Below are 72,089 nucleotides of genomic sequence, written 5' to 3' on the forward strand. Positions count from 1 at the left end.
TTCTTTTGTGATTTGCTTGAGTGAAATTACTTGCTGGATCAGAAGTTTGATTGTCCTTTGACCTTCTCTTTTTCATTGATATAATCCTTTGCTTCTCGGTCATAATCCTCCTTTTGGTGCTTGTTTCTACTGCCTTCACATCTTTGATCTCAGCATTTGGATCTTGTTGGATAGTTGGAGCATCATCTTCACCAAGAACTTCTTGAATTGGTGGTTCAATGAACTCACTCTCTATGCAACTCTCTGTTTTATTGGAGTGTGGACTCCCTTGGTTGGCTTCCTCCCTTTCTTCTATATGATGTTGCATTGAGTCTTTTGGGAGTGAGTTTGCATGATCCTTTGTCATCCCTAGTAGCCTCTGTGGGTATGGATCCTTAGGCTTATATACTCTCACAACCTCCTCCTTCTTCATAGGAATCTCACTTGGTATGGGTGCCTCTTTTTCTTGTTCTTCTGATTCCTCCCATGTAACCTCCATTTGGTCCTCATCTTTCTTGCTAAGCTCTCCTTCAAAGTAATTTGCATTTGCTTCCATGTTTTTGGAGGCAATGTCTTGTTCTTTCCTCCATGCTTTGGACCATTGAATGAACTCCCCTGTTGCTATTTTCTCCTCTTCTTTTATTTTTATCATTTTTTCAAGGAGAAGTTCTATCCTAGCAAGTTGATCTAAAGGGGGTTGTGTAGATTGTGATGGTTGGTTGGGGTGGGCTTGTGAATGGAATTGGTTATTTTGTGGTTGTGTATTCTGAGAGTGGTATGACTCTTGTGGTAATGGAATGAGTTTTGTGGACTGTGAAAAGAATTTTGTGTGTAGTGGAATGAATTTTGTGAATGGTGAAATGAATTGTATGGATCTAGGAAGGAATTTTGTGCTGAAGCATACTCAAGTGATGAAGAACCTGGACATGTAAAACTTGGAGGTGAGGTTGGATAATTAAGAGGTGATGGATTTTGATGAATGGGGTATGAATGAGTGAAATTCCTTTGATTTTGATCTTCCCAGCCATAACTTGAGTAGTGATCAATTTCACCAAAATATGGACCATTTTGTTCAGCTTCTTGATGCTCCCACCCACCATGAGCATAATAACATGAATTATCTTGTGGTGGTGGGAAGCTTCCCAAGAAATTCGATTAACCAGAATATGATGGATGCTCCCTTCTTTCTTGCAAGATGCCTTGTCTCAAACAATAATCACCAAAAGATATTGGAATCTCTATTGTCATTAATGAGAAAATCTTAGTGAGGCAATATTACAAACAGCTAGTGGTTAGTGTGCTAAAAAGTAAATGAAGTAAAGAGAAATTAAAGAGAAATAACTAAAAATTGCAAAGAACAAAAATGAACAACTGCAATTAAAATTTAATTAAGCAAACGAAAAGAAAAGTGCTCAATCTAGTTAACCTCTAATTTAATAATTGTCAATACAAAACCAATCCCCGAAAACGGTGCCATAAACTTGATACGCTTGGAAATTGTCTCTCAACAATTTTCTACCGGCAAGTGTACCGGATTGTCGTCAAGTAAAAACTCACTATAGAGTAAGGTCAAATCCCACAGGGATTGGTTGGTTGATCAATGTTAATTGGTGAATTATGCTAGTTGAGCGAAATCAGATTTGGTTGAGAATTGCAGAAAGTAAATTTGGCGGGAAACTTAAATTGCAAGAAATTAAATGACAAAAATTAAATTACGGGAAAATTAAATGACAGAAGCTTAAATTGCTAGAAATTAAATGGGAATGGGGAATTATCATGAAATCAAAGGAGCAGAATATAAACAGAATGGGTAAGATCAGAGTAGGGGATTCATTGGGTTTTGGGAGATATTGAACTCTCCGGATCAAATTATTTTCATCTCTTCCTCAATCAATGCATTCATTGACATTGCTTGGCAATCTTAGATGATTGGATCCCAATGTCTTGGCTCACAAATCTCTCTAAGCACGAACAATTACCCAATGTCTTGATTTAATTGCTCATGGAAAGAGTTAAAGTTCGGTCACTGATTATACTACACAAATTCATAGATCAAAGTATTGGTAGGATTACATGTCACTATATCCATCCAACCCCCAATCTAATCCAATGTGAGAAAGCAATTCTAGCATGAATTCTTCATCCCTCTCTCAAGGATCCAAAGAATTCCAATTATGGATAGCTTCTTTGTCAAGACAACTATCCAATTGAATTAAGATCAAAAGCTTTCTAACAAAAATCAAGAGAAAAGAAAGAAGAAGAAGATGAAAACTAACTTTGATCCATTGAATTACGATAGAGCTCCCTAACCCAATGAAAGGGGTTTAGTTGGCCATAGCTCAATTCAAATTACAAAGAAAGAAAAATGCAGAAAACAGAAACTAAAAGAAAAGTGCAAAAAAATAAAATTAGGGAATTGAACTCCCAGAGCCCCCCCAAGGCCTCCAAGAAGCTCTCAAATCTTCAACAATTCTTCTATTTATAACCAACTTCAGTTGGCTCTGGTACTTGGATTTGGGCCTCGGCCTTGATTCAAGCAGGGATTGATTGGATTGGCGCCAAATGCAATTGAGGAGAAGGGTGTGTCAATTGTGCCTTTCTGATATTAAAGTTAGAGTCAACGTTTTTGGACAAACATTGAGTCAAACGTCCCTTTAAAAATTTGGGTTCTGGTGCTGTCATTGGCGTTTGACTCAACGTTAACGTAACAACGTTCTTCTACCCACGCGTACGCGTGCACTACGCGTATGCGTGAAGGCTGTGTTTTTGCTCATTCACGCGTGCGCGTACACCACGCTTATGCGTGCATTGCCTTTTTTCCCTTCCACGCGTCGATTCAAGTTTCTCAATTCCAAATTCTGGGCTTCTCATCGCAGACGTTGGAGGCAATGTTTGAGGCAACGTTGGACCTCCAACGTTCGTTTGGTGACGCATACGTGTGACCAACGCGTACGCTTGGATGGTCAATTTTGCCATTCCACCCTAAACGTTGGTTCACCAACGTTCCCTCCAACGTTTCCCCCATGTTTTCTTCTTCAAGAACGTTGCCTTCAATGTTGATGGGCCAACGTTGGCTCCAACTTGGCCTCTCTTTCTCTTCTTCCTTGCTCTTTTTCGGCTTCTTTCTTCCTATCATCAACCAAACAAATTCATCAAAGCCTTGGCATAATCACAAGATTTTGCATCTTTCATAATAGCAATCAATTCTTGCATAAATCTCATGAAAATGCAAAAAATTAACAATGTTTGATTTAATTAAGACAAGCATGAATTTCTCATCCAAATACTTACTTATTGCCTAAGAAATTCATGAAACTACTCTAAAACAAACTAAAAATGGCTTGTGAAACTAGTCAAGATGCCCTGGCATCACTTGCCTTATTAAGAAAATTTTTATATTTTGGATGTAATTATTAAGAAAGGAATTATGCCTTAAAAATCAATTTAAATATGAAAATTTTTATGTTTTGGAATTTGCTTTAAGTAAACAGATTTGGAGGGGTTTTAATGGATTTAAAAGAAACCTGGTTTTTAATTAATCTATTTTACTTTACGACATTTTGGGAAAAGTTTGAAGTATTAACTAGAACTTTGACTTAGTAAAACTAATACAATTCCTGAGCCTTTGGAAATAGATTTAAGAATGAAATTGAAATTGGTTTTCGGTTTAAATGATTTGGTTTTGGTCTAAGTAAGTTGGTTTTAAAATTGGTTCGGAATATTTGGAGACATGACTTGGTTTTGGTTTAAATTCAATTTTATTTATTTAAATCAAGAAGTTAAGGTTTCAGAGGCTTTCAATGAATTTAAGAAATGAGTTAGGTTATTCTTCCCTGAAGTCTTGAGACTCTGCTGAGGAATTTTATGACCAAAATCCTGATTTAGAAATGAATGATTTTGAGTCTTTCGAAAGATGATTTTGAATTTGGCATGGTTTTGAGATTGTTTGGAAGTGTTGGAAATACGTGGAAACTGGTTCCGTTTTGAAAAGTGATTCTTGGCAAGATGTGAATTGAATACATTTGTTATTTAAAAGTAAATGGGCCAATAATGATTTTGAAGTAAGATATTGAGCCTGATTGATGTGTTGAAAATGTTTCTGAAAAACCACTGGACTACTGTTTTATATTGAGATTATGAGACGCTATGCGCCCGGCAGGGGCTGTGGTTGGATCCCACCTGTCGAGGTAGCGACGGCGGCGAAAGGGCGGTGGTTCGTCTCGCTTGCACTTAGATGTGAGGTCGGTGGCAATAGATTCCGCTCGCATCCCTTCGAATCATCAGAGCATACAGGCACAAAACCCTGGATAGTGATCCGAGCACTATATCTCGGGGGTTCCCACACCATGATTCCAAAGGACAACATCTCCATGGAGATGTGTCGGGTTGGCAGTTGAATCGACAATGTGATATCACAGCCAGTAGGGCAGACATTCATCATTTTCATTTATGTGACATTGTTTGGGTGGGCATATTGTAATTGGTTTGCCTATGTGAATACTTATGTTAATTGCTAACTACTATATTTGTTGTAATTACTATTGATTGTGTTTGAACTACATTATTTGTGATTGTGTTTGATTGGTTGGTTTGTGATGAATTGGTTGATGATTGAGTTGTTTGGGCCGGGGGCCGGGGGCCGTGTTGGATTGGATGGGCTTGAGGCCGTGATTGGTATATTGAGTTCTAGTTTTGTATAAAGTATCTGACTGGTTCAGCATAGACTTAATGAACCTATGCTTGGAACGGGATGGTCAATTATACCGCGTAGGTAACTGCTTTCATGGTTGTGGTATAGAAAAGTATGAAAAATCAAACTCTTACAGCATAGACTTAATTGAACCTATGTTTGGGACATGTTGGTCACTCATACTGTCTAGGAAAAACTTTTCAAATTTTACAAGAAAGGAAAAATGTTTTGTTTTAAATTATTTGATAAATTTACCAAGTCTTCAAAAAGGAATTTTCTAGATTTCGAATGTGTACCCAAGGTTTTTGGAAAGACTCATGAGATGAGCAATGATCACTATACTCTAAGAATAATTTTTATTTTACGTATCTTGTTATAGCAATTTTTGTAATCCTATAGTGAGAACAAGCGAGGACGACGTTCTCACTCCCCTACAGGTTATTCCCTTTCACGATATGGATGACGGAGCTTCAGAAGAGTTATGTTTATTTTCTGTTTATTCGGTATTTTTGTATTATCTTAGCTATTATTTTCCCTCGCCTTTGTCTTTATTAAGTTTGTAAGAGGGATCGAAAATTGTGATATGTATGTTTGTAAGCTAGTGTTATGTATACAAATATATATCCTAAGGTATTGTATCTGGTTTGTATGTTTATGTATGTTTATGTTTCGACGAAAAAGTTCTTTTGAAAGGTCACTCGGTTTTGAGTTTTAAACAGGCTCTTATTTTAGTATTAAATATGTTTAGAGTTGTCGTAATGCCCAAGCTATCAGAGTGGCGCAGCCGGAAGCGTGACATTCGGATAGCGAGGGTGTTACCTTTGTGGTATCAGAGCGGTCTTTCTTGTAGAGCCTGAGGAACGGACCGACTATGCTTCAATTGCATACTCTGAGTGTTTGTCATGTACTAGGTCTTGTCGAATGACGAGAATTAGAGCTTTATGCACATGACGATCTATTGATTAATGCCATTAGTCTTGCATTGCATAATTCCTGATATTAAGTTTGGCCGGCTTAATACTAGCGAATTATGTATATGAGAGCACTAATGGGTTATCATAGATGATATACAAGTTTTGAGTAAAGCGAATTGCGGGTTTTGGGAACGTTGGAAACTATTTCTCGAGGCTATTCAGTTATGTGTCTTAAATTCTGTTCGAGTCGACTTGTTCTTTCATAGCCTGACTTGAAGTTCTTGTTTGCTACTCTCTTGAACAGTAATTTGGTGTTTCAACTCTATTCCTCTATTCATATGCATTCTTGTTGATTCTAATTGCATATGCTTGTTTGACATCCTTGTCGTATCTATCTTTCTCTGTTTAAATTCTTCTCCTTGATTCATGTGTGCTTTGATATACCTTTTGAACTGTCTTGATGCGCTGTACCTTTTAACTCCGGATTCCGAGTCCATTCTTAGAGAAATTGGTGACTCAGTTTTTCTCTTATTTGACAGTGATTATAGCCAATTTTGAGATTTTTATGAAAATTGCTGTTGACTACATGTATACTTATCTATATGTGAAACTTTGAAGAGTTATTATACAGTTTAACAACTATTTATTTCTAATACCTCGCTCATACTTTTACTGGTTTGTGGAATTGCATTTACTTTAAATACAATTGGCTTTCTAGTAATTTTACTATAATTCCAATGCACATCTTCATTTGATTATGTATTTAGGCATTTTTTCAAAAAATTCTGGGGAGAAAGGAATTTTCACTTTTATTCCGGTTGACTTTCATTGATACTACGTTGTTTATGCCGTTGTGATTCTTTTAAAAATGTTGGACTCGTAGCTTTCTTCTTATGAACGGACTCATTCTCTATTAAGCCTTCCATATCCATGAATGTCATACTTGACTTTGTTTTTTGACTAATCCTTTACATCTTGTGAAACATTACCATTGATCTTAGTTTCCTTTTTTTTGTGAATCTCATTCCCATGTGAGTCAGTTTGATTCGTTTAAAATTAGTGCATCGTTTATCCTCTTATTGTCTCTACCAGAGTTCTTAGTCAAAGATTTATCCTTGAAAAATTACTAATAATTGAGTTGTCTTTTCCTATGACTTTTGCATTCTTTTGGATCAATTGAAAGCTTGTTTGATGTCTCATACCTAGTGGATCTTGTTTGAACTACTTTGCTTTAAGATCCTTTCTTGTATGGCTTGATTCCTTTTTAAGTACATCCTAATCTCCTTGAATATCCTTCTGAAATGGTGATTTCAACTATACTTTTGATGTCTTGTTTCAAACTTTGTTTAAAGAAGTTTTGAATTCTCTTTGAAGAAATTCTAAGCAGAATTTATTTTCTATTGCTTGATTGAGATTGAGACCATTGTTCAATTTTGACAAAGTTAATTTAAAGTTGGCATCCGCTATTTTAAATGAAGTTTTGAAAAGCTTCCTTGTTTAGTGGAAACTTGTTCATTTGTAATGCACCACTTATTTTTTTTACCAATTTATAAGCAAATTTTTACCTCGGATTTTCTTTTCTAAATAGAGTTTAACTTTCTCTTTCGTCCTTGCTATAATTTTTATACACGCTTGTTTGAATATGGATTTTGGAAATTTTTGAACAAGCATTTGATTTCTCTTCCGATTTTTATGATTGCTTTTGGTTAGGTTGTGCACCTAACTATCTTTCTAAAATATTTGAGAAAATAATTTATCTTTGGGCCAAACTTGTGTGCATTTTATTTTTAAAACTCTATGTAATCTATTTCAATATGAAATTGTATTGAAGCAAAGCCACGTTTATGCTTCTGTTACTCTCTTGAAGAATGTTTGTTGTTTAACTTTTGCTTTAGACTGCGAAGTGATTTTTCGCAACTTTTCGATTCTTTTATGAACAATGTAATCGGAAGTATTTTAATCGTGCTCTTGAATTCTATGAGCTTTGTCTTGGGTTTGAGATATTCTTTTCTGTAAACATCATACCTCTTCGACTCAGCTTGAATTGTTCAAACTAATGTGCCAATTTTCTTCTTATTGATACTATTGGATTTCTTTGATCTAAGGCTTATCTTTGAAGTTGTCAATTGATTTATTTCTAGTAAACTTCATAGCTTGAGCATCCTTGTTTACCTGGAATTGGCTGCATTCCCTCAAATCTATGAGCATTATCCTTGACATTGTTTCTCCTTGCTAGAATCTTGTATCCTTCTGAGTAGACTCGAGAATTGTGTTGATGTCACGTGTGATCTGTAGAAGTAGTAATGTGACACGTTAGTTCTTTAAGACGTGATATGTGTATATGGAAGGTGAAGCGGTATGTGTACCACGTTATGAGTTGTGGGTGTTTTGTTCCTTACAAACGAGCTTGTGGGTGTTCTTATGATCGGCTATGGGGTTGTAAAGTGTTTGATGGAGTTGGAAAGTTGAAACTTTGAGGATGATACGAGATTAGTGTGCGAATGTTAAGCACTTCATTTTAACCCCATCGTGTTTTATAGCCTTCGATGCCTTGCCTTACTATCACATGTTTGAACCGTGTCATCTTTTACATTAAGCCTATCTTGTAACGCTTTCCTTGCAATCACACTCCTACCTTTGTATTTTTATGCGTACGACAACCCAAGTATTTGAAAATCGTATATATCTTTATATGTTAAGGTATTTTTGCTTTTTCCTTAAATGTGTTCAAGAGTGAACTGTTATGAAGTTTCTTTCGTTTTGTATCAATTTTCAAGGACGAAAATTTTTATAAGGTGGGTAGAATGTAAGACCCATAACTTCTGAAAAAGGACTATTATGAGCTAATTTCAAAAATTCAGTATTTTTGTAGCTTTAATTTCAGAAATTTCTTTATTAAAGAAAATTGAAGCAAGTTTTGATTAATTGAATTTGAAATAAATTAGGATTTATTATCCAATTTTACAATTATTGGATTATTTTCTATATTTGAATTATAAAGTTGGTAGTTGTAAAATAATAAAAATTTTATATGATTTGGATTAAATAAGTAATATTTTAAATATTATTACTGCTATTTTAGAAAATGAGAAAAATAAGTATATTATTTCTAATTATTTGATTTAGACATTTTGTTGAAAATAATTTGTGAAATTGATGAGCAAATAGTATTTTTATACATTATTATTATTGGGTTAAAATTCATTTCTAATTATTATATTATCCCCATTTTATTTGAAATTACTAAAATGCCCCTAATCCTAATTTTTGAAAATTAAACCCTAACCCAATGACCCGGTTCCCTTTCAGCCACACCCCAACCCTTTCTTGCTCTCAGCAGCAACGCACTCCAGGTTCCTCTTTTATGAAAGAAAGAAAAGAAGAAGGAGAGGGGTAAACTGGGAAAGGGCCGCCGAATGGAGAAGAGTGAGGTGAGGAAGGACGGCGCCGGCGGGCGTCATTGCCTCCGCGCCGCCGTGTTGCTCAGGGGAGAGTGAATGAGCGAGGAACAAATCAGAGAAGAGAAGAGGGGGTAGGAGAGGAAAGAGATTTCGCCGGTGTGCAGGGCTTCACCGCAGCCACCGCATCGCACCGCCTTGGAGCCCGCCGTCAGGTCCGAGTCGAAGAAAGGGAGAAGCCATACTGTCAGCGTCGCGCAGAGAGGGACTCGACGCCAGCTCCGTCGTCCTCACTGCTTCGCCACCGTCGAGCCCGCACTGGTGGAGGAAGCACAGTGCCGCCGTGGGTTCATTACCGTCGAACTCGAAGGAGGAGGGAGAACGATGCTGGGACTGACAGCGGCAGAGGTGGTGTGGCGCAAGGAAGGAGGCGGCTGTTCGAGTTGCCGTTCGCGTCACCGTGGTTGAGCTGAAGCACCGCCGCCGCCGGGTCTCTCATTGCTGCGTCGCCGTCCAAGGATCTGCGACTCAAGGGTTCACAGAGGAAGAAAAATGCTGCTGTCTGCCACTACCGTTGCTGGAGGCTGCGCTGCTGTGCCTCTGGTTGCCGGGAAATGGTGTGGTTGCTGCAGGAGGTTGCCGCCGGAGCTGCTGCTCTATTCTGCCATTCCTTTTCATCACAGTAAGCCTCTTGCGCTCTGAAACTCAAATAGTAATCATTCTAATTACCTGCGGTTAAGGATTCGGATGAATATATGTTGTAAGTTTAATTTTATGGGGTTTCATGTCAAAAATTGAGGTTTGTTGCTGAGCCACTGGAGCTTCTGGCCACTGACGGAGCCGCTGCCGGGTTGATATGGAGCTGCGGCTGTTCGTTTTGTTAATTCAGTGAGTATTTCGATTTTCGAAAGCCCTACGTTAATGTTCTGTTCGGTGTAATAAAGTATTTGCGATGTTAATGGTTTTAGGAGTTAAAATCCAATTTGCTTGTGCCGCTTGTAGATGTTTCTGCTTTTGAGAGAACAAGCAGAGCCGAGGGTTTGATTGCCGGTGATTTCGGGTTGAGAGAGAAGCGAGCCGAGGTTTTGATTGCCGGTGATTTCGGGTTGAGAGAGAAGGTTCCTATGACGCATTTGGGTTATGGTTTCGACGAGTCGAGGTAGGGGCTTTTTATACAAACTAATTTATTTTAAATTGGAGTTGTTATAAATAGATATGATGTGCTAAATGCATTTTTGGTGATTATGTAAATCTTATGAATTGTCTGATTTGTATTGGATGAATATGATTGCTGGTTTGATTGAAATAATGTATGATTTTGTTCAAAATAGAGGTTTTTGGTTGTTTTGAATTGAAAAGATTTTTGTAATAAAAGTCTGAATTTCTCTTAGTGGAAATTGATTTGGTCTTGAATCCCTTGTAAAAAGAGTTGAGGATTGGTTTGGTTGGGACCCGAAAAGGGTGGTAAAGTCCAAGTTTTAGGGGAGATGTTGTCGAAATTTCTATAAAATCTGAGATTTTGATTGGAACGTTATTTTAAAAATAATGAATTATGTTTTGAATTAAATGTTTGATAAATAAATTATGTTTGAACTTGCCTTATTAATAAAATTTTAATATTTTGGATGTAATTATTAAGAAAGGAATTATGCCTTAAAAATCAATTTAAATATGAAAATTTTTATGTTTTGGAATTTGATTTAAGTAAACCGATTTTGAGGGGTTTTAATGGATTTAAAAGAAACCTGGTTTTCAATTAATCTATCACTTTACGACATTTTGGGAAAAGTTTGAAGTATTAACTAGAACTTTGACTTAGTAAAACTGATACAATTCCCGAGCCTTTGGAAACAGATTTAAGAATGAAATTGAAATTGGTTTTCGGTTTAAATGACTTGGTTTTGGTCTAAGTAAGTTGGTTTTGAAATTGGTTCAGAATATTTGGACACATGACTTAGTTTTGGTTTAAATATAATTTTATTTATTTAAATCAAGAAGTTAAGGTTTCGGAGGTTTTCGCCAATGAGTAATAGCTCAAATGGCATAGTCTCCCCATACTCAATTAAGAGGTTGCGGGTTCGAATCTCATATCTTTGGTAAAAAAAAAAGGTTTCGGAGGTTTTCAATGAATTTAAGAAATGAGTTAGGTTTTTCTCCTCTGAAGTCTTGAGACTCTACTGAGGAATTTTATGACCAAAATCCTGATTTAGAAATGAATGATTTTGAGTCTTTCGAAAGATAATTTTGAATTTGGCATGGTTTTGAGATTGTTTGGAAGTGTTGGAAAGATGTGGAAACTGGCTCCGTTTTGAAAAGTGATTCTTGGCAAGATGTGAATTGAATACAGTTGTTATTTAAAAGTAAATGGGCCAAGAATGATTTTGAAGTAAGATATTGAGCCTGATTGATGTGTTGAAAATGTTTCTGAAAAACCACTGGACTACTGTTTTATATTGAGATTATGAGACGCTATACGCCCGGCAGGGGCTGGTTGGATCCCGCCTGTCGAGGTATTGGCGGCGGCGTGAGGGCGGTGGTTCATCCCGTTTGTGCTTAGATGTGAGGTCGGTGGCAATAGATCCCTCTCGTATCCCTTCGGATCATCAGAGCGTACAGGCGCAAAACCCTGGATAGTGATCCGAGCACTATATCTCGGGGGTTCCTACACCATGATTCTGAAGGGCAACATCTCCATGGAGATGTGTCAGGTTGGCAGTTGAATCGACAATGTGATATCACAGCCAGTAGGGCAGACATTCATCATTTGTATTTATGTGACATTGTTTGGGTGTGCATATTGTAATTGGTTTGCCTATGTGAATACTAATGTTAATTGCTAACTGCTATATTTGTTGTAATTGCTATTGATTGTGTTTGAAATACATTATTTGTGATTGTGTTTGATTGGTTGGTTTGTGATGAATTGGTTGATGATTGAGTTGTTTGGGCCGGGGGCCGTGTTGGATTGGATGGGCTTGAGGCCGTGATTGGTATATTGAGTTCTAGTTTTGTATAAAGTAACTGCTTTCATGGTTGTGGTCTAGAAAAGTATGAAAAATCAAACTCTTACAGCATAGACTTAATTGAACCTATGTTTGGGACATGGTCATTCATACTGTCTAAGAAAAACTTTTTAGATTTTACAAGAAAACAAAAAGGTTTTGTTTTAAATTATTTGAGAAATTTACCAAGTCTTCAAAAAGGAATTTTTTGGATTTCGAATGTGTACCCAAGGTTTTTGGAAAGACTTATGAGACGAGCAATGATCAAAGTACTCTAAGAATAATTTTTATTTTACGTATCTTGTTATAGCAATTTTTGTAATCCTATAGTGAAATCAACTGAGGACGACGTTCTCACTCCCCTACAGGTTATTCCCTTTCAGGATATGGATGACGGAGCTTCAGAAAGGTTATGTTTATTCGGTATTTTTGTATTATCTTAGCTATTATTTTCCCTCGCATTTGTCTTTATTAAGTTTGTAAGAGGAATAAAAAATTGTGATATGTATGTTTGTAAGCTAGTGTTATGTATATAGATATATATCCTAAGGTATTGTATCTGGTTTGTATGTTTATGTTTCGACGAAAAAGTGCTTTTGAAAGGTCATGCGGTTTTGAGTTTCAAACAGTCTCCTATTTTAGTATTAAATATGTTTAGAGTTGTCGTAATGCCCAAGCTATCAGAGTGGCGCAGCTGGAAGCGTGACATTCGGATAGCGAGGGTGTTACACTAAGCTGCACCAGTAAACTGTGAACCCGGTTAAATCGATTCCCTGTTTTTAGTTAAAAACAGACCAGGTAATATTATAATATCATTCAAGTAGCTTCTAACACTAATATAATGATAATATTATACTATTATCTCATGTCTCTCATGAATCGAGTTCGGTTCGTCAAATTGAGACTATTACGAAAACCAGAATCAAAAGCTCCTAACTGATATGGTTCGAAAACTAGGTTCTCCGCGACTATGTCATCAAACGTATCTCAAAAGAGGTTCTTGCTTATTGATGACATAATGATGATATAGATTGAGGTGCTTGATGATATGTCAGAGATGTTCCCTTCATTGATCTTCCAGAAAACTCTGTATCTTCAAAAAAGATCTTGTGTACTCGAAAACTGGGTTGTTACACTCAGAACTTTTGGAAAATATTATTATGAGTCAATTTTAGTTTATTTATTCATTAAAGATTTTAATTTCAGAAATTATTTTATTAAAGCTAATTAAATCAAATTGATAATTAAATTAGAATTTTATCTAATTTTATCATTATTGGATATTTTTTATATTTAAATTATAAAATTTAGTAATTATAAAATAATAAAAATTTATATAAATTGATTTAAATAATTGAGATTTTAGAATTTAATATTTTAATTTTTTGAATAAAGAAAATTAATTATATTATCTTTTATTATTAAATTAAAATATTTATTTAAAACTAATTTATAAATTGATAATTAAATATTTTTATAAATATTAGTTCTAAATTAGAATAGGTTTTCAATTACTCTATTACCTTTAATTTTATTAAAATTACTAGACAACCCAAAACCCTAATTTACCAACACAACTCAAACCCTAACCCAAACCCATTAGCCGCCACCCCCATCCCCCCATCAGCAGACACCTTCTTTCTCAACCTTCGCAACACACACACACACACACTTTGTTTGGATGCAAGATAGAAAATGAAAGGAGAGAAAATGGGAGGAAAGAAAATGAGAGGAAAGAAAATGAAAAGAAAAGTTGATTTTTTTTATGTTGTTTGGATGAAGAGAAAATGAATGGAAAGAAAAGTAAGAAGAGAGAAAATCATAACCAATTGAAATTACATTAATACCCTTACCTATTTTATATATAAATTATAATATACTAATGTATTTAAATTATTTTTCTAATAAAAAAAGTGATTCCAATTGTATTTCAGAATTTTAACGTATTATCTTTGTTAACAATAAAGATTTTTTTGATATTATCCTTTTCTATTGTCTTTTAAATGTCATAAAAAAATATATCATTATCTTTTAAATATTTACAAATAAATAATTTCATAAAAACATAATAAAAATTACTCATAAGTTATATCATTAATCTCCTTAATCATATTTAAGAAACAATTTCACTAAATTGTATTTACAAAATAAAATATTATCATAAGTGGGTAGCATTCGTACGAAAAAATCATATACAATTTTTATAAACATATAACAAAATGGCAAAAGCGTAACAATGATCAGGACTTCAGGAGAGTACTATTTTATCACCATACAGTACTTTCAAAAGGGATAATTCTTCATGGTCAGAGTCATCAGCACACGCTTACTTCCAAAAAATTAATTCTACATGGCTTGAGCCATTCGTACACATCTATTTCAAAAAAAGAAAGTTTTCATTAGTTAAAGATATCAAAACACGATCGATTTCTACTTGTACTAAGCAGTGTACTCGTTGTTCCCAAAATAATTTCAAGTATTATGATTCCTGCACAAGCATATACAACAAAGATAAATTAACACAAAGCTCAGAGTTGATCATGATAAACTAATTTATCGATATCTTTCTATTCAAACAACCAATCAATCTCAAAGTATCAGCAAAAAGTGATTTCCAACCATGTGTTAACATAAATAAAACAAAAAATGATATCTTGTTCAAATACATGAAAATATACTCATACTTTACGACAATGAGAAACACATAATCAATTGTTAAAAGCAATAACCTCAAATTAACCAGAAATTAAGCGCGTATAAAAATTATACTTACAATAGTGAATGTTTTCTGGAAGTACCATATCTCCTAAGTGAACACCAACAGCAGTCATGAAATGAAAAAGAACATCCAGTCGCATTTTAGGTGGGATCCCAAAAATTTGGCACTTTTTCTACTCATTTTCATATAAAAACTGATAACATTGCATCCAATATGAACCTACTAGACCCAATTCAGTCAACATATCCCATACATCTGATTCACTGTAAAGGCGAGACCTACTTTGTTGCATAATAGCTAATCCTTTTTCAGTAATCGCAACTTATCTTTCAATTAATGAGACTTGTTTTTCGGCGATCGAAACTTACCTCTCAGCCACAGAAGCTTGTCTCTCAATTGATTCAACCTGCCTCTGAGCCACATCATGTATCTTGCTAGACAGATAACTACCCTCTTCTACAGCATCGATCATGGTAGTAATTCCCAAAGCAACTTTCTCATATTGTGCCTCCAAAAAATCATTCATATGAGACTTATGTTTTGTACCTCTTGAAGTTGAAGTCCCTCCTAATTGATTTGACTGACTATGAGGAGCACTTGGTAAATCTAAATTAGCAGAAAATGTTGGGATATCATGTCCCATATTAACATCTATGTCAGAAAATCCAATATTTTCAAATGAATCATTCAAGTCAATAGGATCTCTATCAAGTTGTTGAATCCTTTCTTGTGAAGTAGCAGCCCCTTTACCAGTTGCTCTATCAGCTCCGAACAACTCCTTCAAAGTATCATAATGCTTAATTTGCATTTTTTTCCATTTTTTTGCATGTGGTTTTTCCTGCATAAAGAAATGTTAAAATTATTTTGTGACTCACTTCATCATTGGTATAAGTAATAAAAAAGTATAAGATACCTTAATAAATTCTTGCCGCACTTCTTCTTCAGCTTCAAATTTTCTAGTTACAGGATTCCATGCAAATCCACTTAAGTGATGAAATAAGTCATATGCCTCAGCAAAAATGATCTTTCAGTGTCTTCATTCTATTCTTGATGTGGTTCTTCGTTATGTGCGGGCCTATTGCTATACACAAAGTCTTCACAACATTGGCATATGCTTCAGTTATCCACGAGCCATTGTGTCTATTACCTTTCAATGCTTCTTCTGCTAACGCATTCAACAGAGCTTCATCCATATCATCAGACCATTTTAAGTTGTCTTTAGAAGGTTGAGTTGCTTCTGTTGTTTTATTTCCTTTATTTGGCATTATTTAACCTGTAACATTTTCTTAAAATATCCAATTAAACAATTTTGATGATAAACTACACATATATATACATATTTAAATATATCAAAGGTATAATCACTCATAATGTTTGATACACATTCCACATTTCAGCTGCAATGTTATCTCGTAACAATGCTGCATGCCTATATTCCTGATCACGTTGTTGATTTGATTGTGATCTATCTATATTGCGTTCTTGTAGCAATTCTCGGTCAACATCATCAATTATAGATTGATCAACATCAACACCCATAAAAAAGTTATGCAGTATACAACATGTCAAAAAAATGTCTCTCATAGTTCCAAATGAATAATGAGGTTCAGTGTCGCCAGCTATAATTGGGAATCTTTTCTTTAGAACTCCAAAACTTCTTTCAATGACATTTCTTAATGAAGAATGCCGGTGGTTGAATAGTTCTTTAGGATTTTGTAGCTTACGTACAGAATACTCTTTCAGGTGATACCGAACACCTCTGTATGGTGTAAGTATCCCAGGCTTCAGCATGAATCCAGCATCGCCTAGATAAAATTTTCCTACAACAGTTGCATACAAAAATTAAAGTATAACACACTACGACTATAAATTTAAGTGGATGATTTTATAAATTACATTATCACAAGCCTTTGGGAATTCGAAGTGGATATTCCCTACTTAAAGTATCTTTCAAAATTCTTGAGTCAGAGGCAGTTCCTTCCCAACCGGATAACACATAAGTGAATTTCATATCAAACCCACAGGCTGCTAAAACATTTTGTGTTGGGTGATTGATAAACTCCAATTTTGTGGTTTATCTTGTGTTAAATTCAGGGGATTTTATCAACTTATCTCACATTTATTCAATGAAATAGCATGGTTTTGTGAATTTCTCCTAATTTATGCTTAAGAGTGAAAACATGCTTTTTAGGCCTTAAAATTGCTAAATTTAATTCACTTTAATTCCATTCGATGCCTTGATATGTTTGTTAAGTGATTTCAGGATTAGAAGGCAAATATTAGGTTGAAGGAATGAAGAAAAAGCATGTAAAAATGGAGAATTCATGAAGAAATGGGATTTTGGTACTCTGCCAGTGAGGCGTGTACGTGGCCCACGTGTGCCCGTGGAAAGGAATCGTCAAGGCGACACGTACCCATGACCGACGCGTACGTGTGATAAGGAAAGTTGCCAGTGACGCGCACGCGTGACCCATGCGTATGCGTGACAAGTAGCACGTGACCTCACTAAATGCAACATGCTGGGGGCGATTTCTGAGCTCAAGGAGGCCCAAATCCAACTCATTTCTATTGCTTTTGAACCTAGAAATTGGAAGAGAATGGGAGGAGTAGTCATAGTTTAGTTTCATCATATTTTAGGTTAGAATTCTAGAGAGAGAAGCTCTCCCTTCTCTCTAGAATTTAGGATAGTTTAGGTTAAATTTTCTTAGATCCAACTTTTAATTCTTTTTTTGATTTAGTGTTCCCTTTTAATTTCTTGTTATTACATCATTGCTCTTCTAGTTTTACTTGTCATTTCCTTTATTTTGTTGCTTTTATGTTCATGAACACTTGTAGATTTTAATTCCCTTTTAATGAAAATTTATGTTTCCATGTCTTTTTATGTTTATCTTAGTTGCTATTGTTGATTTCTTGCTTATGTTAGTTATAGTTTTTATTAATTCTTGCAATTTATGATGTTTACCTTTATTGCACTCTAGGTGTTTGATAAAATATTTTCACTAGTTATAGAGTATTTTTATATACTCTTGGCCTAGGCTAAGGGAATTGAGTGACCTTGAGTCATATTGAATTGGTGGTTTGAGAACCCTTAGTGGTCAATTTGATACCCATTAACACTAGCCTACTACTAAGTCAATTAGTAGCTAGGTTGGGACTTATGGATTGATGTTGATCAAGCCTATTTGACTTACTTCAAGCATAGAAGTAGACTTGATGGGTTGGTCCCTCATAATTGTCAATACATGGTTTGTAGACAAGGATGTGATCTCAAGTTCCATGCCTTAGCCAAGAGTTCTTTTCCATTCCTTTATTAGTTAATTTTCATTTACTTTCTTGTTATTTACTTTTCTTGTCAATTACCAAATCAAACCCCCATTGCCCCTTCATAGCCAATAACTCATTACTTCATTGCAATTCCTTGTGAGACGACCCGAGGTTTAAATATTTTGGTTTATTTTTATTGGGGTTTGTACTTGTGACAAACATATTAAAAGTTTGATTGAGGATTATTATAGACCAACGATAAATCTCACATCAAGTTTTTGGCACCGTTGCCGGGGAATTGTAACGGTGTTATATTATTGGCTATTGTGAATATGTTCATATTGTGAATGTCTTTCTTTTTTTATTTCTTGGTTTTGCTAGTAGTTAGGTGTTTGCTTTTCTTTCCTTTTTGATATTCTTTGTTTTGATTTCCTCTTTTCCCTATGAATTCTCACCCTTTTAGCTATGAGTGTGCTTACAACTATGTTGTAGGAGAAGGAAATTACAATGACAACATGCATCAAGGATGGAACAATCAAAAATGGGAGGAGCCTCAAGGATTTGATCAACCTTCTTGGCAACAACCTTCCCAAATGTGCTATGAGCAAGAGACATTCCAAGATGCATACCAATCAAATGGCTATGGTGGACCCCCTTGTGATTATCAACATCCACCACCATATGCCTATGAACCCCCTCCACAATATAGCCATCAACCATTATACTCACAAGCACCATATCACCAAACACCTCCATATGATCCCAATCTATATCCACCATACCAACAACCATATGAGCCATACACCACACATAGAACCACAACAATTCCACCACCAATACCCTCAAGAATCACCACCTCCATGCCACTATCAAGATGAACCACCTCACATGTATGAAAATTTCCAACCACAAGATGAATTCCCCTTTTCACCACAACCCTCTATGGAAGAATATCCATATCCATCCATCCAAGAGTAATATGATCCTACCTATGTTAGCCAAGTGAAACAAGAGTCAATGGATCATCTCGAGGAAGCAATAGATCGGTTTCAAGCAATCATCCGTCAAAAGGAGCAAGAGGAAGCCCAAAAGAGGCATGAAGATATCATGGCTAACCTTGCCATGATTAAAGCCACCTTACACTCATGGGACTCATGCAACAAGCAAAGCAATTCCACGGATGAATGTGAAAAATCAACCGAAGAGAGGAGCATGAAGGAGATTTTAGAATCTCAACATGAGAACAAGGAAATGGAGTGTGTTGTGTAACAAGTGGAAATGATGGAAATTGTTGATGAAGAAGAAGTGGTTGAAGACCTAGGTGAAGTTGAACAGGAGGTGGATTTCAAGCTTGAGAACACTTCCACATCAAGTAATGTTGTTGAACCTTCTTCCAATGAGCTTGAATTTGATGTTGAGGAAGATAATGCGCAACCTCCAACACATGACTTGAACAATGAGGAATGTATAGAAGAAGTTGGTGAGCAAGGAATTGAAATTGAAGAAGCTTACCAAGAGGTGGAGGTAGTCAAAGAAGAGCACAAGGGATTCAAATTTTCAAGATCATTGGGACCATCCCTTCCTAAGTCACTGATGAGCAGATATTTTATACGCTTTTTGGCATAGTTTTCATATAGGTTTTAATATATTTTGTTTAGATTTTATTAAGTTTTTATAGGTTTTAGCGTTAAATTCACATTTTTAGATTCTACTTTGAGTTTGTGTGTTTTTGTACCATTTCAGGTATTTTCTGGCTGAATTTGAGGAGCTGGAGCAGAAGTCTGATTCAGAAACAGAGAAAGCACTACAGATGCTGTCTAGATTTGACCTCCTTGCACTCGGAAGAGATTTTCTAGAGCTACAGAAGTTCAAATGGAGAATTCTCAATGTCTATAGAAAATGGACTTCCAGAGCTTTCCAGCAATATATAATGGTCTATACTTTGCTTCGGATTAAGAGGCCCAAAACTGGCGTCCAACGCCAGCTTCCTGCCCCCTTTTTGGAGTCCAGCGCCCAAGGAGCAGAGCCTAGTGTCCAAACGCCCAGAGAGGACCCCTAGCCAGTGTTTCACACCCAAAAGACCTCATAGTACATGGATCTCATCAAAGCTCAGTCTAAACACTCACCAAGTGGGCCCCAGAAGTGGATTTTAGCACTAAAAAGACTGTTTTACTCTTACTAGTCATTAGTTTAGTATTTAAAAGTTATTTTACATAATCATTGAGACTTTTTTACACACCATTCGAATTTTACCATTGTATTTTACATCAGTATGAGTTTCTAAACCTCCTAGGTTGAGGGGAGGAGCCTTGTTGAGTCCTATGAATTAATAAAAGTATTACTGTTTCTTCTTCGATCCGTGTTTGATTAATTCTAAGATGTATATTCGCACTTCAACGTGGTGGATAGGATGATTAGTGACAATCAGCTCTATTCATCACATTAAGACAAACGTGCCTGACAAACACCCGCGTCTACTTGGGTTTGTGTGAATACTTCAGTGGAAAGCACGCACCACCAGCTTGAATCATACATCTCTCAGACAACTAATCCACGACTTTGTTGGGGACTTCTCGGGACACCAGTTCAGCCAATTTCGGGGAAATTAGGGTCTCTGTGGTAGAGGCTAGAACCCAATGATACAGCATTCTCTGATTCAAAAGATTCGACCTTGTCTGTGGCATTTTGAGTAGGATCATTAAGGAGAATGGACTATATGCACTTTACCCTCAAGCAGAGATAGATCCACACTAACCCTGGGGTTCAGATCAAGAGGAGTATTGACGACCTCTCAATAAAGGCACCAATCACTTACAACCTGCCATTGAAGAGATCACTCACACGCAAAGGAGACAGTAATACCAGAGTTAATTCAGAAAGGCTAAGCAACTCCAATCCTCAGTTATAACCGTTTTACTGATTTCTTTGACAAAATACCCTATACCCTTCTCTCATATTCCTATTACTGATTTCTTTCTAATATACAAAGCATTTTATTAGTTATATGTCTTTATAGTTTCAGATCTCACAAATCCAACAACCTTCTAATCTGCCTGACTAAGACCTGCAAGATAACCATAGCTTGCTTCAGACCAACAATCCTCGTGGGATCGACCCTGACTCGCTCAGGTATTACTTGGACGACCCAGTGCACTTGCTGGTACATCTGTACGAAGGTGTGGGAATTCGTGCTACTAGTTTTTGGCGCTGTTGCCAGGGATTGTCCGAGTTTGGACAAACTGACGGATTGTCTTGCTCCCTAGATCATGTACTTTATTTCTTGATCATTTTTAACTGAGTCTTTTATTTTATTTTTCTTTTTCTCTTCTTTATTTTCAAAAAATCTAAAAAATTTTTCAAAAATATTTTTCTTTTCTTTGTTTAATCTGTATTCTTGGTTTGAGTCTTACATATTCTTGTTTTTCAATTACTAAAAATTTCAAAACTTTTCCAAAAACCCTTTTCATGCAGTTTATTTTCAAGCATCCTTAACTTTCTGTTTGAGTCTTTCTTTTAAAAAAATTCTTCAAAAATAGTTCTTTATTTAAATCTTGTGTCAAATTTTAAGTTTGGTGTCTTCTTGTTTATTTTCTTATAATTTTCGAAAATTTGTGTTTGATTTCTAAGAATTTTAAGTTTGGTGTTCTTTATATGTTCTTGTGTTCTTTAAATTTTTGAGTTTTGTTCTTTATGTTCTTGCTAGTCTTCAAAGTGTTGTGTTTCTGTGTGTTTTGATCTTAAAATTTTTAAGTTTGGTGTCCCATTGTGTTTTTCCCTCCAAATTTTCAAAAACTTTGGGTGCTAGATCTAAAAATTTTAAGTTTCGTGTCTTTTACTTGTTTTCTCTTTCATCATTAAATTCAAAAATAAAAAATATCTTTTCTATTTTTATTTTAACCAAATTTTCAAAATTTTCAAATAAAAATTCAGATTTTAATTTCAAAATTTTATCTTATCCTATCTTAATCTTCAAGTTTTCAAAAATCAAATCTTTTAAAAAAAAAATAAAAATCACATCTTTTTCAAACTTTATCTTATCTTTTTCAAAATCAAATTTCAAATCTTATCTTTTTCAAAATTCAAAATTCAATTTCAAGTTTTAATTCTTAAAATTTCAAATTTCAAATTTCAAACTTCAATTTCAATTTTCAAAATTTTAAATTTTAATTTTTAAATCTTATTTTATTTCTTATCTTATTTTAAATTCAAATCTTTTCATGATTAACTACATATCTTCTCTCTCTTTTTTTTCAAAACCTCCTAACAAACTTATTCTCTCTCTTCTATTTTCGTATTTTAATAATTAAATTTTAAATTCTTTTTAATTAATTAATTTTAAATTTTGGATTAAATAAATAAATAAAATAAAAACAAAAATATTTTAATTCTTATTCTATTTTTTCTTCTATTCCTATTTTTTCTACCTTTCTTCATTATGAACCCAAGTGGGAATGAAGAATTTAGAAGAACTATGGGTTCTTATACAAATCCCACTACTGACATCTATGGACGAAGTATTAGCATACCTCACATCAGAGCAAGTAGCTTTGAGCTATCCTCAACTCATTACTATAGTGCAGTAAAACTGCCAGTTTTCTGGACTTTCACAGGAAGAGCCTACAGAATTCTTAGCAGATTTATTAAAAATTGTTGACACTGTACACCATGAGGGAGTAGCCAAGATGTCTACAGATTATTGCTCTTTCTTTTTGCTGTAAAAGATCAAGCAAAGAGGTGGTTGGATAACCAACCCAGATCTAGTTTGAAAACTTGGACACAGTTAGTGGACTTTTGATGAGCGGAAATTGTTGTGTCGGTATAGTACATCACAAATTGAAACCTCGTTGCAAGTATAGTTCTAAACCAACAAACAATTCCTTCAATCAAACATTTGGTTGTCACAAGTACAAACTCCAATAAAAATAAACCAAAGTATTTAAACCTCAGGTCGTTCTCCCTAGGAATTGCAATAAAGTGTTCTTGTTATTGGCTATGAAGTATATTTTGGGGTTTTTGGGATAATGAACAAGAAATGTAAATGGCAAAAGTAATAAACTAACAACTAGAAGCTCTTGGCAAGAAATGAGAATTGGAAGTCCTATCTTTGTTATCATCATCAATTGTGACAACAATCGTTCATTGCTCCACTTAGTTAACCTCTAACTAAGAAGAAAAGTCAAATGGATATCAACTTGAGACCACAAGTCCTAGTCAAATCATAATGAAAGACTAGCTTTAGTGGCATTCAAATTGACTAGTAACTTTCAATTATCAATCAACAAAAGAGTTGATAACTCAAGAGTCACCAATTACTCAACACAAGCCAAGAGGAGAAAAATATACTCTAACATCCTTCCAAGTACTTTGTCAAACACTTGGAACGCATAAAAAGAAAGCAAGATAAAATTGCAAGAAATGTAAATCTACAACTACCAATAGCAAGAAATTAATAACAACTCAATTGAACAATAAAAGGAATCAAACATAAATGGCATTAAAGAAAAATAAAAGGAACAATAGTGCAACAACAATAAAGTAAACAATTACAAGGAATAGAATGCTAAACTAGGAAAGCAAAGATAAAGGAACAAGAAATTGAAAAGGAAAAGTAAATCAAGGCATGAATTAAATCTAGATCTAAAAAGTTCTAATCTACTCCTAACCTAATTCTAGAGAGAAGAGAGAACTTCTTTCTCTAGAAACTATCCTAAAGCATGATCAAAACTCTATATTATGTGATCCCCCCCCTTGAGTTGGATTTGGGCCTGGGAAGCTTAGATATCGCCCCCAGCGTTTTCACTTTAATGATGTCACGTGCGAGCAACGATGCGTATGCATGGGTCACGCGTACACGTTGCTTGGCATTTTGCTTTCCACGCGTAAGCGTCATGTCATGCGTATGCGTCGCCATGCGACTTCACATTCCACGCGTGTGCGTCGATGATTTCATCCCAAATCCTTGATTTTCCATGAGTTCTCCACTTTGCATGCTTTTCTCTTCACCCCTTTGATCCATTCCTAGCCTTTTCAACCTGAAGTCAATAACAAACATATCAAGGCATCTAGTGGAATCAAAGGTGAATTAAAATTAACAAATTAAAGGTCTAAAAAGCATGTTTTTACACTTAAGTACAAATTAGGAGAAAATCATGAAACCATGCTATTTCATTGAATAAATGTGAGAATAGTTGATAAAATCCCCTAAATTAAGCACAAGATAAACCCTAAAATAGGGTTTATCAACCTCCCCACACTTTACCTATAGCATATCCTCATGCTAGAATCAAGAAAGAAACAAAGGGTATCAACATTTTTTCAATGCAAACTAATTAAATGCAACCTATCTAAATGCAATCTATCTATATGAATGCAACTATTTGGTCAAAATAAATCAATTCCCAAGAAAACAAATATAGGTATAAGGGCTAAAGTAATAGCAATCGAATCAAATCAACAATTGGATTGAGTTATTAAAGATTTTTACAAACTTGCAAGAAAAGTGATGATTCTAGGTGAAAACATGTAATTGAGCAATCGAACCCTCACCGGATGTGTATCTGCTCTAGTCACTCAAGTGTTTAGGGTTGATTCACTCAATTCTCCCCTAATCATGCTTTCCAAGATTTGTTTTTCATTTAACAATCAACAATTATTTCATGCATGCATACAATTATCATGAGGTCTTTCCACAAGGTTGTAATGGGGCTAGGGTCAAGTTAGGATGTATATGGCTAAGTGAGCTTGAATTTGAATCTTTGATTAACTTAAGCTTCCCACCTAACCTATATAACAACCTATTCTAAACAAACCTAACTACCCATTTTCACTTTTTCACATACTCATGCATTTTCTTTTTGATCACCACACATATGCATTGATTTTTATTAAACTTCACTTTGGGGCATTTTTTTCCCTTTTTATTCTTTCTTTTTCTTTTTCTTTTCTTTTTCTATATTTTTTTTCTTTTTCTTTATCATTCATATATATATATATATATAATATTTTCTTTTTCTCTATCATTTATTTTTTTCTTTTCAAACTAGAATATATACAAGAGCATCAATGCATATGGTTTAAACATAATTAATGCATGAATATGTACCAAATTCTCAATAATTTTAGCAAAATACAAAAACACCCTTTTACCTCAACCAATGTCCCAAGTTTCCCCACACTTGAATGATACACACATTCACTAGCCTAAGCTAATCAAAGATCCAAATAAATGACATTTATTGTTTTTCGCTTTAAGGCTTATAATGTGCTAAAATTAAGAACAAAGTGGGTTAATCGTAGGCTCACAGTTGGCTAACAATGGTTGATGAAAGGTAGGCTGTTTGGGTAAGTGAGCTCAATGAAATAATGGCCTCAATCATATAAATACATGTATATTCAAAATAATGGACATAAAGAATCAAACAAATCAAAGATCACAATCATAGAAAAAGAATAATCACACAAGAAGGAAAATAAGTGGTTATAAGAAGTAACCACGCAATTAGGCTCAAGACTCACAAGCTTGTGTTCTTAACTCAAAAATCATGTTCCACAATGTATAATTCAAGCAAGTTCAATGAAAAAGTTTTTACTCAAATCAATTGGGATGTCAATGCCCTATTAAGAATGTTTTTCTTGGAGGATTTCATTATTTCGACTAAACTTATATATATATATGCAACTAAAAATCCTAAAAGACCTAAAAATGAAATGCAAAAGTGTTGGGATTAGAAATTTGTCACCCAAAAACACCGACTGGTCGGACGACCTCCCCACACTTAAAAGTTTGCACCGTCCTCGGTGCATTCTAAGATGAGCAAGGAGGTACGGCGACTTTCTAGTTGCTACCTTCAGCTGGTAAGTCAACCGGTTGCTGCATGTTCTTTCTTCCCGCTTTCGTTGTTGCTTATGACAAAACATCCTGAGAATAGAAAAATAGGATAAGAAGACAAGTAAATGCAAAAGCAAGGAAGCATATATTGTTGGAATGAGGGAAATCACTATAATTAAGTGAGTAAATTAGTGTGACATTGATAAGGACAAAGTGTGAATTCTAAATTAGGCGCTGTTTAGAACACACACACTAGCATAAAAAACTTTTTCACAATTTACACAAAAGAAGCATGCACTTCACTCATTCTAGTGTACTTGAAATACTTCAAAAGACTTGTAGGTTAAGATAACCAAACAAGTAGTGGAGAAGCATAAAAGCAAATATCAAGCAATTATGAATTGGATAAGGAATGGACATTGATTGATGTGCAAGTAATTTTAATGAGCAAAATGGAATATGAACTTATACATCAATCAGTGACACATTTGAAGTTGTTGCATGATAAACCCCGTTTTTAAGGTTTATCTTGTGTTGAATCTAGAGCATTTTATCAACATTTTCTCACATTTATTCAATAAAATAGTATGATTTTGTGATTCTCCCTTAAGTGGTGCTTAAATGTAAAAACATGCTTTTAGACCTTTAATTTGACAAATTTTATTCACCTTTGATTCCACTAGATGCCTTGATGTGTTTGCTAGTGATTTCAGGATTGAAAAGGGCTAGGAATGGATCAAAGGAGTGAAGAAGAAAGCATGCAAAGTGGAGAACACATGGAAAAAGCCAAAGATTTGGATGCACTCATCCACGCGCACACATACTGGACGCGCACGCATGGATCATAAAAACCCCATGGACGCGCACGCGTGCTGTATGCGTACGCGTCGGTCCTGGCACGTGATTTTTAAAAGAAAATGTGCCCAGCGAATTCACAGAGGCTATGGAGCCCAGTTTTTAACCAACTTTGGCGCCAAAATGCTTAAAAGGACCAAGGATTGAAGGGGAGAGGCATCTTTTTGCATCTTTGGATCAATTTTACACACATTAGGATTAGGATTAGTTAGTTTTAGAGAGAGAAGCCTTCACTTCTCTCTAGAATTAGGATTAGGTTTAGGTCAATAATCTTAGATCTATGTTTTAATCCATGCTTTCATCTACTTCTACCTCTCAATTCTTTGTTGTTACATTCATCATTCTTCTATTCTTTTGTTGTAATTTCCTCTATGTTGTTCTTATACTTTGTTGTAGATCTACTCTTGTTCCTTTCATTTTCTTTGAATGCAATTTGAGGTAGTTCATGATAATTGTGTTCTCTTTGATTGTTGTTGTTAATTCCTTGCAATAAGTAGTTGTTAGATTTCATTCTTGTTGTGAATTTACTATGCTTTCCTTTTATACCTTCCAAGTGTTTGTCAAAATGCTTGAGAATATGTTAGATTAGAATTTTATGTTCTTGGCTTGGGAAGGTAACTTAGAAACTCTTGAGTTGCTAATGTCCAAGTGATTAATAGTTGGTAGCCATAGTGATTTAAGAAGATTTGTCGTGTCGGTATAGAATTTCACACAAAATGAATGAATTCTCGTTGCAAGCATAGTCCTACACTAACAAACAATCCTCCCAATAAAAAATTTATGGTTTTGTCACATGTACAAACCCCAATGAAAATTAACCAAAGTATTTAGACTCCGAGTCGTCTCCCTAGGAATTGCAATGAAGTGCATGCATATTGGATATGAAGGGGGAAAAATGGGGGTTTGGTTGATAAAAGGGGCAATAAAATAAATGGCAAGAAAAGTAAATCAAGCAAGTATTTAAAGAAGACAAGTAGATAAGAGAAAGCAAGTAATAAAGAGAGAGACATTCATGGCAAGGATGGAGAATATAGGCTTTCTATCCTAGTCATACAATGATTAATTCATCTTATTTAGTCAACACCAACAAATGGAAGAAGGTATCATGTCATCTTCACATAGGGAGAGTGTCAAACAAGACTAATCAATCATACCACAATAATAAACAAGAATTTATCTCATTATGTCATCCTCGAAGATGGAAGAAGGTATCGTATTATCTTCACACTTGAAGAAAGTCTAACAAGACTAGCTAATCTCAATCCAAAGGTCCTAATCAACCCACTAAGTGAATTAGCAAGAGATTAGAGTTAATGGAAATAATATTAGCTAACAACTCTAGCTCACCAATATAAGTTGGGTTTTCATGACTCAAGATTGCCTAATTACTCTTTCCAAGACAAGAATGCTCAAACCTACTCTAAAGCCCAACCAAGCATTTTGTCAAACACTTGGTGGGTATGAATGAAAAGCATGGTAAATGTGCAAGAATTATAAATCTACCAACTACCAATAGCAAGGAAAGTGAATTCACAACTCAATTCATCAATAAAAAGAAACATCAACATCAAAATTGCATTAAATGTAAACCAAATCCAACATGAGTTCATCATTACAAAAGAGAGTAAAAAGGAAATTAACACTACAAAATAAGAGGGTCAAGATGTAGGATTGAGAAATTATAAAAGGAACAAGATGAAATCAAGTAATTAATCTATTCCGAGGATTACTGAAACTATAGGTTGATCTCGGACGAGATCTTCTGTACTGGTCGGAACCGATGTGTCCGGCTGGTAAATGGAGGCTGGAGCTGGTACGTCCGACTTGTTTGGACTTGAACGTGCTGCTGATCCTCCGTCACCGAAGGGTGGGGGGTACCTGCAAGAGACTCCGATGCTTAAGTTAGCATGGGTATTAAGCAGATGTTATGTAGAATCAGTATATGAGTTATACCTGGGTGCTCCAGTGTATTTATAGTAGTGTGGGCTGACCTTTCTGATAAGATAAGTTAGTTATCTTATCTTATCTTATCTTTATCTTGAGTGAAGTCAGCTTATCTTTAAGGGAACCGCCTTTATCTCTGTAGGCTTGAACTGCCTTTGGATTTGGGTCGTGTTCCTCTATTTGGGCCCTTTACTGGGCTCTCCTGTCGATTTGGCCGATCTCTTTAAGAAGAGGTCAGATAGTCGGACCTGAAGAGGTCAGTCGTTTTGCCACCAATCATCCCGGGTCGGACAGTTCGACCCAGGGTATGAACATAATCCAAGATCCAAAACAATTTAACCTAATCCTAACCTAATTCTAGAGAGAAGAGGGAGCTTCTCTCTCTAGAAAACTAACTAAAGGCTCATGTTGACTAACTAATTGCTCCTCCTTTGCTTGGACTTCAATTCTGCATGAAATACACTCAGAGACAAGTTGGATTTGGGCCTAGGCAGCTCAGAAATCGCCCCCAGCGTTTTGCCTTTGTACGCGTGCACACCCATTGATGCATTCCCAATCTTTGTTTCTTCATGCATTCTCCACTTTGTATGCTTTTCTCCTCATTTCTTCCATCCAATACTTGTCTTATGAACCTAAAATCACTCAACAAACACATCAAGGCATTGAATGGAATTAAAGTGAATTAAAATCATTAATTTAGGGCCTAAAAAGCATGTTTTTACACTTAAGCATAATTCAAGGGAGAATTACAAAACCATGCTATTTCATTGAATAAATGTGGGAAAAGGTGGTAAAATCCCCTAAAATAAGCACAAGATAAACCACGAAATCGGGGTTTATCAATCTCCCCACACTTAAACTAAGCATGTCCTCATGCTAAAATCAAGAAAGAAGCAAAGGGTATCAACATTTATTCAATGCAAACTAACTAAATGCAATCTATCTATATGTAACCTGTTTACATGAATGCAATGGCTCAGTCAAAATAAATCAATCTCCAAGAATATGCATACAAGCACAAGGGCTAAGGCAATAGCAATCAAAGCAAACCACAATTGGATTGAATTATTGAAAAATTTTACAAACTTGCAAGAAAAGGTGATTATGGGTGGAAACATGTAATTGAGCGATCGAACCCTTGCCGGATGTGTATCCGCTCTAGGCACTCAAGTGTATGGGGTTGATTCACTCAATTTTCCCCCAATCACGCTTTCTAAGATTTTTTTTTCATCTAACAATCAATACTTACTTTATGCATACATACAAATATCATGAAGGCTTTCCCATAGGTTGTAATGGGGCTAAGGTCAAGGTAGGATGCATATGGTCAAGTGAGCTTCAAATTTGGATCCTTGATTAACTTAAACTTCCCACTTAACCTATGACAACCTATACAATTCTAACAACCTAGCTATCCATTCTTCACTTTTTCTACACACTCATGTATTTCCTTTAGATCACCACACATATGCATTGATCATTATTGAACTTTACCTTGGGGGCAATTTGTTCCCCTTTTTATTGCAATTCTTTTTCTTCTCTCTCTCTCTCTCTTTTTAGCTAAAATAGATACAAGAATATCAATGCATATGATTTACACATGATTAATACATGAGTATGTACCCAATTCTCAAAATTTTTATTTTTATTTATTTATTTATTTATTTTTTCAACAAAAACACAAACATACTTTTATCTCTACCCAATGTTCCCAACTCTCCCACAATCAAATGATAAACACTCTCACTAGCCTAAGCTAATCAAAGATCCAAATTAAGGACATTTATTGTTTTTCGCTTAAGCTTGTAATGTGCTTCAATTAAGAATAAGTGGGTTAAGCATAGGCTCAAAATTGGTTATTAATGGAAGATAAAAGGTAGGCTATTTGGGTAAGTGAGCTATTTGAACAATGGCCTCAATAATATAAATGCATGTATACATAAAATAGTGGACATAAAGAATCAAACAAATCAAAGATTACAATCATAGGAAGAGAATAATGCACACAAGAATGAAAATAAGTGGTTATATGATGTAACCACACAATTAGGCTCAAAACTCTCATGCTTGTGTTCTTTGCTCAAAACATGATCCACAAAGTGTATTAATCAAGCAAGTTCTAAAAAAAAATTTCAACCAATTGGAGTGGTGCTCTAGAAATAGAATTCTTGGAAATTTTCATCATATTGATTAAGCTTATTCTAATGCAATGTTGTGATTTAGAAAATTTAAAAAAAAATTTTCCCTAGTTTACCCCCTTTTTCAATCAAAACACATCTCTTATACAAAAAGGGTCAACTAGGTTTTAACAATCCAAAATATTTTTCTAGTCACAATCAAAAGCCAAAATGCAATATATACATATATAATAAAAGTACGCAACAACCAAAATAAGAGTATCCACAATAACAAATGTGTACAATAATCTCAGAATGATTTCAAAGATAAAGTGCAAAATAAAATAAAGTAACAGAAACTAGAGATAAATGTCTGAAAGTTCACCACATAAATGCTATCCATCGGTCACGAACGGTGACCTCTCCACACTTTAGGATGAAGCATCGTCCTCGATGCTACTGCTGAAGCTCGGGATGGGGGTCAACAGTCGCGCCGGGCTGTGGCTCGGGCTGTGGTTGTGGCTTAGGCTCAGGCTGTGGATCCTCAGGAATCTACTGAACCTCTGTGGTGGCCTGTGTCTATGGTGGTGCCTCCTGCTGAGTCGGCTCCTCAACATGCTCTTCCTCATGATCCTGCTCATCGGAGGCGGGAGAGTCTGGGAGCGGAGGTAGCTCAATACCCTGTGATATGAATACCTGGTATATGCGATCGAGATGTCGCATGATACGACACTCGCTGCGCTCCATGAAGCGAAACAGGCCTGCACCAACAGGTATGTTGGCTCAAGTGCTGGCGGTGGTGGTAAAGATGCTGCGGCTGAAGTAGAGGAGGGTCCTGCTACTGCTGCTGATGAAGAGGGCTGAGCTGCCTCCACTACTCCTCTGGCTCGAGAACGGCGTCTGGGTGGAGGCTTCTCGTGCACCCACCCACCCCACGGAATAGTAACCTCCTTGTCGTCGTCATCTGGGGGGTGGTGGTGTCACATCATCGTCCTCCCACGGAACATCAGTAAGCTCAATCATGCTGGTAACCAGTGTAGAAAATGGCAGTAAACCACGAATGTGAGTGCACCACATACTTTGCCTAATCAACTGGGGAAAGTCTACCTCCTTCCCCTCCATCACACACCCAATAAGAACTAGCATATCCATCGGAATCTCTGAAAAGTGAGTGGTGGGCAGGACATAATGGGCGAATATATGCTGCCATGTCTTAGCCTCTCTCGACAGATAAGTGAAAAGCATCCCCTTGGGCTTCTTGTTCCCAGAATCCATTACCCAAGGGGCGTCAGGTGTGGCAATCACGCGTTTAAGCGCCTCATAATCGAAAGTCATGCAGTGGATAGCTACGTCTGCCTGCTGATATGCGCATGGGTCACTGATAAACCCCATATTTAGGGTTTATCTTGTGTTGAATTTAGAGGGTTTTATCATCTTTTCCCACATTTATCCAATGAAATAGCATGGTTTTGTAAATTCTCCTTTAATTGTGCTTAAGAGTGAAAACATGCTTTTTAGGTCCTTAATTGTTTAATCTTGATTTACCCTTGATTCCATTAGATGCCTTGATATGTTTGTTAAGTGATTTCAGATTTAGGAGGCAAAGATTGGATCAAGGGAATGAAGGAAAAACATGTAAAAATGGAGAATTCATGAAGAAATGAAGAAATCGCAAAAGCTGTCAAGCCGACCTCTTTGCACTTAAACAACCATAACTTGAGCTACAAAGGTCCAAATGATGCGGTTTCAGTTGTGTTGAAAAGCTAACATTTAGGGCTTCGAAATGATATAATATTTGCCATAGTTTCTACATGTATGGTGACGCATACGTGCACTGTACACGCACACGTCGTTGCTGCCATATGATTTACTTAATGCAATTAGTGGCCAGCGAATTCTAAAGCCTTGTGGGCCCAATCCAACTCATTTCTGATGCTATTTAGCCCAAGGATTGAAGATACATGAGATATCTAGTCATTAGTTTAGTTTTATTTTAGTTTTATCATGCTTTAGTGGGTTTCTAGAGAGAGAAGCTCTCTCTTCTCTCTAGAATTAGGAGTAGGTTAGATCTAGATTAGGAATTCTTAGATCTAGGTTAATTTCATGCTTTGATTTACTTTTCTCTTTGGCAATTGTTCTTCTTCTACCTTTCCTCTTTCTAGTTTTGCATTTAATTCATGTAATTATTTACTTTTATGTTGATGCACTATTGTTCTTCCATTTTCCTTTAATGCAATTTATGATTCATGTTCCTTTATTGTTGATTTGATTTGTTGTTGTTTAATTCCTTGCAATTGAGTAGTGTAGATTTACATTCCTTGCAAATTTTACTATGCTTTCCTTTTATGCCTTCCAAGTGTTTGATAAAATGCTTGGTTGGATTTTAGAGTAGAGTTTAGTGCTCTTGGCTTGGGAAGGTAACTTAGGAACTCTTGAGTTACTAATGTCCAAGTGATTGATGGTTGGGAGCCATTAACTCTAGATCTCACTAATTGATTTGGTGGAGAACTAGGACTTATGGACTTGGATTGACATAGCTCACTTGACTTTCCTCTACTATTAGTTAGGGGTTAACTTAGTGGGGTTGGTCCTTGCCAATTCTCATGTTGTGGTTAGTGATTAGGATAGAGATCCTTGACTACCAACCTTTGCCAAGACCTCTTTAGTTGTTAGTTTATTTTCATTTCCATTTACTTTTCATGTCTCCTATCAAAAACCCCAAAACATGCTTCATAACCAATAACAAGACACTTTATTGTAATTCCTAGGGAGAACGACCCGAGGTTTAATACTTCGGTTTATATATTTTAGGGGTTTGTACTTGTGACAAACAAATTTTTGTATGAAAGGATTATTGTTGGTTTAGAAATTATACTTGCAACGAGAATTCATTTGTGAATTCTAAACCACATAAAAGTCCAATCATCAGTCCCCAGTACGAGGTCGGCAAAGCAATGCCTCCCCAATAGCAGCCTCAATGATCATAATCTCTCTACCCCGCAGATGGACTGAATCAAGAGTGGCACGGAAGAAGTTGCAGTAGAATTCTCTCACCCACGAAATGTTTATTTTTGACAGATCTCTATCAACAAAATCCAAGCCCAACTCCAGAATACGGCTGTTGATGGCGCGTCTCACATCATTGGGAAGGACTAGCTTCTTCTCAATGTTCAGGTTCGTCTTCTGGAATTTAGGGAAGTGAAGCTCACAGTAGAGGTTGGAGAATTTGATTGGGTCAGTGGATGGGAGTAGCTGATTCTCTTTGTCCACTTTATTCAGCAGATTCTTAGCATAGTTTGCATAAGGAGAAGGGGTAGAGGCTTTAGAATGCTTTCTCTTCTTAGAAGTAGTGGCTATAGCTTTTCCTTTATCTGACATCCTGAAAACAGATGTGATATGATATAAGCAGCTAGCCAAGTAAATATAAAGCACTCAAGGTAATACATATTCATGAAGTGAGTGAAGAAAAGAGAATTCTTGGAATGCAAGTAACAAAATTCAGAATTCAAATTAAGTCACAAACCAAGAATTTGAACCACAATTGCACAATGCTTATTCATTGAACCTAAGGAATGCCATATTCAAAAGAATGATTAAAGAGTTATGTTCAAAACAAAAGGAAGAAATCAATTGCTTAATCCAATTAGAATTAGAAATTAGTTCAAAAATCAGTGATATGACAATTATCGGCTCAATTAAAAGAAGTGTACAAAACAGGGGTGCAAGCATACTCACAACCATGAAATGCATATAGTCATTGATGATGAAATATGATATTGCCAAAAAGCAACCAATATGAAAACAAGTCATCAATCAATGTAAAGATCACTAAAATTGTGTGAATTGGTGTTGGTAAAATCAAAACTTTGAAAAACAAGTCAAACGAGAAACATTCAACACCAAGTTTAATGAGGCATAAAAGCCACAAGTTCAAACAAGAATGGAAAACCTCATGATCCATATGACTTAATGCAAATTAGGTATGAATTTAATGAATCAATTAATCACACAAATTAAAAACCTTTAAACTTGTGAGTTTATGGAAAAGAGGCACAAAATCTCAAAAGAGTTTCAAGTTATGGTCAATCTGAAAGCTTACTTGAACTTTTCAATGCACAGAAGTAAGTTAACATCACAGGTAAGCAAAGAAAGTTAGAAGTATGACCAAAATTTGCTAGGAAGCTCAAGAGAAAATTTCCAAATCCATTTAGCGAACATGAATCTATTGACACAGAATTTTGTCAAATAGAAGCTTGTTGCATCAATTAAAACAATGTTAATTCATGAGGTATGGTTAGGGAAAAAAATCCGGCAGTATTTCAGCAGTAAATTGGCTATTTCCCAAACTCAAACAATCAGTTCAGATTCCATATGAATATTTGACAGTAAACACGCAGCAATCACATGTGAATTCATATGAAATGAACATTTAAGCCAATCTTGCAGCAGCAAAACATCAAAAAGGAAATTTAAACTAAACCAACCATCAACAAGCAGCTATGAACAATTAAGCAACCAGTAGCTATGAGCAAATAATGGCCGAAGTTAAAGCACCAAGACAGTTCAGTAGCACTCTTTTCCTTGAATTCGACAACCATTCCAGAAGCAGCATAAATCCAAACAATTAAGCATAATTGAATTCAACAATGAAGTACAATTTGGAAAAGAACTCAGCCCACAGCACTCAATAAGAACACAGCAATAATGAATAGCCAGGCAACAGCATCAAGCAGAACAAACAAGTCAAGGAAAACCATAGAAGCAGTAATACTTTCAATCATCATCATTATTCAAAATAAACCTAAATCCACTATCCAACTCAGATTCTCTAACCACCTAATCAACTAACATGCATTTCTAACTAACTAAGCTAATTAATATAATTAACACAAAACAGTAAAGGAAACAGAATAGGGGAAGGCAGAGACCTGGGAAGCAGAAACTGAATAGAGCAAATGGTTGATGGAGAGAGGAAGATAGAGAAGAAGTGTGACCGGCTGAGGGTTAGTGGTGACGGTGGAGGCTTACCGGCGACAATGGAGTCGTGGCTGTCGATGGCGATGGAGCAGGGAGTAAGAACGGGTGAGAGAGAGAGAGAGGAAAGAGAAGTGAGAATGGTGATAGAGAGGAAAGAGCAAGGGACGAGGAGAGAGGGAGGTCGCGACTACGGCGGTGGTGTTCGCCGGACTGTTGCAGACAGTGGAGTTGGGGATGGAGGAAGAGAGGAGAAGAGGAAAAGACATTGATGTGAGGGTTTGCGCGAATACTCTAGGGTTCTCGCGTCCCTGGGTAAGTGAAATTTTGAATCCACGCGAGCACGCATCGTGCGCGTCTGCGTGGGTCGGAGAATAAGGGATCGGCGCGGAAGCGCCATCTGCGCTTGCGCGTAGATGGGAGAATTGGGAATGGACGCGGACGCGTACGGTGCGCATCCGCGCGGGTGAGCTGGGCCAGAGGCACAAAACTAGCCCAGAGTTGGCATAACTCTCGGGTCTTTTTTCTTGGGTAATGCAAAAATGCATTGACGCACGCACACTGTGCGCTTGCGCGTGGATGAGTTGAATGATGATAGGGCGCGGAGGCGCCAGGTGCGCCTACGCGTGGGTAGTGCAACGCAAAAAGGACGCGGACGCGTACAGCGTGCGTCCGCGTGGGTTTAGGCCCAGAGTTGGCCCAAAAGTGGCACAAATCTCTGGTCCTTGGCCCAGAAAGCTTAAATGCACAGCCGACGCGCGCGTGCACTCTACGCTTGCGCGTGGCTGGTTTTTTATTTTTTTATTATTTTTTTATTTTATTTTTTTCAAAATCCTCCCAATCTCCTCTAAGACTCTAAAACTAGCTAAGATGCAAAATTAAACATATTTTTGAATTTTTGGGAATTTTTCAAACAAATTGAAAAAACTTGCAATCCAAGCAAAAACTCAAATTCAAAGAATCATCCCCAATTAAGACATAGAATGTATAAACACTTTAGCAAGCAAAACAAAATGTACTACGAAGTAAAGAACTATACACAATGGAACCCAATTCATTCATTCATTATATCTACAAGAGAATGAAAAGAGTTTACCATGGTGGGGTGTCTCCCACCAAGCACTTTTAGTTTAAGTCCTTAAGTTAGACATTTGGAAGGTTCCTTGTCAAGGTGGTTTATGCCTGTATTCATCCTTGAACCTCCAAGAGTGCTTGTCCTTCAATTGGTTGTCAGAAGTTCCAACCATTTTCACCAAGCTTTGGTGAGGTTCTCTCCAAGATATGAGCTCCCAAAATTGGTTTCCGTAGTGTGATCTAAGATCCCATATCTTATCTTTGCACCCATCTTCTAGTTGATCGCCTTGATTTTGTCCGGGTGACAAGAAAGCTAAATTCTCATTAAAGCACCAAACTACCCTCCTAGACCCATTTAATTGAGCACAACACCAATCCACGCTCCTCAATTTTGAGCTTCCAACCATAATGAGCCTAAATTTACAACGCCAACCACTAAACATCATTCTCTTTCACTTAATTCCACAAAGCTCCTTAAGTTGGCCATCCCTTTCAAGCAAACCAAATTCAAGTGGGATGATAAAGCTGAGAGTTAGAAGTTTTACCCACTCAAACGAAGGATTGGATGACAACCTAGGTGGAGGAGTTCCCAAAGATCTTGATAAAGCACGCTCTACTCCTGTCCACCCTCTTCTAGAGGCTTCCACCACTCGGCAAGGTTTTTCAAATTCCTCCTCTCGCCAAGCTTCCTCAAGTTCACATTCTTCTTCATCCATTTCTTCTATGTTTTCCCCATTACTCTCATCATAGATAGGAGGTCTAGTGAAGTCTACCTCGTCATTAATTCCAAGCACAGTGGGGAAGGACTTATCAAGCTCAAAAGGATCATATGTTGATTCGGAATCATCATAAATAGGAGAGCTTGTTGCTTGGGACACTTCTTCCAACTCTTCATTCACCAGTTGCCTTAGGAGTTGTACATCCTCCTCAACATTGCTTTCTGATCCACTTGAAGAAAGCTCAACAAGATCATCAAGGGGATTGATCAATGTGGACAAAAAATCACTAATGATGGAATCCATTTCTTGATCAATTTCCTTTGATTCTCTATCCACTTCCTGAACATCACTCTCCTTTTTAACATCTCTTCCAAACTCCGTGGAAGCGCGCTCTTCAACTTGAGATTCCTTTATGTGCTCAACATATCCTAAACATCCAACCACTACTTCCCTTTGTTCACTAATTTCTACCTCCTCCTCTTGTTGTACTTCTTGTTTTGACTCATTGATGAGCGGATAATTTATACGCTTTTTGGCATTGTTTTTAGTATGTTTTTAGTAGGATCTAGTTACTTTTAGGGATGTTTTCATTAGTTTTTATGTTAAATTCACATTTCTGGACTTTACTATGAGTTTGTGTGTTTTTCTGTGATTTCAGGTATTTTCTGGCTGAAATTGAGGGACTTGAGCAAAAATCAGATTCAGAGGTAGAAGAAGGACTGCTGATGCTGTTGGATTCTGACTTCCCTGCACTCAAAGTGGATTTTCTAGAGCTAAGAAATTCAAAATGGTGCGCTTCCAATTGAGTTGGAAAGTAGACATCCAAGGCTTTCCAGCAATATATAATAGTCCATACTTTGGCCGAGTTTAGATGACGCAAAAGGGTGTTGAACGCCAGTTCTACGCTGCAGTTTGGAGTTAAACGCCAGAAACACGTCACAAACCAGAGTTGAACGCCAGAAACACGTTACAAACTGGAGTTCAACTCCAAGAATGACCTCTCCACGTGTAAACTTCAATCTCAGCCCAAGCACACACCAAGTGGGCCCCGGAAGTGGATTTATGCATCAATTACTTACTTTTGTAAACCCTAGTAACTAGTTTAGTATAAATAGGACTTTTTACTATTGTATTGATCATCTTTGATCAGTTTTATGCTATATTAGACTTTCATGGGGGATGGCCATTCGGCCATGCCTGGACCATTATCACTTATGTATTTTCAAACGGTAGAGTTTCTGCACTCCATAGATTAAGGTGTGGAGCTCTGCTGTTCCTCATGATTTAATGCAAAGTACTACTGTTTTATATTCAATTCAACTTATTCCGCTTCTAAGATATCCATTCGCACCCAAGAACATGATGAATGTGTTGATTATGTGACGCTCATCATCATTCTCACTTATGAACGCGTGCTAGAATGAGTATCTCTTAGATATCTAATACAGGGGACCGAGTCTGAGTTATTAGTATCTTCGTGGTATAAGTTAGAACCCATGGATGGCCATTCTTGAGATCCGGAAAGTTTAAACCTTATCTGTGGTATTCCGAGTAGGATCTGGGAAGGGATGGCTGTGACGAACTTCAAACTCGCGAGTGCTGGGCATAGTGACAGACGCAAAAGGATAGTAAATCCTATTCTAGTATGATCGAGAACCTCCAGATGATTAGCCATGCCGTGACAGAGCATTTGGACAATTTTCACAGAGAGGATGGGATGTAGCCATTGACAACGGTGATGCTCTTACAGAAAGCTTGCCATGGAAAGGATTAAGACTGATTGGATGAAGACAGCGGGAAAGCAGAGATCAGAGGAACGAAAGCATCTCTATACGCTTATCTGAAATTCTCACCAATGAATTACATAAGTATTTCTATCTTTATCTTCCATTTATTTATTATTTATTTTCGAAAACTCCATAACCATTTGATATCCGCCTGACTGAGATTTACAAGGTGACTATAGCTTGCTTCATACCAACAATCTCCGTGGGATCGACCCTTACTCATGTAAGGTTTTATTACTTGGACGACCCAGTGCACTTGCTGGTTAGTTGTGCGAAGTTGTGAAGTTATGTTTGGACCATGGTATTGTGCACCAGTTATTGGCGCCATGCCAGGGAGAGAACGAACAACAAAATTTACAACCTCAGAGTAACAATTTCGCATACCAAGTTTTTGGCACCGTTGCCGGAGATTGTTCGAGTTTGGACAACTGACGGTTCATCTTGTTGCTCATATTAGGTAATTTTCTTTTTGTTTTATTTTCAAAAAAAATATTTTGTTTTCAAAAATCTTTCAAAAATTTCTCATCTGTTTTCAAAAATTATTCAAAATATTTAAGAATGAATTCTAGAGTTTCATGGTAACATGTTAAAGCCTGGCTGGCTGTAAAGCCATATCCAAATTCTTTTGGATTGAGGCTTCCACTTGTCAACATAAAAGGCATGTATATGAAGTTGGATGAAGTATCAGCTGTTATATGCCTGATTTGTATCTTCTAAAGCTTGGCTGGCTAGTGAGCCATGTCTAACCCTTGGATTGGAGCTTTAGGCTAACATTGAAAGATTCCTGGAATTCTTATTAAAATTTTTTTGAATTTCTTATCTTCTTTTTCCTATATGATTTTTGAAAAAAAAAATATAAATAAAAATATACAAAAATCCAAAAAAATTAATAAAATCATAAAATCAAAAAAATATTTTGTGTTTCTTGTTTGAGTCTTGAGTCAATTTTTAAGTTTTGTGTCAATTGCATTTTTTCTAAAAATTTATGCATTTTTCGAAAATTCATGCATTCATAGTGTTCTTCATGATCTTCAAGTTGTTCTTAGCCAGTCTTCTTGTTTGATCTTCATATTTTCTTGTTTTGTGTCTTTTCTTATTTTTCATATGCATTCTTGCATTCATAGTGTCTATACATGAAAAATTTCTAAGTTTGGTGTCTTGCATGTTTTCTTTTCTTGAAAATTTTTCAAAAATAAGTCTTGATGTTCATCTTGATCTTCAAAGTGTTCTTGGTGTTCATCTTGACATTCATAGTGTTCTTGCATGCATCATGTGTTTTGATTCATAATTTTCATGTTGTGAGTCATTTTTTATGTTTTTCTCTCTCATCATTAAAAATTCAAAAATCAAAAGTATATCTTTCCCTTTTTCACTCATAAATTTTCGAAAATTTGAGTTGACTTTTTCAAAACTTTTTAAAATTTAGTTGTTTCTTATGAGTCAAATCAAACTTTCAATTTAAAAATCTTATCTTTTTCAAAAGTCAAATCTTTTTCATTTTTCTTATTTATTTTCGAAAATTTTAAAAATATTTTTCAGAAATCTTTTTCTTAATTTTATCTTATAATTTTCGAAAATATTATCAACAATTAATGTTTTGATTCAAAAATTTCAAGTTTGTTACTTGCTTGTTAAGAAAGATTCAAACTTTAAGTTCTAAAATCATATCTTGTGATTTCTTGTGAATCAAGTCATTAATTGTGATTTTAAAAATCAAATCTTTTTCAAAACTAATTTCAATTATATCTTTTCAAAAATATCTTTTTTATCATACCTTTTCATATCATATCTCTTTCAAATATCTTTTCTAACTTATTATCTTCTTATCTTTTCAAAATTGAATTTCAAATCTTTTTCAACTAACTAATTGACTTTTTGTTTGTTTCTTATCTTTTTCAAAACTACCTAACTAACTATCCCTCTCTAATTTTCGAAAATACCTCCCTCTTTTTCAAAAATTCTTTTTAATTAATTAATTGTTTCAATTTTTAATTTTAATTTTAATTTTATCTTAATTTTCGAAAATCAGTAACTCTTTTTCAAAATTAATTTTCGAAATTCCCTCTCCCTCATCTTCTTCTATTTATTTATTCATTTACTAACACTTCTCTTCATTTCAAATCATTGCTCTTATCCTCACCCTTGTGTTTGGATTATCCATTCTTCTTCACTCTTATTCCCTTTTCTTCTAACAACAAGGGAACCTCTATACTGTGGTAAAAAGGATCCCTATTATTATTTTTCTATTCCCTTCTTTTTCATATGAGCAGGAGCAAGGACAAGAACATTCTTGTTGAAGCAGATCCTGAACCTGAAAGGACTCTGAAGAGGAAACTAAGAGAAGCTAAAATACAACAATCCAGAGACAACCTTACAGGAATTTTCGAACAGGAAGAGGAGATGGCAGCCGAAAATAACAATAATGCAAGGAGGATGCTTGGTGATTTTACTGCACCTAATTCCAATTTACATGGAAGAAGCATCTCCATTCCTGCCATTGGAGCAAACAATTTTGAGCTGAAACCTCAATTAGTTTCTCTAATGCAACAAAACTGCAAGTTTCATGGACTTCCATCTGAAGATCCTTTTCAGTTCTTAACTGAATTCTTGCAGATCTGTGATACTGTTAAGATTAATGGAGTAGATCTTGAAGTCTACAGGCTCATGCTTTTCCCGTTTGCTGTAAGAGACAGAGCTAGAATGTGGTTGGACTCTCAACCTAAAGATAGCCTGAACTCTTGGGATAAGCTGGTCACGGCTTTCTTAGCCAAGTTCTTTCCTCCTCAAAAGCTGAGTAAGCTTAGAGTGGATGTTCAAACCTTCAGACAGAAGGAAGGTGAATCCCTCTATGAAGCTTGGGAGAGATACAAGCAACTGACCAAAAAGTATCCTTCTGACATGCTTTCAGAATGGACCATCCTGGATATATTCTATGATGGTCAGTCTGAATTAGCTAAGATGTCATTGGATACTTCTGCAGGTGGATCCATTCACCTAAAGAAAATGCCTGCAGAAGCTCAAGAACTCATTGACATGGTTGCTAATAACCAGTTCATGTACACTTCTGAGAGGAATCCTGTGAGTAATGGGACACCTCAGAAGAAGGGAGTTCTTGAAATTGATACTCTGAATGCCATATTGGCTCAGAATAAAATATTGACTCAGCAAGTCAATATGATTTCTCAGAGTCTGAATGGAATGCAAGCTGTATCCAACAGTACTCAAGAGGCATCTTCTGAGGAAGAAGCTTATGATCCTGAGAACCCTGCAATAGCAGAGGTGAATTACATGGGTGAACCCTATGGGAAAACCTATAACCCCTCTTGGAGAAATCACCCAAATTTCTCATGGAAGGATCAACAAAATCCTCAACAAGGCTTTAATAATGGTGGAAGAAACAGGTATAACAATAGTAAACCTTTTCCATCATCCACTCAGCAACAGACAGAAAATTCTGAGCAGAATCCATCCAGCTTAGCAAATTTAGTCTCTGATCTGTCAAAGGCCACTCTGAGTTTCATGAATGAAACAAGGTCCTCCATTAGAAATTTAGAAGCACAAGTGGGCCAGCTGAGTAAGAAGATCACTGAAACCCTTCCTAGTGCTCTCCCAAGCAATACAGAAGAAAATCCAAAAGGAGAGTGCAAGGCCATTGACATAGTCAACATGGCCGAACCTAGAGAGGAAGGGGAGGACGTGAATCCCTAGGAGGTAGACCTCTTGGGACGTCCAGTGATCAATAAGGAGTTTCCCTCTGAGGAACCAAAGGAATCTGAGACTCATCTAGAGACCATAGAGATTCCATTGAACCTCCTTATGCCATTCATGAGCTCTGAAGAGTATTCTTCTTCTGAAGAGAATGAAGATGTTACTGAAGAGCAAGTTGCCAAGTTCCTTGGTGCAATCATGAAGCTGAATGCTAATTTATTTAGTAATGAGACTTGGGGAGATTAACCTCCCCTGTTCACCAATGAACTAAATGCATTGGATCAACTGAGATTGCCTCAGAAGAAATAGGATCCTAGAAAGTTCCTAATACCTTATACCATAGACACCATGACCTTTGAGAAGGCTCTATGTGACCTTGGGTCAGGAATAAACCTCATGCCACTCTTTGTAATGGAGAAACTGGGAATCTTTGAGGTACAAGCTGCTAAAATCTCATTAGAGATGGCAGACAATTCCAGAAAATAGGCTTATGGACAAGTAGAGGGCATATTAGTAAAGGTTGAAGGCCTTTACATCCCTGTTGATTTCATAATCCTAGATACTGGGAAGGATGAGGATGAATCCATCATCCTTGGAAGACCCTTCCTAGCCACAGCAAGAGTTGTGATTGATGTTAACAGAGGTGAATTAGTCCTTCAAGTGAATGGGGACTCCCTTGTGTTTACAACTCAAGGTTATCCTTCTGTAAACATGGAAAAGAGGCACAGTAAGCTTCTCCCACTGCAGAGTCAACCAGAGCCCCCACAGTCAAACTCTAAGTTTGGTGTTGGAAAGTCTCAACAATGCTCTGAACATCTGTGAGGCTCCATGAGAGCCCACTGTCAAGCTATTGACATTAAAGAAGCGCTTGTTGGGAGGCAACCCAATTTTTATTTATCTAATTTTATTTTTATTGTTATTTCATGTTTTATTAGGTTCATGATCATGTGGAGTCACAAAATAAATATAAAAATTGAAAACGGAATCAAAAATAGCAGAAGAAAAATCACACCCTAGAGGAAGGGCTTACTGGCGTTTAAACGCCAGTAAGGAGCATCTGGCTGGCGTTCAACGCCAGAACAGAGCATGGATCTGGCGTTGAACGCCAGAAACAAGCAACATCCTGGCGTTCAGACGCCAGGAATGCACACTGAGGAAAGCTGGCGCTGAACGCCAGAAACAAGCATGAAGCTGGCGTTCAACGCTAGAAACATGCTGCAGATGGGCGCTGAACGCCCAAAACTAGCATCAATTCGGCGTTTAAACGCTAGAATTGCATGCAAAGGCATTTTACATGCCTAATTGGTGCAGGGATGCAATTCCTTGACACGTCAGGATCTGTAGACCCCACAGGATTATCTCAGTGTAACAACCCTGATTTTCGAGTACGCGAGAACTTTTCTAAAGGCACGGATTTCTATGGAAGATCAGTAAAGAGAACACCTCTTCTATATCATCAAGTATCTCAATCCTCATTGTCATTATGTCATCTTTAAGATAGAACCTTTTATGAGGCAAGCTCAATAACGCAGTTACGAAGAACCTAGTTTTTGAACCGTATCGGTTAGGGGTTTTGATTCGGTTTTTCGTAAATAGTCTCAGTTTGACAAACCGGACTCGATTTATGAGAGGAGAGAGATAATAGTATAATATTATCATTATATTAGTATTAGAAAATGCTTGAATGATATTATAAGGTTACCTGGTCTATTTTAGTTAAAAATAGAAAATCGGTTTAACCGGGTTTACGATTTACTGGTGCAGCTTAGCACCAGCACTCTCTGGTGACTTTAGCAATGTTAAGGCCTCATCATACATGTTATATTCTCATAATAAATATGTTACTAGTGTCATTTATGCTAGTAACTCAGAAAATAATTTTTAGAGATTTTTTACAAGTGTTCCGATACACCTAGTTTTAGTAGTTATACACCTGAGATATTTTAATATTATTTTAATCCATCTCCAATCCAACCAATCACAACTCACCTTACACCCCCAAGACCTCCAAGGCTGTCTCATTTCATCATTTTGGCCGAAAATAACAAGAGAGAAAAGAGAGAAACTTTCATGAACACTTAATCTTCAAAGCTTGATTTCTTCTGAACCAAAACTCAAATCAAAACTCCGATTTCACCAAAATGATCCTCTCTTCTTCCTCTACAAAACCATGTGACTTATCAAGGCTGGAAATAAGGTGAGATGGCTGTCTCCCTCCCTCTTCAATTCGGTTTTCAAGGAAAACCATGCAAAACATGTGTTTTCTTGATGTTCTTCCTTAGGAATCATGCTTAACTTGACTTGAGGGCCAAGAAACATTAATTTCCAGAAAGTATAAGGTGAGATATCTCTTCCTAACGTGCTGAGGGAGATTTGGTCAGTTGAGAGTTTGTGGATTTAAAGTTGTTCTTGATGTATTTTAGGAGGAAAAAGTGCTTAAGGACCACCTGAAAATCTAACCGGATTTGGAGCAGCAAATCAAGGTAGGGATTGACGAATTTAATCTTGATTGATTGTGTTTGAGTTGTGTGATTATGATATGGTTTGGTTATGCTTGAAATTGATTGTTTATATGAGTAATTCTTGTTGAAATTTTGGTGAAAATTTGATGAAATTTGATGATATTCAACTTTGAATTTGTGTTCTTCATGGCTACTGGAAAAACGAACCCTAGAGCTTAAATTGAGGTTCAATTTGTGTTAAAATCATGTAGAAAAGATGGGGTTTTAATGACAGAAAAACAGACAGAAATTAGTGAACGAACTAGGGCAACATAGTTAGTCCTTGAGTTGCGACTAGGGTTAGGTATTATATGAAAAGTTAAACTGTTTCAGTATAGACTTAATGAACCTATACTTGGGACAGACTAACTATTCATACCGAAATTTACATAAGCTTTAAATACATACGTTAAAAAGAGAAATCAGAGCAGAGTAGAGAAACACAGAGAACAGGGCAACCAGAGTAAAGTAAAGAGATAAAGAGAAAAAGAGTAATATAGATACAGAGGAAAGAGTAATCAGAAAAAAGTAAAGAGATACAGAGAACAGAGTAATCAGAGCAGAGTAAAAAGACAAAGTGAAAAGAGTAATATGATAAAGAGAATAGAGAACAAGCAGAGGGCCTATTGAAAGGTCATTTGTTGCGTTAAGGAAACTCCAGAGATATTTGTATATTCAACTGCTGCTTTTCTGTTGGCCCTAGAGGTCCTGTAGGCCCAAGTTCACCTACAGTAAGTTGTTATTCCTGTAGGCCGAAGTTCACCTGCAGTGAATATCAATTGTGTATCTTAGGGTGTTGCTCCTGTAGGCCGAAGTTCACCTACAGTGAGTTGTGATACCTGTAAGCCGAAGTTCACTTACAGGGGCGCCATTTCTGTAAGCCAAAGTTCACTTACAGAGGTGTCATTTCTGTAGGCCGAAGTTCACCTACAGAAAGTTGTTGTGCTGTAATTAGACTATTTCTGTAAGCCGAAGTTCACTTACAGAGGTGCCATTTCTATAGGCCAAAGTTCACCTATAGAAAGTTGTTATGTTATGATTGAACTATTCCTGTAAGCCGAAGTTCACTTACAGGAGTGCTATTTCTGTAGGCCGAAGTTCACCTACAGAGAATAAGCCATATCTAGGACTAGTTCCTGGGTAATGTCGGGCTACAGGGTGTAAACCGACACGTGAGCTCATGGCCTGCATAGGACAGACATGCATCATACTTGGTTGCGCATTTCCTCTGTTATGATTGTTGTTTGAATGTATGCTTTCCTTGTTTTCATTCTATTCTCTGTGTTTGTATTTTGTTTTCTTGTATTCTTTTGTTTGTGTTTTGCTTTCTATTTTCTCTATTTATCTGTTTCTTCTGTCTACTGCTTCTCGGTATTCTGCTATTTATCTGCTAGACAACATAGAATTAATGAACTTAACTAATAACCCCGGCCCTACTAAGAACTCCCCAGTTCTTACCCCTTCTCTCTCCCTTTCCCCTTCAGATGGAAGTAAGAGTTCCTTTCCGTAGTTCGCTGACGATTGTACGCAAAAAGGGATTCCACTCTAGGCAGTCTTCTGAGTCTATGGTGAATATCGTTCTCTGATTATATGTATATACTGTGAGACCAGCCAATGTCTGCACCCCGTTTGTATGCGAACTTTAACTTAAATCCTGTGTACGAGACTCCTATTGTGTGGCTAGTTGATGGGGTACCAGAGAGACGTCCTATGGCAATGTCTGATCGTGCAGAGGAGTAGCAGATGATGTTCTACCTTTTGATGAAGTTCCACCTAACTTGAGTTTTGAAGACTTAGAACGTACTTTCCCTCTCTTTAGTAGTTTAGAGGGACTAGGTGAGTATAGAGTCTAGGCTAGTCTGGGTGCCAGCTTAGGGACCTCTTGAACAGGTCAGGACCTGGGATGTTGTATGTATGTATATGTATATAGTTATTATCTAGCTATATCTAGGGGTGTTCTAACTAAAAGTCTATACTCTAATAAAGGCTAGATCACTGAATGTTGTCAGCTGCTTGTGATGTATTTATGTGTGATTGTTTATAACTCTTTTATCTGTTTTTATTTGTGAATTGATTATAAATGATTATGTTTATTAATCCAAACGTTTTCACAAAAAAAAAGTACCTCACTAACTAACTACGCTTTTAACAACGAATCAGGCTCATATAATAAATAATAGATAATAATTAGGATGACAAATTGGTAGCACTCGGTTTCTGGTATGTCCTAGGCGTACTAAAAATTGGGTCGTTACACTCAGCATCTGTGGACCCCACAGGATCCCCACCTACCTCCACTCATACTCTTCCCTCTTCTCAATGTTCATCCTCTCTTCCCAATAAACACCCTTCCCCAAAACCCTTCACCAATCACCTCAAGCTCTCTTCCCTATTACCTATTCACCACTCACATCCACCCACCCTTCCCCATAAACCTACTTCATACACCCCACCTACCTTCAAAATTCAAAATCACTTTCCCACCCAAACCCACCCTAAATGGCCGAACCTAACCCCTCTCCCTTCACTATATAAACCCCTCCACTCTTCTTCAATTTCACATAACACAACCCCCTCTTCCTCTTCTTGGCCGAAACACATCTCTCTCTCACTCTCCTCCATTTCTTCTTCTTCTTCATCTATTCTTTCTTTTCTTGCTCGAGGGCGAGCAATATTCTAAGTTTGGTGTGGTAAAAGCATAAAGCTTTTTGTTTTTCCATTACCATGGCACCTAAGGCCGGAGAATCCTCTAGAAAAGGGAAAGGGAAGACAAAAGCTTCCACCTCCGAGTCATGGGAGATGGAAAGATTCATCTCCAAAGCCCATCAAGACCACTTCTATGATGTTGTGGCCAAGAAGAAGGTGATCCCTGAGGTCCCTTTCAAGCTCAAGAGAAATGAGTATCCGGAGATCCGACATGAAATCCAAAGAAGAGGTTGGGAAGTTCTAACAAAACCCATCCAACAAGTCAGAATTCTAATGGTTCAAGAGTTCTATGCTAATGCATGGATCACTAGGAACCATGATCAAAGTAAGAACCCGAACCCAAAGAATTATCTCACCATGGTTCAGGGGAAATACTTAGATTTTAGTCCGGAAAATGTAAGGTTGGTGTTTGACTTGCCTATGATGCAAGGAGATGCACGCCCCTACACTAGAAGGGTCAATTTTGATCAAAGGTTGGACCAAGTCCTCACGGACATATGTGTGGAAGGAGCTCAATGGAAGATTGACTCAAAAGGCAAACCGGTTCAACTTAGAAGACTAGACCTCAAGCCTGTGGCTAGAGGATGGTTGGAGTTCATCCAATGCTCCATCATCCCCACTAGCAACTGATCTGAAGTTACTGTGGATCGGGCCATCATGATTCATAGCATCATGATTGGTGAGGAAGTAGAAGTTCATGAAGTCATCTCCCTTGAACTCTACAAAATAGCCGAAAAGTCCTCCCCCTTGGCAAGGCTAGCTTTCCCTCATCTTATTTGCCATCTATGTTACTCAGCTGGAGCTTTCATAGAAGGAGACATTCCAATTGAGGAAGAGAAGCCCATCACTAAGAAAAGAATGGAGCAAACAAGAGAGCCTACTCATGGAGCTCAAGAAACGAATGAGGAAGCTCACCATCAAGAAATCCCTGAGATACCTCAAGGGATGCACTTTCCTCCACAAAATTTTTGGGAGCAAATCAACACCTTCCTAGGAGAATTAAGTTCCAACATGGGACAATTAAGGGTGGAACATCAAGAGCACTCCATCATCCTTCATGAAATTAGAGAAGATCAAAAAGCAATGAGGGAGGAGCAACAAAGACAAGGAAGAGACATAGAAGAGCTCAAGGACATCATTGGTTCCTCAAGGAGAAAACGCCACCATCACTAAGGTGGACTCATTCCTTGTTCTTATATTCTCTGATTTTCGTTTTCTTTATGTTAAGTGCTTATCCATGTTTGTGTCTTATTACATGATCATTAGTAATTAGTAACTTTGTCTTAAAGTTATGAATATCCTATGAATCCATCACCTCTCTTAAATGAAAACTGTTTTAATTCAAAAGAACAAGAAGTACATGAGTTTCGAATTTATCCTTGAACTTAGTTTAATTATATTGATGTGGTGACAATGCTTCTTGTTTTCTGAATGAATGCCTGAACAGTGCATATGTCTTTTGAAGTTGTTGTTCATGAATGTTAAATATGTTGGCTCTTGAAAGAATGATGACAAAGAGACATGTTATTTGATAATTTGAAAAATCATAAAAATGATTCATGAAGCAAGAAAAAGCAGTGAATACAAAAGCTTGCGAAAAAAATTCAAAAAAAAAAAAGAGAAAAAGCAAGCAGAAAAAGCCAAAAGCTCTTAAAACCAAAAGGCAAGAGCAAAAAGCCAATAGCCCTTAAAACCAAAAGGCAAGGGTAAATAAAAAGGATCCCAAGGCTTTGAGCATCAGTGGATAGGAGGGCCTAAAGGAATAAAATCCCGGCCTAAGCGGCTAAACCAAGCTGTCCCTAACCATGTGCTTGTGGCGTGAAGGTGTCAAGTGAAAATTTGAGACTGAGCGGTTAAAGTCAAGGTCCAAAGTAAAAGAAGAGTGTGCTTAAGAACCCTGGACACCTCTAATTGGGGATTTTAGCAAAGCTGAGTCACAATCTGAAAAGGTTCACCCAATTATGTGTCTGTGGCATTTATGTATCCGGTGGTAATACTGGAAAACAAAGTGCTTAAGGCCACGGCCAAGACTCATAAAGTAGCTGTGTTCAAGAATCAACATACTGAACTAGGAGAATCAATAACACTATCTGAACTCTGAGTTCCTATAGATGCCAATCATTCTGAACCTCAATGGATAAAGTGAGATGCCAAAACTATTCAAGAGGCAAAAAGCTACAAGTCCCGCTCATCTGATTGGAGCTATGTTTCATTGATATTTTGGAATTTATAGTATATTCTCTTCTTTTTATCCTATTTGATTTTCAGTTGCTTGGGGACAAGCAACAATTTAAGTTTGGTGTTGTGATGAGCGGATAATTTATACGCTTTTTGGCATTGTTTTTAGTATGTTTTTAGTAGGATCTAGTTACTTTTAGGGACGTTTTCATTAGTTTTTATGTTAAATTCACATTTCTGGACTTTACTACGAGTTTGTGTGTTTTTCTGTGATTTCAGGTATTTTCTAGCTGAAATTGAGGGACTTGAGCAAAAATCAGATTCAGAGGTAGAAGAAGGACTGCTGATGCTGTTGGATTCTGACCTCCCTGCACTCAAAGTGGATTTTCTGGAGCTACGGAATTCAAAATGGCGCGCTTCTAATTGCGTTGAAAAGTAGACATCCAGGGCTTTCCAGAAATATATAATAGTTTATACTTTGGCCGAGTTTAGATGATGCAAAAGGGCGTTGAACGCCAGTTCTACGCTGTAGTCTGGAGTTAAACGCCAGAAACACGTCACAAACCAGAGTTGAACGCCAGAAACACGTTACAAACTGGCGTTCAACTCCAAGAATGACCTTTCCACGTGTAAACTTCAAGCTCAGCCCAAGCACACACCAAGTGGGCCCCGGAAGTGGATTTATGCATCAATTACTTACTTCTATAATCCCTAGTAACTAGTTTAGTATAAATAGGACTTTTTACTATTGTATTGATCATCTTTGATCAGTTTTATGCTATCTTAGACTTTCATGGGGGCTGGCCATTCGGTCATGCCTGGACCATTATCACTTATGTATTTTCAAACGGTAGAGTTTCTACACTCCATAGATTAAGGTGTGGAGCTCTGCTGTTCCTCATGATTTAATGCAAAGTACTACTGTTTTATATTCAATTCAACTTATTCCGCTTCTAAGATATCCATTCGCACCCAAGAACATGATGAATGTGATGATTATGTGACGCTCATCATCATTCTCACTTATGAACGCGTGCCTGACAAACACTTCCATTCTACATGCAACCAAGCTAGAATGAGTATCTCTTAGATATCTAATACAGGGGACCGAGTCTGAGTTATTAGTATCTTCGTGGTATAAGTTAGAACCCATGGATGGCCATTCTTGAGATCCGGAAAGTCTAAACCTTGTCTGTGGTATTCCGAGTAGGATCTGGGAAGGGATGGCTGTGACGAACTTCAAACTCGCGAGTACTGGGCGTAGTGACAGACGCAAAAGGAAAGTAAATCCTATTCCAGTATGATCGAGAACCTCCAGATGATTAGCCATGCCGTGACAGAGCATTTGGACCATTTTCACAGAGAGGATGGGATGTAGCCATTGACAATGGTGATGCCCTTACAGAAAGCTTGCCATGGAAAGGATTAAGACTGATTGGATGAAGACAGCGGGAAAGCAGAGATCAGAGGAACGAAAGCATCTCTATACGCTTATCTGAAATTCTCACTAATGAATTACATACGTATTTCTATCTTTATCTTCCATTTATTTATTATTTATTTTCGAAAACTCCATAACCATTTGATATCCGCCTGACTGAGATTACAAGGTGACCATAGCTTGCTTCATACCAACAATCTCCGTGGGATCAACCCTTACTCACGTAAGGTTTTATTACTTGGACGACCCAGTGCACTTGATGGTTAGTTGTGCGAAGTTGTGAAGTTATGTTTGGACCATGGTATTGTGCACTAGTTATTGGCGCCATGCCAGGGAGAGAACGAACAACAAATTTTACAACATCAGAGTAACAATTTCGCATACCACTCATCCTCCATACCACGGAGCTTCAAGTTCACTCCCTCACTAAGCTCTTTGGTTACTTCTCCACATTCAACAATGGGAGTGCCTTGATCGCATAGGCTTAGGCGGGATGAGATCATGTTACTAATGGCTTCTACCATGATCGCCATTTTTGCTCTTAACTCCGTAAACTTCTTTTCATCCTCCTCTTGTCGCCTTAAGATATGAGATTCAAGATCTCTCAATTCCAACATAGAGTCTTCATCGGAAGGTGATGGTGAAAGAGAAGGTTCATTGTTTGAGGAAAGGTTGTTGTAATTGGAAGGTGGTTCATATCGGTGAAACTCTTGAGGTGGTGTGTGTGGACTTTGTGGTTCTTGGAAGTATTGGTATTGGAAAGATGGTGGTCCTAGATGCAGTTCATATGGTGGTTGGTATGACGGGTATGGGTTGGGGTCATATGGAGGTAAATGGTGGTAGAAAGCTTGTGAGTAAGGTGGTTCAGAATTATGTTGTGGAGGGGGTTCATATGCATGTGGTGGTTGTGGTTGACAATCATAATAAGGGTCATCACACACATTGGATTGATATGCATTAGGATTAGGATTATACCCATAAGAGTTCGGAGGAGGTTGTTGCCAAGAAGGTTGTCCTTGAGCTTGGGGTTCCTCCCATCCTCGATTTCCAAATCCTTGATGCACATCCTCATTGAAGCTTCCATTTCCTACAATATAGTTTGAACTACACTCATAGCCAAAAGGATGAGAATTCATAGTGATAAGATAAGACAAAAAAAATAAAACTAATAAGAAACAAAGGAAACAAAGTTCTACAACTAGCAAAAGCCAACAAACAAACCAAAAATTAAGCTATTCACAATATAAACAATAGCCAATAACATAGCACCAATGCTTTCCCCAGCAACAGTGCCATTTTGAGAAATTGTAAAAGGAACAAGATGAAATCAAGTAATTAAGGCAAGATCCAAAACAATTTAACCTAATCCTAACCTAATTCTAGAGAGAAGAGGGAGCTTCTCTCTCTAGAAAACTAACTAAAGGCTCATGTTGACTAACTAATTGCTCCTCCTTTGCTTGGACTTCAATTCTGCATGAAATACACTCAGAGACAAGTTGGATTTGGGCCTGGGCAGCTCAGAAATCGCCCCAGTGTTTTGCCTTTAAGTGGGTCATGTGAGAGTATCGGCGCGTACGCGCCATGTGTGCGTGCGCGTCGATTAGCCGTTTCTTCACCCGCGCGGACGCCTCTTGTACGCGTGCACGTCTCTATGCAAAACCACTTTTGTGTGCGCGCGCCTTGTACGCGTGTGCGCCCATTGATGCATTCCCAATCTTTGTTTCTTTATGCATTCTCCACTTTGTATGCTTTTCTCCTCATTTCTTCCATCCAATACTTGCCTTATGAACCTGAAATCACTCAACAAACACATCAAGGCATCGAATGGAATTAAAGTGAATTGAAATCATCAATTTAAGGCCTAAAAAGCATGTTTTTACACTTAAGCATAATTCAAGGGAGAATTACAAAACCATGCTATTTCATTGAATAAATATGGGAAAAGGTGGTAAAATCCCCTAAAATAAGCACAAGATAAACCACAAAATTGGGGTTTATTACATAGACTCTAGCTCTCATTAATTCGATTAGTGAATAGCTAGGACTTGTGGACTTGGATTGATATAGCTCATTTGACTTTCCTTTACTTGTTAGAGGATGACTTGGTGGGATTGATCCTTGCAATTATCATATTGTGTTTAGTGATAAGGATAGAGATCCTTGACCACCAAACCTTGTCAAGACCCTTTCGTCATTTTATTTCCATTGTCATTTACTTTTCTTAATTCAAAACCCCAAAATATACATGTCCATAGCCAATAACAAGAACACTACCCTGCAATTCCTTTGAGAGACGACCCGAGGTTTAAATACTTCGGTTTATAATTTTAGGGGTTTGTACTTGTGACAAACAAATTTTTGTATGAAAGGATTATTGTTGGTTTAGAAACTATATTGCAACGAGATTTTATTAGTGAATTCTATACCATCAAAATTCCGTTCATCAAAATGGCGTCGTTGCTATTGATAGTTAGTTTGGTTCTAATTATGTTGTAGGAAGTGTGAACCTCAATGACAACATGTCTCAAGGATGGAACCAACAAAAATGGAAAGAGCCTCAAGGAATTGATCACTCCTGTTGGCAACAACCTCCGAATACTTATAGGTATAATCACCATCCTAATGCATGTCAATTCAATAGCTATGGTGATTCTTTTTGTGATAATCAATTACCACCATCATATGCCCATGAATCTTATCCTCAACATGAACCTCAACCATACTCACAAGCCTTTCTTTACCAAACACCTTCATATGACCCTTATCCACCATATGACCAATCACACATACCATATCCTTGTGACCATTATGAGCAAGAACCTTTAGAACCACCACAACCCTATTATTATTATTACCAAGAACCACCTCAATACACACCATCTCCATACCCTTACCAAGAAGAACCACCTTCCTACTATGAACCCTTTCTCCAAAATGATGAACCCCCTTATCCACCCCAAGCCCCAACGAACGATTCTCTCACTTTGCTACTCCAAGGACAAGCGGATATGCAAAGGAACACCCTAGAGTTTGTGACTAACTTGACAAAGGTGGTGCATACTTTAGCCTACCAATACTTGACCACTCAAGGTGCTTCCGTAGCCACATATGAATGATTAAAAGAAGAGCAAAGCATAAAGAAGAGATCGGAAAATCCAGTGGAAAAGGAGGAGTTGGGTTTCATATTGGAACAATTGGAGGAACCTACGATTATTGAAGAAAAGGAGGAAGTGGTTGAAAACTTAGGAAATGTGGAACCACCATGGGAGTCTCAACAACCTCCCGGGCATATCAAAATTGAAGAATATGAAGAGGTTGATCAAGAGATGGCTTCAATCATTGATGCATGGCAGAAGTTAACCAATTTAGAGATTTCAATTAAGAGAACAGCGTTGCACGTATAGCTCTTAACCGGCTAAGATCTACCTCACCAATTTAAAAAGGGTTGTCACAAATTTTAGAAATAAAATACTGGGAGTATGAGTCCCAGGTCGTCTCCCAACGAGTTGCAGGAAAGAGTGCTATTTTATTAACTAGGGGTTTTCAGAAAAATTAAGTTTTGATAATGAGTAACTAAAATGATTAAAAATTAAAGCAATAAAAATAAACTTAGAATAATTATTGATACTCCAATAAAAGGCCTTGACTGGGGGAATGATTAAATGGAATTTCTATCCTTGTTGGGATCTTCTCAAGTGTAGTTTAAAAAGGGTGTTGTTCTCACTGGTGCGGAATTTATAACCACAAACTAACCAGCAAGTGCACCGGGTCGTACCAAGTAATACCTCAGGTGAGTGAGGGTCGATCCCACGAGGATTGATGGATCAAGCAACAATGGTTGAGTGATTGGCTTAGTCAGACAAACAGAAAAGAGTGTTTTGGTATTCAAAAGCACTAAACAATAATTCAGAAATTAAAACAGTAAGCAGTAAATTGATGAGAATAATATATGGAGAAACAGTTAAGGCTTCAGAGATATCTATTTTCCGGATTGACTTTTCTTACTAACTATTTTAATCATGCAAGATTCAATTCATGGCAAACTATATATGACTAAGCCCTAATTCCTTAGACCTTCTTAGTCTACTTTAACTTTCATCAATCGCCAATTTCTTGGTCACTTAATTCCAATTAGAGGGTGAAGTTCAATTCTAGTTTATATGCCACAGAAATCCTAATTACCCCAATATAAGAGGATTATATGTCACGTATCCTGTTAAGTCCAGATAATTAGAAATTTAGGAGAATATGTTTTCAAGCTGTTGTTCAAGTAAAGAGCTTTTCCAAGTTATACAAGAACTCAATTAGAAAGAGGGTCATACTTCCGTTCCACCCAAATTCATAAGATAAAGAACGAAAATAATTCTTGAATTATAAATCAGTACCTGAATTAAAATAGAAAAATAATATTATCAATCCATACAATAGATAGAGCTCCTAACTTTAACAGTGGAGATTTAGTTGCTCATGGTTCAGAGAGAAAACTAGCATTCTAAAAAACTGTAAATTGCGGAATGAGGTAGAAGAGAAGAGAAGAGCCCGAAGGGCTGATTCTTTTTCCTTTTATATCTAATCCTAATTAATATAAAATATATTTTCTAAAAATAAAATAATATTTTTTCCTAATTATAAATAAAATAAAATAAAATCAAAATTCATTAAACTTTCTGCGCAGCCTTGTACGAGGGATCATTGGATTCGTTCAGGTCCATGCTAAACTTGGAAATCCTCAAGTTCAGCGTGGATGAGGTGTAGTTCTTCCTTTGGAGCATTGGATCCACGCTAAACTTGGAAATTCTCAAGTTCAGCGTGGAATGGTTAGTACGCGTTCCTGGGAGCTTTCAAGTTCCACGCTGAACTCGGCAGGGGCCAAGTTCAACGTGGAGGAGGCAAAGGTTTCTGGAGAAGAAGTATGTACTATTATATATCGTTGGAAAGCCCTGAAAGTTAGCTTTCTAATGCCGTTAAAATTACGTCAATTGGATCTCTGTAGCTCAAGTTATTTATGTTTGAGTGCAAGAAGGTCAGGATTGACAGCATCATTCGCTTTCTCCCTTTTCTACTACAAAACTCCATCAAATCCATCCAAATACTACCTGAAATAAATAGAATTGTGCACAACTCAAAGTAGCATCTATAGTGGCTAAAAGATATTTAAATTTTGATTAAACTTAGAAATTCAAGTGCAAATTCACAAGAAAAAGATAGATAAGATGCTCACGCATCACAACACCTAACTTGAATTGTTGCTTGTCCTCAAGCAACCAAAATTAGTACATGATCAAGATGTGAATTTGCATGAGAAGTGGGAGTTCAGTTATGCTCATGTCTCTCCTTAAAGTGGGGTTTATCTCCTGCAATTCTGAACAGTTCTGGTATTTCACTCTCCTTTGAATCAAAGGACTATCACTGTCATTCGGAATTAGAATCCGGATTATATTATGAATTCTCTGATCTTTCTACTTCAGTTTAATCCTTGAACACAGCAAATTTCCTTTAATGCTCTTTTCTTTGGTGCTTTGCACCTTGAGCCTAGCCGTGACTTTAAATGTTTTGTCTCAAGCTTCACTTGACACAAAAACACCACAAGCACTTAACTAGGGAACTCTCTTTAAGTTCTAATTTTTCTTTCAGTTACTCCCAGACAGTGGTGCTCAAAGCCTTGGGCATACTCTACCAAATGCATTTGGTCTCGACTCTAAATATTCTATCTCAAGGATTACTTGACACAAGAACACCACAAGCATATGACTAATGAAATAACTCTTTGAGCTTTTAATCATGTCTGACCTCCTTAGTCATTGATGCTCAGAGCCTTGGACCTTGCTTTTATTTTTCTTTTGCTGTTTTTTTTGCTTCAAGGATTAAGCTTTCACTAATTTCAGAGAAGTCATAATAGTTCTCTAAATTCTTGTTCCTTATACATCAACATCCTTTGATTCAAATTCAAATATGCACTATTCATGTCATTCATTCATAATCACAAATAATACCACCACATTTAAGTAAATAAGACTATTCTTTAATATAAACTCAATTTCTCATGCAATACATCACTTCTTTTCTTTTCTTCTTGATTTCAAGCTCAGTGAGTAATACATGAGACACCCTTTCAGAATAAAAATTAAATAGCAAAATAAATAGTAAATTAAACTAGAATTTAGAAATTGAAATAACAATTGATCATGCAATAACAAAAACAAAACAGCAGAAAACCGGAATATAACATAATAAGAATGGGAAGAAATATAGAATGAAAGGAACTTAACCACCTCAGTTATCCTAGTGGCCATCTCATTCTTCTGGCTGTGCTCCTCCGTGGAGATGATTCGCCTCCCTTTGGTGTCATTAAAATAAACAGAAAATCCACAAGCGAAGCGACAACACCAAACTTAAAAGTTTGCTTGTCCTCAAGCAAAGAAGAACTGAAAACAGAGAGGGACATAAAAAGACAGACGGAGGAGTAAAAATAAATATTAGTGTAAAAAATCAAATGATAAAAAAAATAAGAGAGATTAAAATAATATATATATATATATATATAAAGTTTTTATTTTATTTTATTTTATATAGTTTGTTTATTTTTTTATTTAAATATATAGAATGATTTATTTATGGATTTATTTATTTATTTATATATATAAGGGGGGGGGGAACGTATATATATAAATATAGGGGTGGGGAGAACGTGTTTTATATATATATAAGGGAGGGGTGGGGGGGAAACGTTTATATAGATATATATGTATGTTTATAAGGGGGGTGTATGTATATGGAATGGGAATGGGGATCAGGAGGGACGGGGTTGGTCAAAAGTAAAAAGGATCTCTGAATGGGATTTTGTGATTGCATTGGGGATTTGGTAAAGCAACAATTGTTGATTGTGTGTGGAAGTTGCGAACAATAAGGATTTGGCGCCGAACTTGATGGCAGGGATGTTCGGCATCACATGTTTCGTTTGTGCTATTCATTCTCCACGCTGAACTTGAAAGGAGCCAAGTTCAGCATGGACTTTTCTGAAGCAACTCCTTCATAGTGCATGCTGTTTACGTTGTTTGCCACGTTGAATTTGGAATTTTTCAAGTTCAGCGTGGACCTGACAGAGCCTCTCATCAAAATTGTACGCACACTCCACATTGAATTTGGAAAATCCTAAGTTCAGCGTGGAGCTGACAGAATCACCCTTTTTTAGAGTGGGTGAAAATTTTTTTTAAATGTTCAATTCCTGTTTTAAAAATTCTGCATGATCAAACACACGTAAAGCAAAGGAAAAACAGTAAAAACTCAATAAAAAAATCAAATAAATAATAAAACTACTACTACGAAAAATAGATTAAGGATACGAAATCATCGGACTGCCTCCCGACAAGCGCTTCTTTAACGTCACTAGCTTGACACTTGATTATTGAAGTTTCTTCCTCTTCTTCCAGTTGGTTAAAAGAAATGTCTCCAAGGGGGGAGAGGTGAAGATTAGTGCCCCCTGATATAAATTCCTCCTAACAAGCTTTCTTTTATTGTGATTAGCTAGATTCACCTTGCTTGTTGGGGGTAGAAGTTGGATTGTTTTTTGCTGACCTTTTCTTTTTCATGGATATTTTCTTCTGTTTCTTGGTCACAATCCCCTTTTCAGTGCTTTCCTTGGTTGCCTTCACTTCTTTGATTTTAAAATCTGGGTGTTGTCTGATAGTTAGAGTGTACCCTTCATCAAGAACTTCTTGAATTGGTGGTTCAATAAACTCACTATCTATGCCAGTCTCTACTTCATTGGAGTGTAGATTCCCATAATTGTCTTCATCCCTTACAACCTTCTTTGTTTCTGCATCTTCCTTCTTTGTTGGCACATCTTCCTCCTTTGTTTTTGCATCTTCCTCTTCTTCCATGTATGAGGATGGAAAGTACTCTAATTCATTGGAGTGTAAACTCCATTGATTGATTTCGTCACTTACTTCTATAGGATCTTGTATTATATCTCTTGGGAAGGAGTTTGCTTGCTCCTCTTCCTGTGACTTGATAATCGACTGCACATGTTTCTCTACATTTTTGACACTCATCTTTATATCATGTAAGAATTCTTTCATGAGAAGCTCAAGATCTGATGGTATTTGAGATGAATAAGGAGATGGTGGCTCTTGATATGAATAAGAAGGAGATGATGGTTCTTGGTATGGATAGGGAGATAGTGGCTCTTGATATGGGTAGAAAGATGATGGTTCTTGATATGGATAGAGAGGTGGTGGTTCTTGGTATGAATATGGAGATGGTGGTTCTTGATATGAATATGGAGATGGTAGTTCTTGATAGTTGGGATATGGAGCATTGAAGTTTCTTTGGTTTTGACTTTGCCAACCAAAATTTGGGTAGTTCCCCCATTCACAATAATAAGAATCACTCCCTGGGTGTGAGTAGTAACCCATGTGATCTCTCTCCATTATTTTTCCTTAGCACAAAACACCAAAAAGAATTAAACGCACCATGTGGTAAACAGGAAAGCAGAGAAGAAAGAACAGAATTCTAAAAATTAAAATAAGAAAAATTAAAATAAAACTAACTAGGAAACACCAAACTTAATTTCAGAAATTAAGAAAAATATTAGTACTATTTATTTAAATTTTTTTTGAAAATAAATAAACAAAATTTTAATAAAATTAAAATTAAAACGCCTAATCTAAGCAATCAAACAACTAATAGTTGTTAATCACAGTCAATCCCCGGCAACGGTACCAAAAACTTGGTGCGGAATTTATAACCACAAACTAACCGGCAAGTGCACCGGGTCGTACCAAGTAATACCTCAGGTGAGTGAGGGTCGATCCCACGAGGATTGATGGATCAAGCAACAATGGTTGAGTGATTGGCTTAGTCAGACAAACAGAAAAGAGTGTTTTGGTATTCAAAAGCATTAAACAATAATTCAGAAATTAAAACAGCAAGCAGTAAATTGATGAGAATAATATATGGAGAAACAGTTAAGGCTTCAGAGATATCTATTTTCCGGATTGACTTTTCTTACTAACTATTTTAATCATGCAAGATTCAATTCATGGCAAACTATATATGACTAAGCCCTAATTCCTTAGACCTTCTTAGTCTACTCTAACTTTCTTCAACCACCAATTCCTTGGTCACTTAATTCCAATTAGAGGGTGAAGTTCAATTCTAGTTTATATGCCACAGAAATCCTAATTACCCAAATATAAGAGGATTATATGTCACGTATCCCGTTAAGTCCAGATAATTAGAAATTTAGGAGAATATGTTTTATACAAGAACTCAATTTATAAATCAGTACATGAATTAAAATAGAAAAATAATAGTATCAATCCATACAATAGACAGAGCTCCTAACCTTAACAGTGGAGGTTTAGTTGCTCATGGTTCAAAGAGAAAACTAGGATTCTGAAAAACTGTAAATTGCAGAATGAGGTAGAAGAGAAGAGAAGAGCCCGAAGGGCTGATTCTTTTTCCTTTTATATCTAATCCTAATTAATGTAAAATATATTTTCTAATACTAAAATAATATCTTTTCCTAATTATAAATAAAATAAAATTAAATCAAAATTCCTTAAACTTTCTGCGCAGCCTTGTACGAGGGATCATTGGATTCGTTCAGGTCCACGCTGAACTTGGAAATCCTCAAGTTCAGTGTGGATGAGGTGCAGTTCTTCCTTTAGAGCTTTGGATCCATGCTGAACCTAGAAATTCTCAAGTTCAGTGTGGAATGGTAAGTACGCGTTCCTGGGAGCTTTCAAGTTCCACGCTGAACTTGGCAGGGGCCATGTTCAACGTGGAGGAGGCAGAGGTTGCTGGAGAAGATGTATGCACTATTATATATTGTTGGAAAACCCTGGAAGTTAGCTTTCTAATGCCACTAAAATCACGTCAATTGAATCTCTATAGCTCAAGTTATTCTTGTTTGAGTGCAAGGAGGTCAGGATTGACAGCATCATTCGCTTTCTCCCTTTTCTACTACAAAACTCCGTCAAATCCATCCAAATGCTACCTGAAATAAATAGAATTGTGCACAACTCAAAGTAGCATCCATATTGGCTAAAAGATATTTAAATTTTGATTAAACTTAGAAATGCAAGTGCAAATTCACAAGGAAAAGATAGATAAGATGCTCATGCATCACTCACTCGGTTATCCCTTACTAAATAAGGAAAAGTATGGTGATTAAACTAACTCTTACCCTCAATTCCTAGTCCTCTCCCTTGGGGAGGTCTAGTGTTAGTAGGTATGGAATTAGCTAACAACGTCCAATTCAACCAAGCACTTGAGCATTCCAACTCAAGTATCTCCTCTTAATCAACCCCCATGTCAAGTAGAAATTCTACTCCATTGACATGAAGTTAATAATCGTAAAAATATGACAAGACATAATTAAATAAAATAAAATAGAGAATTAAAATTAATTAAAATAAAAATAACTTTATATATTAATAAATTCAAAATGCAACATAATTATCTGAACAGAGTCAATGAGTAACTAATTAAAAATAAGGGAATAAGGAAACAAACTAAAGTAATGTCTTCAACGGAGGAATGACTCTCAGCATCCAAAAATCCAAGCAAAAGCATAAACTATCAATGTAATGCAAATCTAAAAGTTCAGATCTAAAACTGAAGTAATCCTAATGTGATGAATCTGAATGCATCTGGATGCGTGTGGATGCGTGTTGAGTCTCAGCATGTTCCCTAGGTTTAGTATGTGTTTCTGGGCCGAAAACTAGGTCAAAATGCAGCCCGAAATCGCCCCCAGCGTATTCTGTTATTTTTGCAGATCGTGCAGGTCACGCGTACCTGTCGTCCACGCATTCGCGTCATTCAGCGATTTTCCTTGTCACGCGTTCGCGTCGTTCACGCGTTTGCATCATTCGTGTAGGCTCCAATCCACGCGTTTACGTCAGGCACATGTTCGCATCGCTGCGATTTCTCCATTTTGCGCGTTCGCGTGAGCCATGTGCTCACGTCAGTGTTCACTGGTCATCTCCTTAGTTTATTGTGCTCCTTCCATTTTTGCAAGCTTCCTCTCCATTCTCTAAGCAATTCCTGTCCTATGAAGCCTGAAACACTTAACACATGAATCACAACATCAAATGGTATAAAGGAGAATAAAAATACATAGTTAAAAGATCTCTAGGAAGCAAGTTTCCAACCATGGACAATTCTTGGGAAGGAATTGTAAATACATGCAAATCATATGAATAAGTGGGTAAAGGCTTGATAAAACTACTCAAGTAAACACAATATAAATCATAAAATAATGGTTTATCAACCTCCCCACACTTAAACATTAGCATGTCCTCATGCTTAGTTAAAGGAGATAAAGTAAATGAGTAGGGAAATGTAAAACTCATGAAATGCAATGCAACCTATATATATATATATATATATATATATATATATATATATATATATATATATATGAATGCAACTATATGATCCTTGTCTACTTGGTTAAAAGTAAATAAGCTCTTCAAGACAAACATAAATCAAATTCCACTAATTCAATTTATACAGTAAGAACACATAAAAATGCAAGAAGATAGCTCATGAAAGCAGAGAACATAGAATCAAGCATTGAACCCTCACTGATGGTGTATGTGCACTCTAGTCTCTCAAGTGTATAGGGTAATCACTCTACTCTTCTCTAATTATGCTTTCTAAATTTTGTTCTTCACCTAATCAATCAACAATATTTAACATACCAATGCAAACATCATGAGGTCTTTTCAAGGTTGTAATGGGGCTAAGGTAAGGGTGAGGGTATATATATATGGCTAAGTGAGCTTATAAATTGAATCTTTAATTAACCTAAGCTTTCACCTAACATACATATACTCTATATAACTTTAGAATCATGTCTAGCTACCCATAGTTTTCACTTTTGTATTACATACTCATGCATCAACTTTCTTTTAATTTTTATTACACATGCATTGATCTTTGAACTTAACTTAACTTAGAATTGGGGTAATTTTGTCCCATTATTATTATTATTTTTTTTGAACATGAAAATAAATATAGCTTATCAATGCACATGGATTTTTAATTTTTTTTATAGTTTGACATGAGTAGGTACCCAAATTCCCATTATTTTATCATGACACATTCTCTTATTAACCCTTGTTCTCACAATCTTCCCATACTCAATTAACACACAATTTCTATCTTAAGCTAACCAAAGATTCAATTGGGATATTTAATTATTTTTCTGCTTAAGGCTAGTAATGTGGTAAAATATAGAACAAATGGGATTAAAAGGCTCAAAGTGGCTAACAAAGGTAATTTAAAGGGTATGCTTATTTGGGATAAGTGAGCTAAAATCAAATAATGGCCTCAATCATATGCATGCATAAAACACATTAAACATTGGACATATAGGATGAAACAAAATAAAGGTTATAATCATAGAGAAGTAAACACACAAGAATAAAATATTTATGGTTAAATAATGTAACCATATAATTAAGCTCAAATCTCACAGGTTGTGTGTTCTTAGCTTTTTAAACTATGTTCCGAATACAACTTCAAACAAATTTAACACAAAAATTTTGATTTAAATTAGTGAAATTTTTCAGAAAATAGGGTCTTAGAAGAAACTTATTTTTTTCAATTAAGTAGAACATGCATGCAAATAACCTATTGATGCACGGAAACTTGTCTCTCAACAAATTTTCCTCGGCAAGTATACCAAATTGTCGTCAAGTAAAAACTCACAATAGAGTGAGGTCGAATCCCACAGGGATTGATTGGTCAATCAACTTTAATTAGAGGAATATTCTAGTTAAGCTAAGCAGAATTTGATGTGAGAGTTGCAGGAAATTAAATAGCGGAAAGTAAATAGCAGAAAATGTAAATGCTAGGAATAAAGAGCTGAATATAAATGACGAAAAGTAAATTACAGAATCTTAAATGGGGAATGGGGAATTTAGCATGAAAGTAAATTGCAAAAATTAAAGAGAATGGGTAAGATCAGAAATGGGGGATTCATTGGGCTTAGGAGATGTTGCATTCTCCGGATCAAGTTCATTTTCATCTCTTCCTCAATCAATGCATTCACTGATCTCCTTGGCAATCTTAAGTGATTGAACTCCAATTCCTTGGTAATTCAATCTCTCAAATCTTGATCAATAGCCAATTTCTTGGTCCAATTGCTCATGAGAAGAGATGAAGTATGGTCACTGATTATACCACATGTATTTCCAAATCAAAGTGTTGGTAGGATTATATGTCACTATATCCATCCAGACCCCAATTTGGTCCAACATGAGAAAGCATTTCTAGCATGATCTCTTCATTCCTCTTCCAAGGTTCTGAAGAGATCCAAGTATGAATAGCTTCTTTTCTAAGACAACTACCTAATTGGATGAAGATTGAAAGCTTTCTAGTAAAATCAAGAGAAAAGAAAGAAGAAGAATAATGAAAACTATTATTGATCCATCAAATTACAACAGAGCTCCCTAACCCAATGAAAGGGGTTTAGTTGTTCATGGCTCTGGGAATGGAAAACAAAGATGGAGAATGCATTCTGAAAAGTAAAACTAGAAGTGCAGAGAAAGTAAAATTATACAGAAAGTAGTCCTCTCAATCTAAAAGCTCTTTTCTAGTTCAAAACTACTCCTATTTATACTACTCTTCTGATCTTCTAGTTGGCTCTTCAAGTCTTGGATATGGGCCTTTGCATCTTGAGTTGAAGCAGTTATCATCTTTAGTGGGCTCAGTTTCACTTGCAGAAAAAGTGTGCAGTAGGCATGGACTTTAGCTTAGGGCGTTAGTGGTGTTAACGTTAAGTGAAAATGTGGGGTCGAGAACGTTAGTGACAATCACCTTTTTCACTAACGTTCCTAACCCAAAATGGTCCACGTTAACTTCAACGTTAGTGGCACTAACGTGACCACTGACGCTGCCTCTTGGCCCTTCGCAAACGTTACTGGGGTTTACCTTTTCCAATAACGTTGAGAGTACCCCTTTCTCCTTACGTTAGAGTTCACGTTAGTATAGTTAACGTGACCTTTAACGTAGGCTTGCCAAATCTTCGAGAGCGTTAGTGACACCTACCTTTTTCACTAACGCTCCCAAAAGCCCCTTTCCCACGTTAGTGCCTCACGTTAATTACATTAACGTGACCACTAACGTGGTGTTGATTGCCATCTCCAACATTAGTGACAAAGGTGAGTGTCACTAACGTTGGCTCATCCTTGCTCCTTCCACATTAGAGTTCACGTTAACTAAGTTAACGTGGCTCTTAACATAGCCAATATGGGCTTAGTCCAACGTTAGTGACAAAGGTGAGTGTCACTAATATTGGCATTGTCTTCCTCTTCCACGTTAGAGTTCACGTTAACTAAGTTAACGTGACTCTTAATGTGGCCAATTGCCCTTTTGGAGCGTTAGTGGCACTCACTTTTACCACTAACGCTTGGAGCTTCCTTTTCCTCCACGTTAACTACCACGTTAATGTAGTTAATGTGGTAATTAACGTGGGCTATGGTGGCTTCGAAGACGTTATTGGCGATCACTTTTCTCATTAACGTTGCAAGCTAGCTCCCATTCCACGTTAGTAGTGACTAACGTGGCTACTAACGTGGCTTTTTCTTGCTTCCTTTGTCCTGAAATCAAGCAAATAAAGTGCATCAAAGCTCTAATCCAAGTTATGAGTCATGCATCATCCAATTTGTCATTAAATTCATGCATAATTCTCATGAAATCATATAAAATTCACAATTTTTGCTTGAATCAAGATGTAAGTGAAATTCTACCCAAAATTTGCTTATTTCCTAAGAAAATGCATGAAACTACCCTAAAACAGTAAAGAAAAGGTTAGTGAAATTGGCCAAAATTCCCTGGCATCACCTATTTCTATGCAATCTATCCTATTCTACAAAAGAAAAATTAACTAAATATCCTATTTTACTGGTGTTTAAGGAAGAGAGTTTACCTCCGGAAGTCAGGTACTGACCGACCTCCCCACCTTTAAAGCTTTGCACCGTCCTCGGTGCCATCTGTCAGGAACAAAAGGGGGCTAGTAGCAGTATCTCCACCATCGGGACCATCATGGCTCCCTGTGCTGGTAAATGAAGCGGAGTCCGGAGTGTCTGGGTCTTTGTAGTTTTCCATAAGTAGCTCCTTGAGGTATGTGAATCGGTGCTGGTTACGGCGCTCTATTAGCTTTGCTTTGTATTCCTGCTGATCCAACCTTTCAAGTATTTGATGGAGCAGTTGGTTTGTTGTAGGTGCTTGTGGTGTTGAAGGAGGAATGTCTTCAGCCAGTTCTGTAGGCTGGCTTGTAGTGGCTGCTGGCGGTCTGATATATTTTCCGTCAGGGACGTACTGATCATCCCGTGAAAGTAAGGCTTTGGTGTCCCCAGCTCTGTAGGAGACTTTGGCTACCGAGATGAGATCTAAAACCAAGGCGGGAAAAGGTAAGTTGTCTGCAATTTGTACGTGTCCCATTGCATTCCGGATGTGTCTTGGTAAGTTTAGGTGCTGGTCTGTAAGGATACACCAAAGTAAAACAGCCATGTCTGCAGTGAAGGAGGACTCGTGAGTGCTCGGAAAGACATAATGGGACATGATATGTGCCCATACTCGAGCCTCCAAGCTAAGTGCTGAAGCCGATATCCCTTTTGGCGGGATCGATGGTATCCGTAGATCCATCTGCTGTCAGGTTGTGCTATAACTCTGAGAACGGCGTCCCAGTCAAATTGGTATGTCTGGCGCTTGAGTGAGGCTTCTTGGAATGCGTCCAATCCTTCTGGAGCAGGGGAAAGATCTAAAGCTTGTTGAATGGCCTCTTTAGTTATGGGGACTTGCTTCTGACGGACATAGACATACTGCATGGTTGGCATGTGAAAGTTGGAGTAGAATTCTACTACCCATGAGAGATTAACCTGCCGTGGCCGTCTCCGTAGGAATCCCCAATGTCTTCGTTCGATTTGCGGCTCAACAAATTCAGCAATGCGGGTCGTGAGGATGAGAAGGTATTCATTGTTGTAATTCCTCTCTGCCAGGATGGGGAACATCCGCTCACAGTAGCGGTTAGGAAACCGCGCAGTGTCCTTTGCTGGGAAGGCTTTTTCTTTTTCATCGACCTTGATGATCCTCTTGATTCTTTTTGTTGAGGGCTTTACTACTGTTGAAGATGGCTCTGCCACTAATGCTCTTTTTGTTCCTCTCCTTGCTGGTGGTTTGGGAGTAGCTTTCTCTTTACCTTTCTTGGTGGCCATCCTGAAAAAGGAAAAAAGAAAGTAATATGTAAAGCCAAGGGTTCGAGCAAGGGAGCGAACAATATGGGTGGTAACCCATGCACGATAAATAAGTATGTCGTTAACACATGGTCTAGACTACATGTGAAAAGTTCATCAGAGGTAATATAGTAAGTGCATGTGATGGCAATTAAATGCAAGATGTTTATTGGCATGCCGGCAAAGGCATGAGTAGCCTAGATCAAGCATTCAATGTCCAAGTTAGATTACCACATCATTCAAACTAACAATCTGTTTGTATTGACAATTATATTTTAATCAATAAAATATAAAAGGGATTTTGTGAAAAACAGGCATTAAAGTAGTAGGATAACATAAAAGTAGTGCATGATGCCATACGGGCTTTTTCACAAACACATAGCATGCATGGTAAATATATTTTTGAAAATATAAAATAGAACATGCAAGTAACCCTTTAAAAGGTAATATTAATTGTCAAACAAATCTATGAAAATCCATAAACAAAATATAGAAAATAAAGACCGAAATAAATTTCCAACACGAATTAAAAGGAATAAAAAAGAAGAAAGAAAAAGAAAAAGAAAATATAGATAAAGAAAGTTAAAAAAAGAAAAAAAAGAAGAAAACATAAAAAAAATAAGAATAATAACGGAAAAGTAAAGAGGGGAAGAAGAAAATAAATACCTTGATAATGGTGGTGAAAAGGAAGAAGTAGAAAGTGAGAAAGAAGTAACAAGGAAGAAGGGAGAAGAAAGAAATAAGAAAGGATAAGAAAAATTAGGATTTGGCTGATCTAGATAAGTTGTGCGCCGCATGTGACACAGACGCATGAGTGACGCGGTCGCATGGTATGCGATGTGTTCAAGTGACGCGAACGTGTGGGTCACCCGGTCGCGTGAGTTGCTTTGTGTTAGTGGCGCGAGGGCAGCCTCGCGTTCGCTCAACTCTCTGTTTGAATCTCAATTTGCCAAATTTTAGAGTGACACGGTCGCGTGGTTGATGCGATCGCGTGAATGGCCATTCTTTGAAAAACGACGCGGACGCGTGGGGCACGCGGTCGCGTGACAGGGCTGATGCTTCTAGCATCACTCCAGACCCACTCCATCATAACTTGCTGCCATACACCTCTTTTACGTCGATTTTTAAGGGCACGCGCTCACGTGGGTGACGCTGACGCGTGGGAGGCTTATTTTTCAAATGACGCGGACGTGTGGGCATGTTTGTGCCTAAGGCACGCCTCCATCCATGCTTTTGCGTGACTCTCTGTTCAATTTGTTTTCTTCCCAACGCACTTTGTGACGCGGAGACGTCGGGATTTCTGCCAATAAAGAATTTCATAAAAACGGTCGCGTTGTAGATATAGTCTCTAAACCGACAGAAATCCCTTCGTACAAACGTTTTGGTTGTCACAAGTAACAAACCCCTTTGAAATTGATAACCGAGTATTCAAACCTTGGGTCGTCTTCTCAAAGAATTGCAGGGAAGTATGTTCTTATTATTGGTTATGAAGATTGTAAATTGGGAGTTTTGGAAGTAAGGTGGGAATATGTTATATGACAAGTAAAATAAAATAATAATAATAGAATCTCTTGGCAAGGTATAAGAATTGGAATTCCTATCCTAGTTATCCTTATCAAGTGTGAAGAGAATTGGGTTTTAATCCCACTTGGTCAGCCTTTATTAAACAAAGGAAGGTTAAGTGGATTGATTAGCTTGATTGTCAAGTCCTAGTCAACTCCTGTGGAGAGACTAGTGTTAGAGCAATCATAGCTAAAGCAAAATCTGCCAATTTCAATCACTTGCTGAGTTTGATAACTCAAGTACTACCAATCACTTGACCAAAGCCAAAAGGAAGAAAATATCTAAATTAAATTAAAAGCATTAATATAAATAAAGCAAAGCAATCTTAAATCTGAAATACCTCAATTAATATTAAATAAAATATACAGATCTTAACATGAAAAGTTCATAAGCCAATTGGGCAACATATCTAATACAAGCATTGAAGCATCTGAAAGTAAAAAGAGGAATATAAAGTAAAAGGAATATTAAACCTGGGATTGAGAGTCACTCCTAAAACTAAGAGAAATCCTAAATTCTAATCCTAAGAAAGAGGAGAGAACCTCTCTCTCTAAAAACTACATCTACTCCTAAAATTATGAATATGAGAGACTCCATGAATGGATGCATTTCTCCACTTTATAGCCTCTAATCTATGTTTTCTGGGTTGCAAACTGGGTCAAAAACAGCCCAGAAATCGCTGGAGAAGAATTCAAACACGCTGATTTCCGTCACTGCGACGCGGCCGCATGGATCACGCGGTCGCGTCACTTAGCATCAGAGAAACTATAGCATATTATATATCAAATCGAAGCCCCAGACGTTAGCTTTCCAATGCAACTGGAACCGTGTCGTTTGGATCTCTGTAGCTAAAGTTATTGCCGTTTGAGTGCGAAGAGGTCAGGCTGGACAGCTTTGCAATTTCTCCAACTTCTTGTATTCCTTCCACTTTTGCATGCTTCCTTTCCATCCTCCAAGCCATTCCTGCCCTATAATCTCTGAAAACACTTAACACACATATCAAGGCATCTAATGGTAATAAGAGAGGATTAATAATAAGCAAATATAAGATCAAAGAAGCATGTTTTCAATCAAAACACATAATTAGGAAGGAAATATAAAACCATGCAAATAGTATGAATAAGTGGGTAAAAAGTTAATAAAAACCACTCAATTGAGTACAAGATAAACCATATAATAGTGGTTTATCAACCTCGCCACACTTAAACACTAGCATGTCCTCATGTTAAGCTCAAGAGAAGCTATAAAGATGAAGAGGAATGGTATGAAATGCAACCTATGAATGCAACTACATGCTAAATGCTTTGACTTACTTGGTTAAGAGTAAATAAGTTCTCCAAGACAAATACAAACCAATTTCCACTAATTCAAATCATACAATAAAAAGCAAGTGAACTTGTAAGAAGACAGCTCATGAAAGCAGGGAACATAGAATTTAAGCGTTGAACCCTCACTGGAAGTGTATATCACTCTAATCTCTCAAGTGTATAGGGTAATTCACTCTAGTCTTCTCTAATCATGCTTTCTAAAACTTTGTTCTTCATCTAACCAATCAACAAAATTTAGTATACCAATGCAAACATCATGAGGTCTTTTCGAGGTTGTAATGGGGCTAAGGTAAGGGTAAGGATATATATATATATATAAGGCTAAGTGAGCTAACAAATTGAATCCTTGACTAGTCTAAGATCTCACCTAACATATACATACTTTATATAATTTTAAAATACTTTACCTAACTACCCCAAATTTTTCCCACTTGTATTACATGCTCATGTATCAAACTTATTTTTGAATTTTGTCCCATGTGCATTGATTCTTTTTATCTCATTTGGGGTAATATATATTTTTTTCATTTTTCTCTTCTTCTTCTTCTTTTTCTCTTTTTTTTTTGTATCCCCTTATTTAATTACTTAATATATTTTTCTTCAATACACATGGTAATTTAATTATTTTGATTTCACATGAGCATGCTTCCCAAATTTTCAAATGACTTATTCAATTTAATTCCCTACTTTTTCATATCATCCCATGTTCCCATAAAATTTCCCACACTTCAAATTTTACATAATATCTATCTTAAGCTAACCAAGGATTCAACTTGGGATTCTTATTTTGTTTTTCTGCTTAAGGCTAGTAATGTGGTTATAAAACAGAAGGGATTTAAAAGCTCAAGGGGGCTAACAAGAGTGATGTAAAAGGTAGGCTAATTTTGGGATAAGTGAGCTAAAATCAAATAATGGCCTCAATCATATGCAAGCATGTAAATACACTAAATATTGGACATATAGAATGGAACAAAGTAAAGATTACAATTATAGAGAAGGGAACACACAGGAATAAAATATTTATGGTTAAATAATGTAACCATATAAATAAGCTCAAATCTCACAGGTTGTGTATTCTTTAGCTCAAAAAAAAAACATGTTCCAAATACAACTTCCAAACAAGTTTAACACAAAAAATTTTTTCAATTTAAAT

At 36.7% G+C, this 72,089-nt stretch overlaps 1 protein-coding gene and 1 non-coding gene across 2 annotated transcripts; both read right to left on the reverse strand.

Annotated features, from left to right (window-relative positions):
* Positions 1 to 16,067: 16,067 nt before the first annotated feature.
* LOC112785860 (protein ALP1-like) lies at positions 16,068 to 18,686 on the reverse strand. Its single transcript, XM_072231066.1, has 2 exons — positions 18,596 to 18,686; positions 16,068 to 16,522 (listed from the first exon to the last, which is right to left on the reverse strand). Exons 1-2 carry the CDS (start codon positions 18,684 to 18,686, stop codon positions 16,068 to 16,070), a joined length of 546 nt encoding a protein of 181 aa, XP_072087167.1.
* Positions 18,687 to 42,060: 23,374 nt separating this feature from the next.
* LOC112788106 (small nucleolar RNA R71) lies at positions 42,061 to 42,168 on the reverse strand. The gene has a single exon (XR_003195485.1). It is a non-coding gene; the product is annotated as a small nucleolar RNA R71 (small nucleolar RNA).
* Positions 42,169 to 72,089: the final 29,921 nt, after the last annotated feature.

This window comes from Arachis hypogaea, chromosome 20, assembly GCF_003086295.3.
Source record: "Arachis hypogaea cultivar Tifrunner chromosome 20, arahy.Tifrunner.gnm2.J5K5, whole genome shotgun sequence".
Classification (NCBI taxonomy): Eukaryota; Viridiplantae; Streptophyta; class Magnoliopsida; order Fabales; family Fabaceae; genus Arachis; species Arachis hypogaea.

Excerpts from the sequence above, each read along its gene's own strand:
- LOC112785860 (XM_072231066.1), bottom strand. The coding sequence starts at position 18,686 with ATGGTTGATGGCTATATTGTGGAGGGGGTTCATAGGCATATGGTGGTG. Across the intron at positions 16,523-18,595 it reads CCACCATAGCCATTTGATTG|GAAAATTTTATCTAGGCGAT; the intron begins GTATGCATCTTG and ends CAACTGTTGTAG.